The sequence below is a fragment of the Salvelinus fontinalis genome, chromosome 28 (genome assembly GCF_029448725.1).
Source record: "Salvelinus fontinalis isolate EN_2023a chromosome 28, ASM2944872v1, whole genome shotgun sequence".
Classification (NCBI taxonomy): Eukaryota; Metazoa; Chordata; class Actinopteri; order Salmoniformes; family Salmonidae; genus Salvelinus; species Salvelinus fontinalis.
In genome coordinates this window covers 33,224,602-33,284,886 of record NC_074692.1, presented here as the reverse complement: position 1 = coordinate 33,284,886, position 60,285 = coordinate 33,224,602, and the positions used below count along the sequence as shown (strand labels likewise).

Here is a 60,285-nt window from a genome sequence, read left to right as displayed (position 1 = left end):
TCAGAACAAATTCACTTGAAAATCACTTGGTTCTTTCTTTTGAAACCATTCAGCAAAGGAGAGAGACATTTTTCTTATTTCCCAGATAAAGTGTCCTCTCTTTTCGAGAGTCATATTTTAAATATTTACATATTTGAAGCAGTGATCTGATATATGATGTGTCTATTTGAATGAGGGAGAAGGCTACTCTGTATCTCAATACAGCTGGACAGAACTCTAGGAACTGCTCTGGTCACTTTCAATACACAGTATCCTCCTCTCCCCTTCCTTCCCCCCTCTCCCCTCTCCCTGCTCCCTCTCCTTCCCCCCTTTCCTCGCTCCCTCCTCCTCCCCCTCTCCTCCTCCCCCACTCCTCCCTCCTTCCCTCGTGCCCCCAATCCTTTCCTCCCTCCCTACTCTCTCCTCTCCCTCCCTCCTCTTCTCCCCCTCTCCCTCCTCCCTTCCATCTCCCTCCTCCCTCCTCCCTTCCATCTCCCTCTGTCTCTCTCCCTCCTCCCTTCCCTCTGTCTCACTCCCTCCCTTCCATCTCCCTCTGTCTCTCTCCTTCCTCCCTTCCATCTCCGTCCTCCCTTCCCTCCCCCTTTGTCTCACTCTCTCCCTTCCATCTCCCTCTGTCTCTTTCCTTCCTCCCTTCCATCTCCCTCCTCCCTTCCCTCTGTCTCACTCCCTCCCTTCCATCTCCCTCTGTCTCTCTCCTCCCTTCCATCTCCCTCCTCCCTTCCCTCTGTCTCACTCCCTCCCTTCCATCTCCCTCTGTCTCTCTCCTCCCTTCCATCTCCCTCTGTCTTGCTACCTCTTCTCTCCCTACCTCCTGCCTCCCATCCCCCTTCCCAGTCCTTAACGTCAATATTCGCGGACACCGCATTCACAGTAAACGCTGCATATGTAATATCAATCAGAAATTACCTTCAAATGGTGCATAGCTGACAAAGCGTGATCGGATTGAATCCTTGCCTTAAACTCCAGTTCAGATCTCCTCTATAATACATGAGAGTGTGGGACCCTCGGGGAAGTGTTGAGGTGAATTACAGTGTGTTTTAGAGGGACCCTCAGGGCAGTGTGGAGGTGAATTACAGTGTGTTTTAGAGGGACCCTCAGGGCAGTGTGGAGGTGAATTACAGTGTGTTTTAGAGGGACCCTCGGGGAAGTGTTGAGGTGAATTACAGTGTGTTTTAGAGGGACCCTCAGGGCAGTGTGGAGGTGAATTACAGTGTGTTTTAGAGGGACCCTCAGGGCAGTGTGGAGGTGAATTACAGTGTGCTTTAGAGGGACCCTCAGGGCAGTGTTGAGGTGAATTACAGTGTGTTTTAGAGGGACCCTCAGGGCAGTGTGGAGGTGAATTACAGTGTGTTTTAGAGGGACCCTCAGGGCAGTGTTGAGGTGAATTACAGTGTGTTTTAGAGGGACCCTCAGGGCAGTGTGGAGGTGAATTACAGTGTGTTTTAGAGGGACCCTCAGGGCAGTGTTGAGGTGAATTACAGTGTGTTTTAGAGGGACCCTCAGGGCAGTGTTGAGGTGAATTACAGTGTGTTTTAGAGGGACCCTCAGGGCAGTGTTGAGGTGAATTACAGTGTGTTTTAGAGGGACCCTCAGGGCAGTGTGGAGGTGAATTACAGTGTGTTTTAGAGGGACACTCAGGGCAGTGTGGAGGTGAATTACAGTGTGTTTTAGAGGGACCCTCAGGGCAGTGTGGAGGTGAATTACAGTGTGTTTTAGAGGGACCCTCAGGGCAGTGTGGAGGTGAATTACAGTGTGTTTTAGAGGGACCCTCAGGGCAGTGTGGAGGTGAATTACAGTGTGTTTTAGAGGGACCCTCAGGGCAGTGTGGAGGTGAATTACAGTGTGTTTTAGAGGGACCCTCAGGGCAGTGTGGAGGTGAATTACAGTGTGTTTTAGAGGGACCCTCAGGGCAGTGTGGAGGTGAATTACAGTGTGTTTTAGAGGGACCCTCAGGGCAGTGTGGAGGTGAATTACAGTGTGTTTTAGAGGGACCCTCAGGGCAGTGTTGAGGTGAATTACAGTGTGTTTTAGAGGGACCCTCAGGGCAGTGTGGAGGTGAATTACAGTGTGTTTTAGAGGGACCCTCAGGGCAGTTTGAGGTGAATTACAGTGTGTTTTAGAGGGACACTCAGGGCAGTGTGGAGGTGAATTACAGTGTATTTCTTCCCACCACTAGAGGGAAGTATGTGTGACTGGATGGACAGTGGACTGGATACTACAGTATCTGAACCTATGAGTCTCAGATTTCTTTGACAATCCTAAGTTGTGAAACTGTCGTCAGGTGAAAACGTGGTCAAAAAGAGATAAAGGTATTAAGATACAATATCAATACACAACATAACAGCATAAAAAAATCAAGACAGGTTTTACTCGCCAGTCGCTGAGTTTAATTTGAAGTATTTTCCATATTAAATACCCCCACCCTCCCATCCCACCCCTATTTCCTCCCATCACTTCTTCCCTCCCTCACTCCAATGCCATCTCCACAGAGAAAGCCTGTGTCCCAAAAGGCCCCCTATTCCCTATGTAGTGCACTACTTGTGACCAGGACCCATAGGGCTCTATATAGGACCCATAGACCTCTGGTCACAAGTAGTGCACTATATAGGGAATAGGGGACGTTTTGGGATCCAGACAGCCGTCTGGATGAAAACACACTCTCTATTTATGCAGCATATTGCTATTTAAGACATTTGAAAAAACAAATTAAATACTACAGTTTTTTTTCCTGCTCCCATTTCGGACTGTTTTGAACAGAAAATAAACGAAAACACAGTGTCCCTCCGCCAGTCTACATAAAAAGGGGCCCACCTACACCATGGTATGGTCCTCTTACCCTTGCATCCTACCTACACAGTGGTCTGTACCATGATGCTTGAAATGGGGAAGGGCTCACTGGATCATCTGTAGGCTTCAATCAAAAACAGTACAGTTAAGTCCTGAGTGTAGCCAATTGTTTTGGCGTTTTGCAGGATGTGTCAAACATCTGACGTCCAATATTTATTCTTCCATTGATTGAATTCAGTCGTTGTTTCACTAGTGTTCCTCTGTCTCTCATCTCATCTCTTCTCCAGTTTAATGGTTTAATAAAGTTTGTTTTGTCCCCCCCCCATTACTGGGATGTGCTTGTTTAAGGCTCTCCAGTCCTCTTCTTACAAAGTGTGCGTCATTAGCGACTTCCCGGCTTTCTATTGACTGGCTGGTTGCGGTGGCAGAGTTGTCATTGGTCCACCATTGGGGAGGGGGCGGGTGCAGGCAGAGTAAACGACTGTTTGTGTGTGAAACAAACAGCTCTAGAGGAAAACTGGTTTTAGTCACAAGGCATGTTAACACTCAACTCTAGATGAGTTTCACCACCAAGTGTTCATGTGTACTGTGAGTTGTGTATACATGTGAGGCTGCTCTGCCTGTGTGCATGTATTGATCGATGCTTGTCTGTGCATTTTGTGTGGGAAATGTGTGTTTCTGTGTATGTATATACACTGACTGTACAAAACATTAAGTACACCTGCTCTTTCCATGACCAGGTGAATCCAAATGAAAGTTTTGGTCCCAAATTGATGTCACTTGTTACATCCACTTCAAAACAGTGTAGATGAAGGGGAGGAGACAGGTTAAAGAGGGATTTTTAAGCCTTGAGACAATTGAGACATGGATTGTGTATGTGTGCCATTCAGAGGGTGAAGGAGCAAGACAAAATATTTAAGTGCCTTTGAACAGGGTGTGGCAGTAGGTGCCAGGCGCACCGGTTTGTGTTGAGAACTGCAACACTGCTGGGTTTTTCACACTCAACAGTTGTGTATCAAGAATGGTCCACCACCCAGAGGACATCCAACCAACTTGACACAACTGCGAGAAGCATTGGAGTCAACATGATCCAGCATCCCTGTGGAACGTTTTCACCACCTTGTAGAGTCCATGTCCTGATGAATTGAGGCTGTTCTGAGGGCAAAAGGGGGGTGCAACTCAATATTAGGAAGGTGTTCTTAATGTTTTGTATACTCAGTATATATATGTGTGTTTGAATTAATAATCTTTTCAAGTTTTCTTGTCCATGTCTGTCTGTTTATCTCTCTGTGCCCAGTTCCAGGAATGGGCTGCGTTGGTGATGGGGTCAGGGGTCGCGGGTTCATCATAGGCTCACACGCGGGGGGAGTATTTTGGGTTTTTTGGCACCTCTGTGAAAGATTTGAGCTCGTAAGGGATCCCCGTGTCCACCTCGATGGACTTGCGGGAGAATAGCAGCCGGATATCGTTGTGCAAGTAGATCTTCCCAGATTTAGAGCTCTGGAATCTAGGAGATTCAAAACAAAGCAGAACCATCACCGTTAATACATTGTGTGTAAAGCTACTAAGCTAAGCTCCATCAAACGAGGCGTCTCTGGCACAATGACTGATCAGCAAACAACCTGAAAGACAAAGTAAATGCCTTTGATTACATTTCTAAACATTCAGCATGGTTCTGAAATGCTATACAGTTTGTCTTCGTTTTCAACAAAGAAACAAATAAATAAATAAACAGGTGTGTGCATGGATGGATGGATGGATGGATGGAGGGAGGGAAGGAAGGATGGTGGGAGAGAGGGAAGGAAGGATGGAGGGAGAGAGGGAAGGATGGAAGGAGGGAGAGAGGGAAGGAAGGAAGGAGGGAGAGAGGGAAGGAAGGAAGGAGGGAGAGAGGGAAGGAAGGAAGGAAGGAGGAAGGAAGGAAGGAAGGAAGGAGGGAGGAAGGAAGGAAGGGAGGGAGGGAGGGAGGGATGATGGGTGGGTGGGTGGATGGAGGGAAGGATGGAGGGAAGGATGGAGGGAGGGAGGGAGGGAGGGAGGGAGGGAGAAAGGAAGGATGAGTGGATGGATGATGGATGGATGGAGGGAAGGATGGAGGGATGGATGGAGGGATGGAGGGAGGGAGGGAGGGAGGGAGGGAGAAAGGAAGGATGAGTGGATGGATGATGGATGGATGGAGGGAAGGATGGATAGATGGTGGATGGATATACAGACATTCCAAACAATAAGTGCATCCTATCCCAAGCGTACTGTACATGCCATACAAACCATCCAGAAAAATACAATGTCCACACCAAACTCCACTTTAAAATCAACCAACCAATGACCAGACAGACGTACCTGAGGTGTATCAGGTAGCAGAGAATCTTCCTCCTCTCTGTGGGCGTGGCCCTGGGCTCTGGAGGCCCATCCCCCTTCGCCTCTGGCCCCGCCTCCTCAACGGGAACCAGGAAGATGCGGTGACGCAGGAAGGTCATGTGATTGACGGGCATGTCCCCAAAGTTATAGGTCACGAGGAACATCTTCACCACAGTTTTATTGGGGTTGAATAAGGTCTGATGGAGAGAATATGGAGATATTGAATATGATACCTGTTTATAAGACTTGTCCAATTGAGATTGAATAAGATCTGTGGGGAGAACATGGACTCATTCATGAAAAACACTCTAAACAAGGTCAAGCATTTGAATAAGGTCTGAGAAGGGAACATGGAGATGTTAGCCATTGTTGTGCCCATTGTGCTAGATCCATGCAAGCCAGTGCATACTAGGGCCAATTACGTTGGAAAACAAAGAGGCTCAACAAGAGATTACAAAGTATAGAGAAGAGAGAAAAAGGAGAGAAAAGGAGTGAGAGTAACAGAGAGAGAGAGAGAGACAGAGAGGGAGAGAGAGAGAGATGGAGAGAGACAGAGAGGGAGAGAGAGAGAGATGGAGAGAGACAGAGAGAAAGAGAGACAGAGAGAGACAGAGAGGGAGAGACAGAGAGAGTGACAGAGAGAGTGACAGAGACAGACAGACAGAGAGAAATAGAGATGGGGAGAGACAGAGAGGGAGAGAGACTGAGAGAGAAAGAGAGATAGAGAGGGAGAGAGAGAGACAGACAGAGAGAGATGGAGAGAGACAGAGACAGAGACATGGAGAGAGACAGAGAGATGGAGAGAGAAACAGAGAGAGAGAGAGAAACAGAGAGAGAAACAGAGAGTGAGAGAGAGAGAGAAACAGAGTGAGAGAGAGAGAGAGAGATAGAGAGACAGGGAGATAGAGAGAGACAGACAGAGAGAGGTGGAGAGAGAAACATAGAGAGAGAGAGAGAGAGAGAGAGAGAGAGAAACAGAGTGGGAGAGAGAGAGGTACAGAGAGACAGAGAGATGGAGAGAGAGAGACAAAGAGAGATGGCGAGAGACAGAGACATGGAGAGACAGAGAGATGGAGAGAGAGAGAGAGAGAGAGACAGAGAGAGAGAGATAGAGACAGAGACAGAGACAGAGAGGACCATGAGACTCACCACTTGGATGGTCCCTGCTTTGGGTATGCTGTATCCCTTCTTTCCTAAAGGCTCCAAGGAGATCACCCCCTACAACAGAGAGATGAGCCGTCTTCACGTCGAGAAGTGAGAGAGCATTCAACACTGTGCAGGTGTCTATTCTTCTTGCGTGACTTTACTTTTGAAATTATTTCAAGCTAGAATCTGTAATTGAAACAATAACAAAGCGTGACCCCGCCCCTGTTTTCGCTAACAAGCTAAGGGATGGGGCTGGAGAAATGTAATCACTCAAATTAATAGACAGAGCTATGGATGCAAGGACTGACCATACATGATAAACACATGATAGTTTTAACCATGTTTTGAAACGACACACATTTACAGGTACATTGTTTACATTCATTGGAGTTAAACAAGCTTATATGTTGGGTTCTGATGGGGTACGACAATATGCCGGGTTCTGATGGGGTACGACAATATGCCTGGTTCTGATGGGGTACGACAATATGTTGGGTTCTGATGGGGTACGACAATATGCTGGGTTCTGATGGGGTACGACAATATGCTGGGTTCTGATGGGGTACGACAATATGCTGGGTTCTGATGGGGACGACAATATGTTGGGTTCTGATGGGGTACGACAATATGCTGGGTTCTGATGGGGTACGACAATATGCTGGGTTCTGATGGGGTACGACAATATGTTGGGTTCTGATGGGGTATGACGACTGAACTGAAGTCCATGAGGCATTTACAGGTTATAGTCTTCAAGAATCAATGTATATCACTTATTTATATGCCTAAAAATGGATGCAGCAACTAGGGGTTGTAAAAAATTCAAATCATTTCGTTCTAAAAATAACTATTATTTGTTTCTGTTTCATTCCATTTGGCCTTGTTGCTATTAACCCAGACAAATGCATTGAATAAAATATTCACTACATGGAACAGATTGTCCCTCAAAAAATCTAAAGTACGTTTGTTCTGAAGTGTCTGTCCTATATCTGAGAGATATAAGAAAGATATTTTATATGATTTAAATCCCTTATTTTTGGAACTAAACAGTGTGTAAACCAAACTGTGTAAACCAAACTGTTCGGACGCTACAGACAGAAGTTGGCAGATCGACTGTATCTACTTCAGACGAGTCCCAAGACGCTTGTGGGGGTCATAGAGAAAAACGGAGAACCCCATCGTGTTCATGAGAGTCTCGTCTTTCCATGGAGTTTATAGGCCAAACCGTTCAGATGCTACAGACGATTTTGTGAGAAGACTGATTTTCAGGATGTCTTATGGTCTAACAAACACTGCTCTAGCTCTGTCACCTTTCACTGCAGATGAAGATGTGTTACATAGGTGGATGGGGTGGATTGAGACGCATCCAATGCAAAAAAACAGATATCGCTAGAGTTCCACAGTGGCGTGGCCTTCGACATTAGGGGGTTAACATCATTTCTCACACACACACACACACACACACACACACACACACACACACACACACACACACACACACACACACACACACACACACACACACACACACACACACACACACACACACACACACACACACACACACACACACACACACTAACCAGGAAGGGCGAGGGTGCGCTGTGCTCTGAGATGTCGTAGTAAGTGACGTGTACAGGCAGAGTGGCGTGTTGAGGGCAGTAGGATCCACTGGCGCCGATCTCTGCTGTGAAGCCCTCGATACGACCCGACGGAGAGAAACGACCCTTCAGGATCGACTCCTGGAGAAGAAACAACAAGGAAGAGTGAGGAAGACCCACTACAGAGTACAGCTACTTCTATGGCCACGAGGAATACCCACTACAGAGCACAGCTACTTCTATGGCCACGAGGAAGACCCACTAGAGCACAGCTACTTCTATGGCCACGAGGAAGACCCACTAAGGAGCACAGCTACTTCTATGGCCATGAGGAAGACCCACTACAGAGCACAGCTACTTCTATGGCCACGAGGAAGACCCACTACAGAGCACAGCTACTTCTATGGCCATGAGGAAGACCCACTACAGAGCACAGCTACTTCTATGGCCACGAGGAAGACCCACTACACAGCACAGCTACTTCTATGGCCACGAGGAAGACCCACTACAGAGTACAGCTACTTCTATGGCCACGAGGAAGACCCACTACACAGCACAGCTACTTCTATGGCCACGAGGAATACCCACTACACAGCACAGCTACTTCTATGGCCATGAGGAAGACCCACTACAGAGCACAGCTACTTCTATGGCCACGAGGAAGACCCACTACACAGCACAGCTACTTCTATGGCCACGAGGAATACCCACTACAGAGCACAGCTACTTCTATGGCCACGAGGAAGACCCACTACAGAGCACAGCTACTTCTATGGCCACGAGGAAGACCCACTACAGAACACAGCTACTTCTATGACCACGAGGAAGACCCACTACAGAGCACAGCTACTTCTATGGCCACGAGGAAGACCCACTAGAGCACAGCTACTTCTATGGCCACGAGGAAGACCCACTAAGGAGCACAGCTACTTCTATGGCCATGAGGAAGACCCACTACAGAGCACAGCTACTTCTATGGCCACGAGGAAGACCCACTACAGAGCACAGCTACTTCTATGGCCACGAGGAAGACCCACTACACAGCACAGCTACTTCTATGGCCACGAGGAAGACCCACTACACAGCACAGCTACTTCTATGGCCACGAGGAAGACCCACTACACAGCACAGCTACTTCTATGGCCACGAGGAAGACCCACTACAGAACACAGCTACTTCTATGGCCACGAGGAAGACCCACTACAGAACACAGCTACTTCTATGGCCACGAGGAAGACCCACTACAGAGCACAGCTACTTCTATGGCCACGAGGAAGACCCACTACAGAACACAGCTACTTCTATGGCCACGAGGAATACCCACTACAGAGCACAGCTACTTCTATGGCCACGAGGAAGACCCACTACAGAGCACAGCTACTTCTATGGCCACGAGGAAGACCCACTACAGAGCACAGCTACTTCTATGGCCACGAGGAAGACCCACTACAGAACACAGCTACTTCTATGGCCACGAGGAAGACCCACTACAGAGCACAGCTACTTCTATGGCCACGAGGAAGACCCACTACAGAGCACAGCTACTTCTATGGCCACGAGGAAGACCCACTACAGAGCACAGCTACTTCTATGGCCACGAGGAAGACCCACTACACAGCACAGCTACTTCTATGGCCACGAGGAAGACCCACTACAGAACACAGCTACTTCTATGGCCACGAGGAAGACCCACTACAGAACACAGCTACTTCTATGGCCACGAGGAATACCCACTACAGAGCACAGCTACTTCTATGGCCACGAGGAAGACCCACTACAGAGCACAGCTACTTCTATGGCCACGAGGAAGACCCACTACAGAGCACAGCTACTTCTATGGCCACGAGGAAGACCCACTACAGAACACAGCTACTTCTATGGCCACGAGGAAGACCCACTACAGAGCACAGCTACTTCTATGGCCACGAGGAAGACCCACTACAGAGCACAGCTACTTTTATGGCCACGAGGAAGACCCACTACAGAGCACAGCTACTTCTATGGCCACGAGGAAGACCCACTACAGAACACAGCTACTTCTATGGCCACGAGGAAGACCCACTACAGAACACAGCTACTTCTATGGCCACGAGGAAGACCCACTACAGAGCACAGCTACTTCTATAGCCACGAGGAAGACCCACTACAGAGCACAGCTACTTCTATAGCCACGAGGAAGACCCACTACAGAACACAGCTACTTCTATGGCCACGAGGAAGACCCACTACAGAACACAGCTACTTCTATGGCCACGAGGAAGACCCACTACAGAACACAGCTACTTCTATGGCCACGAGGAAGACTCACTACAGAACACAGCTACTTCTATGGCCACGAGGAAGACCCACTACAGAACACAGCTACTTCTATGGCCACGAGGAAGACCCACTACAGAGCACAGCTACTTCTATGGCCACGAAGAAGACCCACTACAGAGCACAGCTACTTCTATGGCCACGAGGAAGACCCACTACAGAGCACAGCTACTTCTATGGCCACGAGGAAGACCCACTACAGAGCACAGCTACTTCTATGGCCACGAGGAAGACCCACTACAGAGCACAGCTACTTCTATGGCCACGAGGAAGACCCACGACAGAGCACAGCTACTTCTATGGCCACGAGGAACGTTGTAAATCTCTCTAGATATTTGGTAGAAACTCAAGTTCTGACAAAATACCATCATAAATTCAGTTACACATGAATGGTACGTCACACTTAATTTTGTATTATTTGGTAAGAATGTACTGTAATATGTTGTGTATGTCTGCTGTGCCAAATATGTAGTTGTGTGTGTGTGTGTCATACCTCAAAGTTACCCAGTAGTGAACGGCTGATGGAAGAAGAAGGCCAGCCTGACCGAGCAGTGCGACCCAAGGTGTCTGTACGCCGCCCACTACATAGCTGTCGACTGCACACACACACATATTTGTATTTTATCTTAAGAACATAAGTTAGCCATGCTAAAGTCACATAATTAAAGATGATGTTCTTGAAATGATGACTACACATTGATCAACTAAAAGGTAGAAAGGGAACATACCTTTTCAGGCGCATCCCACTTTTCAGCCTCCTGCTGGCTCCTCTGCATTCTGATAAACTCTGAAGGAGGACAAGAACAAGAGAGAGAAGAACACGAGACAGAAGGACGGAACAATGAGACAGAAGGACAGAACAATGAGACAGAAGGACAGAACAATGAGACAGAAGGACAGAACATGAGACAGAAGGACAGAACAAGAGACAGAAGGACAGAACATGAGACAGAAGGACAGAACATGAGACAGAAGGACAGAACATGAGACAGAAGGACAGAACAAGAGACAGAAGGACAGAACAAGAGACAGAAGGACAGAACAAGAGACAGAAGGACAGAACATGAGACAGAAGGACAGAACATGAGACAGAAGGACAGAACATGAGACAGAAGGACAGAACATGAGACAGAAGGACAAAACAAGAGACAGAAGGACAGAACAAGAGACAGAAGGACAGAACAAGAGACAGAAGGACATAACAATGAGACAGAAGGACAAAACAATGAGACAGAAGGACATAACATGAGACAGAAGGACAAAACAAGAGACAGAAGGACAGAACATGAGACAGAAGGACAGAACAATGAGACAGAAGGACAGAAAATGAGACAGAAGGACAGAACATGAGACAGAAGGACAGAACATGAGACAGAAGGACAGAACATGAGACAGAAGGACAGAACATGAGACAGAAGGACAAAACAAGAGACAGAAGGACAGAACATGAGACAGAAGGACAGAAAATGAGACAGAAGGACAGAACATGAGACAGAAGGACAGAACATGAGACAGAAGGACAGAACATGAGACAGAAGGACAGAACATGAGACAGAAGGACAGAACATGAGACAGAAGGACAAAACAAGAGACAGAAGGACAGAACATGAGACAGAAGGACAGAACAAGAGACAGAAGGACAAAACAATGAGGCAGAAGGACAGAACATGAGACAGAAGGACACGAGACAGAAGGACACGAGACAGAAGGACAAAACAAGAGACAGATAGACAGAACAAGAGACAGAAGGACAGAACAAGAGACAGAAGGACAAAACATGAGACAGATAGACAGAACAAGAGGCAGGTGGACAGAACAAGAGACAGAAGGACAGAACAATGAGACAGAAGGACAGAACAAGAGACAGAAGGACAGAACAAGAGACAGAAGGACAGAACAAGAGACAGAAGGACATAACATGAGACAGATAGACAGAACATGAGACAGATGGACAGAATGCAAGAAAGAAAGGAAGAGAGAAAAAAATAAAACAGGAAGGAGAATACATGGATTAGCACAAACATTGATATTACTGTCATGCTCAAACTGTCATCATAATCATGATCTATCAAACAGATGTGTACCAAACTCACTAAAAGTGGCAGTAATAAAGCCTCCCTTGAAAAAGCCAAACCTTGACCCGGAAAATGTAAATTCGGCCTATATCGGACCTCCCATTCCCATCAAACATTTTAGAAAAAGCTGTAGCGCAGCAACTCACTGCCTTCCTGAAGACAATGTATATGAAACGCTTCAGTCTGGTTTTAGACCGCATCATAGCACTGAGACTGCACTCGCGAAGGTGGTAAATGACCTTTTAAATGGCGTCAGACCGAGGCTCTGCATCTGTCCTCGAGCTCCTAGACCTTAGTGCTGCTTTTGATACCATCGATCACCACATTCATTTGGAGAGAAACCCTGAAGTATCTCGGCGTTACTCTGGACCCTGATCTCTCTTTTGACGAACATATCAAGAATATTTCAAGGACAGCGTTTTTCCCATCTTCGTAACATTGTAAATCAGTAACTGTTTGTCCAAAAATTATGCAGAAAAGCTATTTCATGCTTTCGTTATTTCTAGATTAGACTACTGCAATGCTCTATTTTCCAGCTACCCGGATAAAGCACTGAATAAACTTCAGTTAGTGCTAAACACCATCTGCTAGAATCCTGACTAGAACCCAAAAATGTGATCGTATTACTCCAGTGCTAGCCTCCCTACACTGGCTTCCTGGTTAAGGGCTGATTTCAAGGTTTTACTGCTAAGCTACAAAGAATTACAGGACTTGCTCCTACCTATCTCTCTGATTTTGTCCTGCCGTACTTACCTACACGTACGCTACGGTCACAAGACGCAGGCCACCTTATTGTCTCTAGAATTTCTAAGCAAACAGCTGGAGGCAGGGCTTTCTCCTATAGAGCTCAATTTTTATTGAATGGTCTGCCTAACCATGTGAGAGACGCAGACTCGGTCTCGACCTTTAAGTCTTTACTGAAGACTCATCTCTTCAGTAGGTCCTGTGATTGAGTGTAGTCTGGCCCAGTGGTGCGAAGGTGAACGGCAAGGCACTGGAGCGACGAACCGCCCTTGCTGTCTCTGCCTGGCTGGCTTCCCTTTCTCTACTGGGCTTCTCTGCATCTGACCCTATTACGGGGCTGAGTCACTGGCTTACTGGTGCTCTTTCATGCCGTCCCTAGGAGGGGTGCGTCACTTGAGTGGGTTGAGTCACTGACATGATATTCCTGTCCGGTTTTGCTCCCCCTCGGGCAAGTGCGGTGGAGGAGATCTTGCTTCTACACCTATGCAGGTGTTTGGGGTTTTAGGCTGGGTCTCTGTACAGCACTTCGAGACATTAGCTGATGTACGAAGGGCTATATAAAATAAACTTGATTGATTGATTGATTGATTGATCTTCGTGGGCTATACTCAGCCTTGTCTCAGGGTAGTAAATTGGTGGTCCGTTGATATCCCTCTAGTGGTGTGCGGGCTGTGCCTTGGCAAAGTGGGTGGGGTTATATCCTGCCTGGTTGGCCCTGTCCGAGGGTATCGTCAGACGCAGCCACAGTGTCCCCTGTCCCACCTCTGTCTCAGTCTCCAGTAGCTATGCTGCAATCGTCTATGTGCCGGGGGGGGCTAGGGTCAGTATGTTATATCTGGTGTAATTCTGCTGTCTTATCTGGTGTCCTGTGTGAATTTATGTATGCTCCCTCTAATTCTCTCTCCCTCCCCTCCCGGAGGACCTGAGCTGCCTGCGGCTAGGGAACCCGGACCTGTTCACCGGACGTGCTACTTTGTCCCAGACCTGCTGTTTTTGACTCTCTCTCTTTCTCTACCGCACCTGCTGTCTCGACCTCTGAATGCTCGGCTATGAAAAGCCAACTGACATTTACTCCTGAGGTACTGACCTGTTGCACCCTCTACAACCACTGATTATTATTTGACACTGCTGGTCATCTATGAACGTTGGAACATCTTGAAGAACAATCTGGCCTTAAATGGCCATGTACTCTTATAACCTCTACCCGGCACAGCCAGAAGAGGAATATATATTTCCATGTCCACACAAATACATACATAGTTCATAGTGCATTACACACGCAATAAACACAATAACGAATGCAGTTGAGTAATGAAGGTACATACCTGCCTGTGTATCAATATGTGTGTACGCTGTGTGTGTGTGAATGTCTGTACGTAGTCACTACTTACCGGGCAGAGAGTCCAGGATGCTGCTTCAGACACAAACACATTCCCCATGTCCAAACTACCGCTCGTACTAAGGGTTACCCAGTCCTGGCTGCCCACATTCTCTGGCGCTAACTCTTCCCAGGCTAACCCCTCTGTAGCTAGCATCTCACTAGCTAACAATTGACTAGCTATCCCCTCTCTAACTAGCTCCTCTCTAGCTAGTTCCGCTCTAGCTATATCCTCTCTAACTAGCTCCTCTCTAGCTAGTTCCTCTCTAGCCAGGTCCTCTCAAGCCAGGTCCTCTCTAGCTAGTTCCGCTCTAGCTATATCCTCTCTAACTAGCTCCTCTCTAGCTAGCTCCTCTCTAGCCAGCTCCTCTCTAGCCAGCTCCTCTCTAGCCAGGTCCTCTCTAGCCAGGTCCTCTCTAGCCAGGTCCTCTCTAGCTAGTTCCGCTCTAGCCAGGTCCTCTCAAGCCAGGTCCTCTCAAGCCAGGTCCTCTCTAGCTAGTTCCGCTCTAGCCAGGTCCTCTCTAGCCAGGTCCTCTCTAACTAGCTCCTCTCTAGCCAGGTCCTCTCTAGCCAGGTCCTCTCTAGCTAGTTCCTCTCTAGCCAGGTCCTCTCTAGCCAGGTCCTCTCTAGCCAGGTCCTCTCTAGCCAGGTCCTCTCTAGCCAGGTCCTCTCAAGCCAGGTCCTCTCTAGCCCGGTCCTCTCTTGCCAGGTCCTCTCTAGCCAGGTCCTCTCTAGCCAGGTCCTCTCTAGCCAGTTCCTTTTCTAGCCAGGTCCTCTCTAGCCAGGTCCTCTCTAGCCAGGTCCTCTCTACTGTAGCTGTCCCCTCCACTGGGGCTATGTCAGCCTGGTCTATCCTCACACTCACTGTGGACATGTTATAGTCACTACCTACATACCTCTCGCTCTCTGTCTATCCTCACACTCACTGTGGACATGTGTCTCTCTCTCTCTCTCTATGTTATACTCCCTACCTACCTCTCTCCTTCACTTTTCACTTCCCCTTTCACCTCCCTGTATCTCTCCCTCTAGTCTCTCCCCCCTTTGTCACTCACCACGGCAACCCCCCCCCCCCCCATCATCTACCTAGCCTGTGTCCCAAATGGCACCCTATTCCCTATGTAGTGCACCAATTTTGATCAGAGCACCACGGTCAAAAGTGCCCTATTCAAAAGTAGTGCACTAAATAGGAAAAGTATTTCTGGAAGCCAGTGGTTCGGTATCTAAACGGGGGAGCCAGAAAGACCTGTGTGGTTTTGTAGGGAGATGGGGGGGGGGGGGGGGGGGGGGGTTGTATTGGGGCGACAGCGACACAGGCAGGCAGATCATGTAGTATAGGGAGAACAATGGAAGCCACCTCAATAGACTTGATTCTGGAGCCACTCGGCTGGTTCCAGCACCATATGTGGTGTGTTCATAATGACCAGCCTGGGAATCCATCGCTCTCTTCCTCTCTCTTCTTCTCTCCCTTTCCTCTTTCTTTTCCTCTTTCACTCTCATCATGTTTCATTCTCTTGGGCCATCTAACTCAGTCTTTCATTCTCACCACCCCCCCTGTCTGTTTTACTGGAACAGCTCTCCCCCTCTTTCCCTCCGCTGTCTGTTCATCCTCTTAATAAATGTCAGACAATGACAAGCCTGAAAGCTGTGTGTACGTGTGTGTGTGCGCGCGCGCGCGCGGGTTGAAAATGTTCCTGGTATTTTACAAATGTTCCATCCCGAGAATAAATCACTTTTCTCCCGGGTAACCCGGTTTTTCCCTCCAAAACCGGAAGTGTCATTCAAAAGCATTATAAAGCATATTAATATGTCTGGATTTGATTAGAGCTTAGATTGGCATGATGAGTCGAGCCCTATGACATTTAATTTTAATTTTATTTCACCTTTATTTAACCAGGTAGCCCAGTTGAGAACAAGTTCTCATTTACAACTGCGACCTGGCCAAGATAAAGCAAAGCAGTGCGACAAAAACAACACAGAGTTACACATAAACAAACGTACAGTCAATAACACAATATAAAAATCTATATACAGTGTGTGCAAATGTAGTAAGATTCGGGAGGTAAGGCAATAAATAGGCCATAGTGGCAAAATAATGACAATTTAGTATTAACACTGGAGTGATAGATGTGCAGATGATGATGTGCAAGTAGAGATACTGGGGTGCAAAAGAGGAAAAATAAATTACAATATGGGGAGGTAGTTGGGTGGGCTATTTAGAGATGGGCTGTGTACAGGTGCAGTGATCAGTAAGCTGCTGACAGTTGATGCTTAAAGTTAGTTTAGGAGATATAAGTCTCCAGCTTCAGTGATTTTTGAAATTTGTTCCAGTCATTGGCAGCAGAGAACTGGATGGAAAGGCGGCCAAAGGAGGAGTTGGCTTTGGGGATGACCAGTGAAATATACCTGCTGGAGCGTGTGCTACGGGTGGGTGTTGCTATAGTGACCAGTGAGCTGAGATAAGGCGGGGCTTAACCTGGCAAAGACTTATAGATGACCTGGAGCCAGCGGGTTTGGCCACGAATCTGTTCCCACCCTGAGCGTTGAGGATTCATCATGCAGAGGCCGTAGAGAAGACAGATTTAGACATCGCATATAATTTAACAGTTCCAATTACACGCCATCTTGTTTATAAATAATGTATTATAATTTACTGGTTTCTCTCAGTTATTTATCCCGGGAAAAGGGAGTGGTTTTGGGCAGTAAATCCCAGTAAATCTCGGTAACCGGGTTCCAACCATTCAACTCTCGTGTGTGTGTCAGAGGAGGCTGGTGGGAGGAGCTATAGGAAAACTGTCTCATTGGCTGGATAGAATAAATGGAACAAAGTCAAGCATGCGGTTTGATGTGATTGATTCCCGTTCTATTTATTCCATAACAGCCAATGAGCCTGTGCCCCTATAGCTCCTCCCACCAGCCTCCTCTGGTGTTTATATGTGCCTGCTTGTGCTAGTCTGTGCTCCTCACCTTGGTGTGGTCCGGGCCCTGTGCGTTGGGCAGCAGATGATTCCAGAAGGGGGCAGCCTTGGCATCGGTGCCCCTGCAGGAGGCCAGCCCTAACCCCGGGGTCAGCAGGGCCAGACGGCTCCTCTTAGAGGTGGAGGGGCCCTCGTCCTCCGAACACGACTCTCCCGTGTCGCTGGATGATAGCAGTTTCTTCTTGGCCGGGCAGGGACCCGAAGAGATCCCACGGAGGCTGCTGGTGCTGGGGGTCTTCTCCACGGAGCTCAGGCCGCTGGTGCTGGGGGTCTTCTCCACGGAGCTCAGGCCGTTGGTGGAGTTGAAGGCGGTGGCACTGGGATGGGGCGGTGAGGACTCCGGCTTGGCCCCCCACTCCCTACCCTCCCCAGGCTCCTGGGGGTCTGTGGTGGGAGGGAAGCGGTGAGAGAGGGAGCCTGGAGGTCCTCCAGGAGGACTAAGGGTGTCGAATGCCCCAAGGGCCCCACGGGGGCCGTCAGTGCAGCAGTTGGGCTGATGCTGTCCCAATGAGGAGCCACTACTGCAGCCCTCCCCAGACCCTCCGGGATTGCCCAAGGAGCAGGCTGGCGCGTCGCCCCCAGGACGAGGCTCTGTGCTGGGTAAGGGGTTGCGGGAGCCAGGGGGGCTGTGGGGCTCGACCATGGGGGATGGTTTGGGCGAAAGCGAGGCCCATAGGTCCGGGACGGGCCTGTCGTGATTGTGCTGGGCAGGGCGTCTGGCGGGGGTGTGGCCCGGAGAGAGGGGGGCAGGTGGGGGGGATCTAGGCGACAGGCCCTCATCTGAGTCTCTGTGATCCACCATGATGCAGGAGGATACAGGCCCCTGCCCTACCCCTAACCCCATCCCTAACCCCATTCCAACCCCCATTCCGATATCCACCCCTACCCCAGGTCCTGACCCTGACAGCACCCCTCCATCCCTTTCCCTGTCTACGTCCCCAGCCAGGTGGGGCCATTTGTGGGTTAGATGGGACTCCTCTTGACCCCCACCCTGTCCCCTCTTGACCCCCACCCTGTCAGTCCGCTGGACCTGACCCGGCTGGAACTGCCCCGGCTGGGCCTCACTGGTTCTGGGGAGCTCGGAGGCTGAGAACCCCCCCAGCTGGGAGAAGATGGAGAGCTGGTAGACCTTCTGGAGACGCAGCTGCTCCTGACCAAAGGGCTTGGGAACCACCACCCCTGGTCGCATCACCTCAAGGTCGGGGACCTGTGAGGGGGCCGCGGGAAGAGGCACGTCCCCATCCTGGGATGGAAGCTCCACAGGAGCCAGCTCCTCCTTGCTGCCGTGTGTCAGTTCTACGTGAATGTGCCTCATGGCTGCTTGGGTTCTGAGGTTAGAGGACAGAGCCTTAAAGTGTCTGAGAGACTTTGTGCAACAGGAAGTCAAGTAGCAGCAACAGGAAGTTCTAGAAAGTGCAAGGAGGCGGAGATTGACGTTCTACAGTAAGATAGGTCCTATACTTCCTGTTGTGATGTCATCAGTGTAAACTAGGAAGCAGAGTTGCACAGCACCTGAGGAGAAGCAAAGGTGTAATAATAAACATATTAGACACACTTATTGACTAGCAAACAATGACAATAACAAACAGACGTAGAAACTCAACACAACTGTTTGCCCCAGAATGAAAAAGCTAATTACTCAACTTTTCTCTAAAATCTCTCAATAGATATCAATTCATGATTAACATGATGACAATGCTAGTTTCACTCATGCGACTAGTTGGGGTTTGCCCCACAGTACATAGTAACGCCTCACCTCACACGTCCGTTCGATGGTGCCCTCCTGTCCCGTCAGCACCTGGCACAACATCAGGAAGCTGTGCCCACAGACTCCTCCTACCACGGTTACCTGACTATCACCATAGTTACGAACAGTGCCAGCTAGCACCACATCCTCACACAGCCAGACAGTAAGGGGTGGGGCTTCAGGAGGAAGAGGAAGTGATGGAAGAGATGGATACAGGAACTACCTACCACCTGGAGAGAGAGAGAGAGAGAGAGAAAGAAAATATGTATTGGTGAGGTGGTGAGGCTATGGATAGAAAATGACCATCAACACATAGGCATACTGATGTTATAACAGACTTACTATCGGTTATTATGAGCTATGAGGACAGGAGTGAGTAAGAATGTATTAGGATTGTGTTAGAATCTTGACAAAGAAGTGCTGGCTGAGAGTAGCCTACTTTGATTGATTGATTGATTGATTGAGTGGCCTACTTACCGAGGGGGCAGGACGTCAGTGAGGCGGGAGGGTTCTGATAGGAAGTACTGATGAACATAAACAGGAACTGACTCTCCTAAAGCACCTGCTGTGATTGGCTGACGACTCGACACGCCCTCCCTGGTCACCTGGACGCAGGGTGAGACTCAGCGACGGCATCATGACACGGGCATTCCACAGAGAAACCCTGGAGAGACAGAGAGACAAAGAAAGATATTCATTCATCAATTTACCTCAACTTAATAATTCAATGACAACAGACACAAGTTTACTTATATTACCACTTTTGCTCATATTTGACCCAATACGGAACAATAAGGCACAGCTGACTGGACCTTGACCCATCTAGACTTTGTGGGGGGACCAGATCTTGGGACAGGGTACGTGGGGGTGAGAGAGAAAGAAAGAGAGAGAGAGAAAGACAGAGAGAGAGAGAGAGAGAGAGAGAGAGAGAAAGAGAGATAGAGAGAGAGAAAGAGAGAGAGAAAGAGAAAGAGAAAGAGAAAGAGAGAGAGAAAGAGAAAGAGAGAAAGAGAGAGAGAAAGAGAGAGAAAGAGAGAGAAAGAGAAGAGAGAGAAAGAGTGAGAAAGAGAGAGAGAAAGAGAGAGAGAGAGAGAAAGAGAGACAGAGAGAGAAAGAGAGACAGAGAGAGAGAGAGAAAGAGAGACAGACAGAGAGAGAGGACACATGGCTCTCAACCTTCTTCTTTCCCGAGACTGTAACAACTAATTGGGGAGAAAAAGGGGTAAAAAGTCACAAAAATTAAATAATCCCCATCTAAAGTTTGCAATCTTTTGCAAATGTATAAAAAAACAACAGAAATACCTTATTTCCATAAGTATTCAGACCCTTTGCTAAGAGCCTCGAAATTGAGCTCCTTGATTGGAGTCCACCTGTGGTAAATTAAATTGATTGGACATTATTCGGAAAGACAGTGCATGTCAGAGCAAAAACCAAGGCCTGATGTCAATGGAATTGGCTGTAGCGCTACGAGACCAGACTGTGTTAAGGCACAGATCTAGGGAAGGTTACCAACACATGAAGGTCACCAAGAACACGGTGGCCTCCATCATTCTTAAAGGGAAGAAGACTGGAACCACCAAGACTCTTCCTAGAGCTGGCTGCCCGGGCCACACTGAGCAATTGGGGGAGAAGGGCCTTGGTCAGGGAGGTGACCAAGAACCTGATGGTCACTCTGACAGAGCTCTAGAGTCCCTCTGTGGAGATTGGAGAACCTTCCAGAAGGACAACCATTTCTGCAGCACTCCACCAATCAGGCCTTTATGGTAGAGTGGCCAGACGGAAGCCACTCCTCAGTAAAAGGCACATGACAGCTAGCTTGGAGTTTGCCAAAAGGCGCCCAAAGACTCTCAGACCATGAGAAATAAGATTCTCTGGTCTGATGAAACCAAGATTGAACTCTTTGTCCTGAATGCCAAGCGTCACGTCTGGAGGAAACCTGGCACCATCCCTACGGTGAAGCATGGTGGTGGCAGCATCATGCTGTGGGGATGTTTTTCAGGAACTGGGAGACTAGTCGAGATCGAGGGAAAGATGAATGGAGAAAAGTACAGAAAGATCCTTGATGAAAACCTGTTCCAGAGAGCTCAGGGCCAAAGGAAGCAATCACACAATTTTTCATCCCCCAAAAATTACCCTTTCTAGTTTCTATCATAGTAATTCACACCCCTCATCTCCCAAAATCCCACTGCCTCCAGTTTAACAGTGATGAAATGACCAACAGATCAGCTTCAACTCCAGTAACGTTGCCATGAGCAACCGATGACCCCCCCCCCCCAGTAATAAATGGAATAATGGAACACAAACAAGGCATCATGATCCATGATAGTCAGTTTTACGAGGGTATGTTTGTCAGCATGAGTGAAGGATGCTTTGTTGCGAAATAGGAAGCCAATTCTAGATTTAACTTCGGATTGGAGATGTTTGATGTGAGTCTGGAAGGAGAGTTTACAGTCTAACCAGACACTTAGGCATTTGTAGTTGTCCACATATTCTAAGTCAGAGCCGTCCAGAGTAGTGATGCTGGACGGGCAGGCAGGTGCAGGCAGCGATCGGTTGAAGAGCATACATTTAGTTTTACTTGTATTTAAGAGCAGTTGGAGGCCACGGAAGGAGAGTTGTATGGCATTGAAGCTCGTCTGGAGGGTTGTTAACACAGTGTCCAAAGAAGGGCTAGAAGTATACAGAATGGTGTCATCTGCGTAGAGGTGGATCAGAGACTCACCAGCAGCAAGAGCGACATCATTGATGTATACAGAGAAGAGAGTCGGCCCAAGAATTGAACCCTGTGGCACCCCATAGAGACTGCCAGAGGTCACGACAACAGGCCCTCCGATGTGACACACTGAACTCTATCAGAGAAATAGTTGGTGAACCAGGCGAGGCAGTCATTTGAGAAACCAAGGCTATTGAGTCTGCCGATGAGGACGTGGTGATTGACAGAGTCGAAAGCCTTGGCCAGGTCAATGAATACAGCTGCACAGTATTGTTTCTTATCGATGGCGGTTAAGATATCGTTTAGGACCTTGAGCGTGGTTGAGGTGCACCCATGACCAGCTCTGAAACCAGATTACATAGTGGAGAAGGTGCGGTGCGATTCGACTTGGCATGAACCGCAAAACTGCTTGGTTTTTCACGCTTAACAGTTTCCCATGTTTATCAAGAATAGTCCACCACCCAAAGGACATCCAGCCAACTTGACACAACTGCGGGAAGCATTGGAGTCAACATGGTCCAGCATCCCTGTGGAACGCTTTCGATACCTTGCAGAGTCCAAGCCTCGACGAATTGTGGCTATTCTGAGGGAAAGGGGGTTTGCAACTCAATATTAGGAACATGAACACTAACACGCACGCACGCACACACGCACACCTCCTGAGGCAGAGACAGCCAAGGCAGAGAGAACCAATCCTCCGTAATGACTCTCTAGTGACATATGTTCTCCCAGAAGTCACACACCATTACCCCCGAGAGCCCTCTGAAGGTAGGACCTACAGTTATAAACAACCAACTGTACTGTTTTTTTCTGTCACTCGTTTACATGCGAGTCCTGTGAAATCTGTCCTGGACTCGGTTTCCATTTCTGCACCTTACCCCATTGAATCGAAGTCTCTCCTCTACTCACATGTGATTGCGGCTTGTATTTAAAAACACTAAATACCCACTAAATATAAGCTACAACCATAGAAAATAGGGAACCACTTGGGACGTAACCCTATGTCTGTTCCCCTCCCAGGTTTGGAGGTTAGAAAGGACCTGCTGTCACGCCCTGGCCTTATTATTCTTTGTTTTCTTTATTATTTTAGTTAGGTCAGGGTGTGACATGGGTAATGTTTATGTTTTGTTGGTTTTGGGTGTTTATTTGGTAAAGGGGTTATGGGGTGTAGTAGATGGTTTTGTGTTGAGTGTATATGTCTAGTGTTGTCTATGTTGGTTAGTTATCTAGGAGAGTCTATGGTTACCTGAATGAGTTCCCAATTAGAGACAGCTGATTTCGGTTGTCTCTGATTGGGAGCCTTATTTAGGGTAGCCATAGGCTCTCATTGGTTGTGGGTAATTGTCTATGTAAGAACGTTAGTAGCCTGTATGTTTGTGCACAACGTTTGTAGCTTCACGGTCGTTTTGTTGTTTTGTTGTTTTGTTAAAGTGTTTTTGTGTCGTGTTCATCTTCGTGTTATAATAAAAGAAGATGGCTTATTTTCCAAAAGCTGCATTTTGGTCCGTTAATCCGCCACACGATCGTGACAGAATTACCCACCATAGGACCAAGCGGCATGGAAGGCGGCAACAGGACCTTCCTACACAGGATCTCTGGACTTGGGAGGACGATACTGATGGTAAGAGATGGACCTTGGGATCAACCTGGAGAATATCGCCTCCCTCGTGAAGAGCTGGAGGCAGCGAAAGCCGAGAGGAGGCGATATGAGGAGGCAGCACGGAGACAAGGCTGGAGACCCGTGAGTACAACCCAAAAATTTCTTGGGGGGGGCCTTAAAGGGAGTGTGGCGAAGTCAGGTAGGAAACCTGCGCCTACTCCCTGTACTTACCGTGGAGAGCGGGAGTACGGGCAGACACCGTGTTACGCAGTAGAGCGCACGGTGTCTCCTGTACGCGTGCATAGCCCGGTGCGGTACATTTCGGCTCCACGTATCGGCCGGGCTAGACTGAGCGTTGAGCCATATGTCATGAAGCCGGCCCAACGCATCTGGTCACCAGTGCGTCTCCTCGGGCCGGCGTACATGGCACCAGCCTTACGCATGGTGTCCCCGGTTCGCCTACATAGGCCGGTGCGGGTTATTCCACCTCCCCGCACTGGTCAGGCGACGGGGAGCATAGAACCAGGTAAGGTTGGGCAGGCTCGGCGTTCAAGGGAGCCAGTACGCCTGCACGGTCCGGTATTTCCGGCGCCACCTCCCCGCCCCAATCCAGTACCACCAGTGCCTCCTCCACGCACTAGCTATATGGTGCGTGTCTCCAGCCCTTTACCACCAGTGTCTAAACCACGCACCAAGCCTCCTGTGTGTCCCCAGAGTCCTGTGCGTCCTGTTGCTGCTCCCCGCACTAGCCCTGAGATGCGTGTCCCCAGCCCGGTGCCACCAGTCCCGGCACCACGCACCAGGCCTACAGTGCGCCTCAGCCGGCAGGAGTCTGCCGTCTGCACAGCGTTGACTGAACTGCTCGTCTCCCCAGCGCCATCTGAGCCATCCGTCTCCCCAGCGCCATCTGAGCCATCCGTCTCCCCAGCGCCATCTGAGCCATCCGTCTGCAATGAGCCTGCAAAGCCGCCCGTCTGCCATGAGCCTGCAAAGCCGCCCGTCTGCCATGAGCCCACTGAGCCGTCCGCCAGACAGGAGCCGCTAGAGCCGCCAGCCAGACAGGAGCCGCTAGAGCCGTCCGTCAGACAGGATCTGCCAGAGCCGCCAACCAGACAGGATCTGCCAGAGCCGCCAACCAGACAGGATCTGCCAGAGCCGCCAATCAGACAGGAGCAGCCAGATCAGTCAGCCAGCCATGAGCAGCCAGATCCGTCAGCTAGCCATGAGCAGCCAGATCCGTCAGCCAGCCATGAGCAGCCAGATCCGTCAGCCAGCCATGAGCAGCCAGATCCGTCAGCCAGCCATGAGCAGCCAGATCCGTCAGCCAGTCATGAGCAGCCAGATCAGTCAGCCAGCCATGAGCAGCCAGATCCGTTAGCCAGCCATGAGCAGCCAGATCTGTCAGCCAGCCATGGGCCGTCCCTCAGTCCGGAGCTGCAGTCCCTCAGTCCGGAGCTGCAGTCCCTCAGTCCGGAGCTGCCATTCCTCAGTCCGGAGCTGCCCCTTACCCTGGAGCTGCCCCTTACCCTGGTGCTGCCCCTTACCCTGGTGCTGCCCCTTACCCTGGTGCTGCCCCTTACCCTGGTACTGCCCCTTATCCTGGTACTGCCCCTGACCCTGGTACTGCCCCTTACCCTGGTACTGGTCCTTAGTCCGGAGCTGTCCCTTAGTCCGGAACTCCCCCTTAATGCAATGGGGTTAATGTGGAGGGGGGTCGCTTGGAGGAAGCCTAGGAGGTGGTTAGGTACTGTGGTGACGTGGGGACTACGACCAGAGCCGGAGCCGCCACCGTGGAGGGGAGCCCACCCAGACCCTCCCCTAGACTGTGTATGGTGCGCCCGGAGTTCGCGCCTCAAGGGGGGGGTTATGTCACGCCCTGGCCTTATTATTCTTTGTTTTCTTTATTATTTTAGTTAGGTCAGGGTGTGACATGGGGAATGTTTATGTTTTGTTGGTTTTGGGTGTTTATTTGGTAAAGGGGTTATGGGGTGTAGTAGATGGTTTTGTGTTGAGTGTATATGTCTAGCGTTGTCTATGTAAGAACGTTAGTAGCCTGTATGTTTGTGCACAACGTTTGTAGCTTCACGGTCGTTTTGTTGTTTTGTTGTTTTGTTAAAGTGTTTTTGTGTCGTGTTCATCTTCGTGTTATAATAAAAGAAGATGGCTTATTTTCCAAAAGCTGCATTTTGGTCCGTTAATCCGCCACACGATCGTGACAGAATTACCCACCATAGGACCAAGCGGCATGGAAGGCGGCAACAGGACCTACCCACAAAGGATTTCTGGACATGGGAGGACGATACTGGATGGTAAGGGGCCTTGGGATCAACCTGGAGAATATCGCCTCTCTCGTGAAGAGCTGGAGGCAGCGAAAGCCGAGAGGAGGCGATATGAGGAGGCAGCACGGAGACAAGGCTGGAGACCCGTGAGTACACCCCAAAAATTTCTTGGGGGGGGCCTTAAAGGGAGTGTGGCGAAGTCAGGTAGGAAACCTGCGCCTACTCCCTGTACTTACCGTGGAGAGCGAGAGTACGGGCAGACACCGTGTTACGCAGTAGAGCGCACGGTGTCTCCTGTACGCGTGCATAGCCCGGTGCGGTACATTTCAGCTCCACGTATCGGCCGGGCTAGACTGAGCGTTGAGCCATATGTCATGAAGCCGGCCCAACGCATCTGGTCACCAGTGCGTCTTCTCGGGCCGGCGTACATGGCACCAGCCTTACGCATGGTGTCCCCGGTTCGCCTACATAGGCCGGTGCGGGTTATTCCACCTCCCCGCACTGGTCAGGCGACGGGGAGCATAGAACCAGGTAAGGTTGGGCAGGCTCGGCGTTCAAGGGAGCCAGTACGCCTGCACGGTCCGGTATTTCCGGCGCCACCTCCCCGCCCCAATCCAGTACCACCAGTGCCTCCTCCACGCACTAGCTATATGGTGCGTGTCTCCAGCCCTTTACCACCAGTGTCTAAACCACGCACCAAGCCTCCTGTGTGTCCCCAGAGTCCTGTGCGTCCTGTTGCTGCTCCCCGCACTAGCCCTGAGATGCGTGTCCCCAGCCCGGTGCCACCAGTCCCGGCACCACGCACCAGGCCTACAGTGCGCCTCAGCCGGCAGGAGTCTGCCGTCTGCACAGCGTTGACTGAACTGCTCGTCTCCCCAGCGCCATCTGAGCCATCCGTCTCCCCAGCGCCATCTGAGCCATCCGTCTCCCCAGCGCCATCTGAGCCATCCGTCTGCAATGAGCCTGCAAAGCCGCCCGTCTGCCATGAGCCTGCAAAGCCGCCCGTCTGCCATGAGCCCACTGAGCCGTCCGCCAGACAGGAGCCGCTAGAGCCGCCAGCCAGACAGGAGCCGCTAGAGCCGTCCGTCAGACAGGATCTGCCAGAGCCGCCAACCAGACAGGATCTGCCAGAGCCGCCAACCAGACAGGATCTGCCAGAGCCGCCAATCAGACAGGAGCAGCCAGATCAGTCAGCCAGCCATGAGCAGCCAGATCCGTCAGCTAGCCATGAGCAGCCAGATCCGTCAGCCAGCCATGAGCAGCCAGATCCGTCAGCCAGCCATGAGCAGCCAGATCCGTCAGCCAGCCATGAGCAGCCAGATCCGTCAGCCAGTCATGAGCAGCCAGATCAGTCAGCCAGCCATGAGCAGCCAGATCCGTTAGCCAGCCATGAGCAGCCAGATCTGTCAGCCAGCCATGGGCCGTCCCTCAGTCCGGAGCTGCAGTCCCTCAGTCCGGAGCTGCAGTCCCTCAGTCCGGAGCTGCCATTCCTCAGTCCGGAGCTGCCCCTTACCCTGGAGCTGCCCCTTACCCTGGTGCTGCCCCTTACCCTGGTGCTGCCCCTTACCCTGGTGCTGCCCCTTACCCTGGTACTGCCCCTTATCCTGGTACTGCCCCTGACCCTGGTACTGCCCCTTACCCTGGTACTGGTCCTTAGTCCGGAGCTGTCCCTTAGTCCGGAACTCCCCCTTAATGCAATGGGGTTAATGTGGAGGGGGGTCGCTTGGAGGAAGCCTAGGAGGTGGTTAGGTACTGTGGTGACGTGGGGACTACGACCAGAGCCGGAGCCGCCACCGTGGAGGGGAGCCCACCCAGACCCTCCCCTAGACTGTGTATGGTGCGCCCGGAGTTCGCGCCTCAAGGGGGGGGTTATGTCACGCCCTGGCCTTATTATTCTTTGTTTTCTTTATTATTTTAGTTAGGTCAGGGTGTGACATGGGGAATGTTTATGTTTTGTTGGTTTTGGGTGTTTATTTGGTAAAGGGGTTATGGGGTGTAGTAGATGGTTTTGTGTTGAGTGTATATGTCTAGCGTTGTCTATGTAAGAACGTTAGTAGCCTGTATGTTTGTGCACAACGTTTGTAGCTTCACGGTCGTTTTGTTGTTTTGTTGTTTTGTTAAAGTGTTTTTGTGTCGTGTTCATCTTCGTGTTATAATAAAAGAAGATGGCTTATTTTCCAAAAGCTGCATTTTGGTCCGTTAATCCGCCACACGATCGTGACACCTGCTATGTTAGCAAGGACCTGTTTCTAATTACGTTCCAGGGCCCCCGACCACCCCCTCAAGAAAATAAAATAAATCGTCCCCCGACTGGGGACCCCTGCAGTACAGCATCACTTATGCTTATTTTCAACCCTCTTATTTTTTCTGAGTGTCAAGTAACCTTCACTCTACAGAACAGGCCTTGAATAGAGACCCAGACTGGGTGTCTTCAGAACCCTATTTTGGGACGCAGCCCAGGAGAAAATAAATAGAACGGATAATACTGTAGTAGCTTAACAAACACAGTGGAGACGGAAAGGACTACGAGAGAAAGACAAAGACAGAGAGAGAGACAGAGAGAGAGAGACAGAGAGAGAGAGAGACAGAGAGAGAGAGACAGAGAGAGAGAGAGACAGAGAGAGAGAGAGACAGAGAGAGAGAGAGAGAGAGAGAGACAGAGAGAGAGAGACAGAGAGAGAGAGAGACAGAGAGAGAGAGAGACAGAGAGAGAGAGAGACAGAGAGAGAGAGAGACAGAGAGACAGAAAGACAGAGAGAGAGAGAGAGAGAAAGCGAGAGAGAGAGAGAGAGAGAGACAGAGAGAGAGAGACAGAGAGAGAGAGAGAGAGAGAGAGAGAGAGAGAGACAGAGAAAGACAGAGAGAGAGAGAGAGACAGAGAAAGACAGAGAGAGAGAGAGAGAGAGAGACAGAGAGACAGAGAGAGAGACAGAGAAAGACAGAGAGAGAGAGAGAGAGAGAGACAGAGAGACAGAGAGAGAGACAGAGAGACTGTCCATTTTTAAAGTCTATAGATTTGGTCTGTATTTGATGAGCCGTCACAAACCAAATTCTCGTCGTAATGGCTGGCTATCACAAGTAGTCATGAACACATTGCTTTAAACACAAACACCACAATGTGGACATTCACACTAACAACCTCTTACACAGTCCCAGACAGTAAGTTGTCGGGCATCCTGACAACCCTGACCCACACCCACAACACAGGAAGCTGCTGAGGGCTTATAATAATGGCTGGACGGAACGAATGGAAACCTTGGGTTTGATGTATTTGATACCATTCCAAATATTCCGCTCCAGTCATTACCACCAGACCGTCCTCCCCAATTAAGGTGCCACCAAACTTGTGTTACCCACACCCACCCACTCCCACACTTCTGACCAAGAAGCAACCTGCCATTTACCTGTTGGGTGGTTAGGGGTCAAGAGGTCAAAGGTGAGGGCCGATATACTTGAGCGTTTGGCCCTCGTTCATACAGATGTAGGATCTTAATTTGAGCCAGTTTGCTACAGCAGGAAAATCATCCTGCAGCAACAGGAAATGTGAATTATTATGTGGAATATAATTAATGGGCATATTTATAGGGGTTGATACATGTTTCGTATGGGAAAATCAAGCCTGAAATTTTAAAGTGGAAATTACAAACGTCAGAATCCTTTTTCTGCAACAGGGTGATCAAATGAAGATACTGCCTCTGTAAATAATCTTTCTAGGCTAACTAATGGCTATGGGTCCTGGTCAAAAGTAGGGCACTATATAGGGAATAGGGCTCTGGTCTATAGTAGTGCACTATATAGGGAATAGGGCACTGGTCAATAGTAGTGCACTATATAGGGAATAGGGCACTGGTCAATAGTAGTGCACTATATAGGAAATGGGGCTCTGGTCTATAGTAGTGCACCATATAGGAAATATGGCTCTGGTCTATAGTAGTGCACTATATAGGGAATAGGGTGCCATCTGGGAAGCAACAAACGTCACACTCTCAGGTTGCGTAACCATGGTGATGTTCACGGAATGTTCTTGATGCAATCTCTTGTTACAGAATCTCTCGTGACAGACCTAAACATTAAAGGCTTAATCCAGTGCACAGATTCTCATTGGCACAACTACAGGTGAATGTGTATTGTCTCTATAGGTCCATAATCTATAGGTCCATAATCTATAGGTCCAGAATATATAGGTCTATAATTTATAGGTCCAGAATCTGACCAAAACATCAGCCAGGAAGCATAGGAACTGAGAAGTGGTCTGTGGTCACCACCTGCAGAATCACTCCTTTTTTGGGGGTGTCTTGCTAATTGCCTATAATTTCCACCTTTTGTCTATTCCATTTGCACAACAGCATGTGAAATTTATTGTCAATCAGTGTTGCTTCCTAAGTGGACAGTTTGATTTCACAGAAGTGTGATTGACTTGGAGTTACATTGTGTTGTTTAAGTGTTCCCTTTATTTTTTTGAGCAGTGTATATAGGTCCATAATCTATAGGTCCAGAATATATAGGTCTATAATTTATAGGTCCAGAATCTATTTGTCTAGAATCTATAGGTCCAGAATATATAGGTCTATCATCTATAGGTCCAGAATATATAGGTCTATCATCTATAGGTCCAGAATTTATAGGTCCATAATCTATAGGTCCAGAATCTATAGGTCCAGAATATATAGGTCTATTATCTATAGGTCCAGAATATATAGGTATATAATCTATAGGTCTATTATCTATAGGTCTATAATATATAGGTCCATAATCTATAGGTCCATAATCTATAGGTCCATAATCTATAGGTCCAGAATCTATAGGTCTATTATCTATAGGTCTATTATCTATAGGTCTATAATCTATATGTCTATTATCTATAGGTCTATAATCTATAGGTCCAGAATATATAGGTCTATTATCTATAGGTATATAATATATAGGTCCAGAATATATAGGTCTATAATATATAGGTCTATTATCTATAGGTCCAGAATATATAGGTCTATTATCTATAGGTCTATAATATATAGGTCCAGAATCTATAGATCTATTATCTATAGGTCTATAATCTATAGGTCTATAATCTATAGGTCCAGAATATATAGGTCTATAATCTATAGGTCTATAATCTATAGGTCTATAATCTATAGGTCCAGAATATATAGGTCCAGAATATATAGGTTTATAATCTAAAGGTCCATAATCTTGCATTAGTTGATCAGGTGTGATCACAAGCACACCCCATGAGGTTTATAATTCACTGGCCTGAATCCACCCTTTTCTCACTCTGGAGTGGCAATAGTATTGTAATTATTCTAGTGTATCAAGAGTCACACTTAAAGATATAGCCTAGTCACTCCTACAAAGAACACACCATTCACAAAGTTCTTTACAAGGGTGGATCTATCACAGCTAAAAAAACACAACCACACCCAACCTACTCACTGCATAGAGACAGCAGACACACACACACACACACACACACACACACACACACACACACACACACACACACACACACACACACACACACACACACACACACAATCAACTGTAGATGGGATTAGGTTAGTGTGATCCACAGAGTTAGAATGTGACGTCATCGTGTACAGAGGAAGGTCATGTAATGACCGACTATGAACAGAGGGAGTGAGAGAAAACTGGAAGAGATAGATAGAGAGAAAAAGAGAGAGAGAGAGACACACACACACAGAGACACACTGCCCACAAAATGAGGTGGAAAGTGAGCTGCACTTCCTAACCTCCTGCCAAATGTATGACCATAGAGAGACATATTTCCCTCAGATTACACAGATCCACAAAGAATTTGAAAACAAATCCAATTTTGATAAACTCCCATATCTACTGGGTGAAATACCAGTGTGCCATCACAGCAGCAATATTTTTGACCTGTTGCCACAAGAAAAGGGCAACCAGTGAAGAACAACCACCATTGTAAATACAACCCATATTCGTGTTTATTTATTTTCCCTTTTGTACTTTAACCTTTTGTACATCGTTACAACACTGTATATATATATACATGATATGATATTTGTAATGTCTTTATTATTTTGGAACTTCTGTGAGTGTAATGTTTACTGTTCATTTTTATTGTTTATTTCACTTTTGTTTATTATCTTCTTCACTTGCTTTGGCAATGTTATCATATGCCAGCAGCATCCCAATGCCAGCAGCATACTACCCTGCATCCCACTGCTAGCTTACTTCTGAAGCTAAGCAGAGTTGGTCCTGGTCAGTCCCTGGATGGGAGACCAGGTGCTGCTGGAAGTGGTGTTGGAGGGCCAGTAGGAGGCACTCTTTCCTCTGGTCTAAAAATATATTACAGGGCAGTGGGGTATTTTATATTGGGATTTTTCAAAGTAGCCACCCTTTGCCTTGATGACAGCTTTGCACACTCTTGGCATTCTCTCAGCCAGCTTCACCTGGAATGTTTTTCCAACAGTCTTGAAGGAATTCCCACATATGCTGAGCACTTGTTGGCTGATTTTCCTTTTCCTTCACTCTGCGGTCCAACTCATCCCAAACCATCTCAATTATGTTGAGGTCGGGTGATTGTGGAGGCCAGGTCATCTGATACAGCACTCAATCACTCTCCTTCTTGGTCAAATAGCCCTTACACAGCCTGGAGGTGTGTTTTGGGTCATTGTACTGTTGAAAAACAAATGATAGTCCCACTAAGCGCAAACCAGATAGGATGGCATATCGCTGCAGAATGCTGTGGTAGCCATGCTATTTAAGTGTGCCTTGAATTCTGAATAAATCACAGACAATGTCACCAGCTAAGCACCATCACACCTCCTCCTCCATGCTTCACAGTTGGAACCACACACGCAGAGATCATCCGTTCACCTACTCTGCGTCTCACAAAGACACGGGCGTTGGAACCAAAAATCTCAAATTTGGACTCATCAGAACAAAGGACAGATCTCCACCGGTCTAATGTCCCTCGCTCATGTTCCTTGGCCCAAGCAAGTCTCTTCTTCTTATTGGTGTCCTTTAGTAGTGGTTTCTTTACAGCAATTCGACCATGAAGGCCTGATTCACACAGTCTCCTCTGAACAGTTGATGTTGAGATGTGTCTGTTACTTGAACTCTGTGAAGCATTTATTTTGCTGCAATTTCTGAGACTGTTAACTCTAATGCACTTATCCTCTACAGCAGAGATCACTTTGGGTCTTCCTTTCCTGTGGCGGTCCTCATGAGAGCCAGTTTCATCATAGCTCTTGATGGTTTTTGCGACTGCACTTGAAGAAACTTTCAAAGTTCTTGAAATTTTCCTTCATGACCTTCATGTCTTACAGTAATGATGGACTGTCGTTTCTCTTTGCTTATGTGAGCTGTTCTTGCAATAATATGGTAACTTACCAAATAGGGCTATCTTCTGTATACCACCCCTACCTTGTCACAACACAACTGATTGGCTCAAATGCATTAAGAAGTTAAGAAATTCCACATATTAACTTTTAACAAGGGCACACCTGTTAAAGGAAATGCATTCCAGGTGACTACCTCATGAAGCTGGTTGAGAGAATGCCAAGAGTGTGCAAAGCTGTTATCAAGGCAGAGGGTGGCTACTTTGCTTAGAATCTCAAATATAAAATATATTTAGATTTGTTTAACACTTCTTTGGCTATAACATGATTCCATATGTGTTATTTCACTGTTTTGAAGTCTTATTCTACAATGCAGAAAATAGTAAAAATAAAGAAAACCTGAGTAGGTGTGTCCAAACGCTTGACTGGTACTGTATTATAGGAGGTAGCGGTCCTGCTGCTGGGTTGTTGCCCTCCTACGGCCTCCTCCACGTCTCCTGATGTACTGGCCTGTCTCCTGGTAGCGCCTCCATGCTCTGGACACTACGCTGACAGACACAGCAAACCTTTTTGCCACAGCTCGCATTGATGTGCCATCCTGGATGAACTGCACTACCTGAGCCACTTGTGTGGGTTGTAGACTCCGTCTCATGCTACCACTAGAGTGAGAGCACCGCCAGCATTCAAAAGTGACCAAAACATCAGCCAGTAAGCATAGGAACTGAGAAGTGGTCTATGGTCACCACCTGCAGAATCACTCCTTTATTGGGGGTGTCTTGTTAATTGCCTATAATTTCCACCTTTTGTCTATTCCATTTGCACAACAGCATGTGAAATTTATTGTCAATCAGTGTTGCTTCCTAAGTGGACAGTTTGATTTCACAGAAGTGTGATTGACTTGGAGTTACATGGTGTTGTTTAAGTGTTCCCTTTATTTTTTTGAGCAGTGTGTATATATATATATATATATATATATATATATATATATATATATAGCTGATGACTTATATATATATATAGGGGATCTTAGCTAAGTCATCAGCTCAGATGGATAGTTGTGAGAATGTTGTTTGATAGGGGTCTCTTCCCATCTCAAACTCCCTCTCTCTCTTCTCTTCCTCCCTCTCTCTCTTCTCTTCCTCCCCCTCCCTCTCTCCCCTGTCTCTCTCCCTCTGTTCGAGGCCATTTTTGGAGCTGCTGAGTGCCAGGCTTCCTGACAACAACACAGACAGACAACATAAATGGGGATATCAGCTTGTGACACTCACCCTCACAGAGACACAGCCAAGGCACTCACCCTCACAGAGACACAGCCAAGGCACTCACCCTCACAGAGACACAGCCAATACACTCACCCTCACAGACACACAGCCAAGGCGCTCACCCTCACAGAGACACAGCCAAGACGCTCACCCTCACAGAGACACAGCCAAGGCGCTCACCCTCACAGAGACACAGCCAAGGCGCTCACCCTCACAGAGACACAGCCAAGGCACTCACCCTCACAGAGACACAGCCAAGGCACTCACCCTCACAGAGACACAGCCAAGGCACTCACCCTCACAGAGACACAGCCAAGGCACTCACCCTCACAGAGACACAGCCAAGGCGCTCACCCTCACAGAGACACAGCCAAGGCGCTCACCCTCACAGAGACACAGCCAAGGCGCTCACCCTCACAGAGACACAGCCAAGGCGCTCACCCTCACAGAGACACAGCCAAGGCGCTCACCCTCACAGAGACACAGCCAAGGCGCTCACCCTCACAGAGACACAGCCAAGGCACTCACCCTCACAGAGACACAGCCAAGGCGCTCACCCTCACAGAGACACAGCCAAGGCGCTCACCCTCACAGAGACACAGCCAAGGCGCTCACCCTCACAGAGACACAGCCAAGGCGCTCACCCTCACAGAGACACAGCCAAGACGCTCACCCTCACAAAGACACAGCCAAGGCACTCACCCTCACAGAGACACAGCCAAGACGCTCACCCTCACAGAGACACAGCCAAGACGCTCACCCTCACAGAGACACAGCCAAGGCACTCACCCTCACAGAGACACAGCCAAGGCACTCACCCTCACAGAGACACAGCCAAGGCACTCACCCTCACAGAGACACAGCCAAGGCACTCACCCTCACAGAGACACAGCCAAGACGCTCACCCTCACAGAGACACAGCCAAGACGCTCACCCTCACAGAGACACAGCCAAGACACCCACCCTCACAGAGACACAGCCAAGACGCTCACCCTCACAGAGACACAGCCAAGGCACTCACCCTCACAGAGACACAGCCAAGGCACTCACCCTCACAGAGACACAGCCAAGGCACTCACCCTCACAGAGACACAGCCAAGGCACTCACCCTCACAGAGACACAGCCAAGGCACCCACCCTCACAGAGACACAGCCAAGACGCTCACCCTCACAGAGACACAGCCAAGGCTTCTCTTTCTTTTCCTCTGCCTTTGTTTTTCCACTTTTCCTTTTTGTTTTTGGGGCGAGCACCTCTGGTGACTGGTGTCTCTCTGCCTTTCAGAGAGTCTAGCCGGTCAGCTTGCCTTCGTTATATCTCTCCCTCTTTCTCTTCGCTTTCTTCTGCTCTTTTTTCCTCTCTTGGCCTCCTCAACCTGAATAGGGTTTTAAGAGAGAAACGTTGTTCCCAAGTCCAGTGCTCATCAGGTTGTTCTAGTGCTGTGGTTAAGTGGCTCTTTCTACTCCCCTCCCGTTCTGGTATGCCCAACAACTCCAACCCTAACCCTCCCTTTCCCTCAGTAACTCTTTAACAGACACATAAACCCTCCCATCCCCACCTCTCTTGCTTGCAAACACTCTCACTCTGCTTCCCCCTCTCCTCCCCTCTCTCTCTGCTTCCCACTCTCCTCCACTCTCTCTCTCTCGCTGCTTCCCCCTCTCCTCCCCTCTCTCTCTGCTTCCCACTCTCCTCCACTCTCTCTGCTTCCCCCTCTCCTCAACTCTCTCCGACGCTCTGCTTCCCACTCTCCTCCACTCTCTCTCTGCCTTTCCTCAGGCCTCCTCACTCCCTCTCTTTCAACCACTCTCCCTTTAGCTCTCAGCCCCCCTCTCTTTCTGTCTTTCTTTCTTTCTCTCCTTCTCTCTCTCTCTCTCCTCTCTCTGCTTTTCGTCTCTGTTCCTCCCAGCTGGTAGTTTCAGGCGTGTTCTCTGCTCAGTCAGCACTGAACACATATAGAGAAGAGGGGGGGGGGGGGCTTCTGATTGGCTAGGGGAGGGGGGCTCAGCTGGAGTAGTCGAGAAACTGATTGGCTAGGTGGAGAGCAGGGGAAGCCAAAGCTCCGCCCACCTGCTCAGTCTGTTTTCAGAAGCAGAGAGAGCAGAGACCGCTCTGAAAACAGCCTTTCTCTGTGTGTGTGTGTGTGTGTGTGTGTGTGTGTGTGTGTGTGTGTGTGTGTGTGTGTGTGTGTGTAACAAGTGTTTCTATGTATATGGTTGTAATGTGTGTATACGTAAATGGGAGTGAGTAGTGGTATGTAGCTTACGTGTGTGAGTGTGTTTGAGTGCACGTGTGTGAGTGTGTTTGAGTGCACGTGTGTGAGTGCACGTGTGTGTGAGTGTGTTTGAGTGCACGTGTGTGAGTGTGTTTGAGTGCACGTGTGTGAGTGTGTTTGAGTGTACGTGTGTGAGTGTGTGTGTATGAGTGTGTTTGAGTGCACGTGTGTGAGTGTGTTTGAGTGCACGTGTGTGAGTGGGTTTGAGTGTACGTGTGTGAGTGGGTTTGAGTGTACGTGTGTGAGTGGGTTTGAGTGTACGTGTGTGAGTGTGTTTGAGTGCACGTGTGTGAGTGGGTTTGAGTGTACGTGTGTGAGTGGGTTTGAGTGTACGTGTGTGAGTGTGTTCAATCGTCACGTTGTTTCTTCCACTATGTGTTGTCACTAAATAGCTTTCACACAGTTAACATGCTGTTCACTATTACCACACACACACACACCACACACAGGAAGTGGAGCTCCTGTAGTTTAGCTGATAAAGTGTGTTCTCTGTGCCCAAAGATAAGCCCTCTGCTCTGCTGCATGAGAAAACCCCCAGTGTGTGAGAGGATGGGGGATGGGGGTTGCAACACTGGGGTGTATATTTACATTTTCATTCTCTTAGGCACCAGACAGCGTTTATTTACAAATGGTTAGTTTTAACACACACACACAGTTAGCTTTCCCACAACGGTGTCAATCATCAGTTACTCTAAACCAGAAGCTGTAAACTGCCTGCTAGTTCATGTTTAGGAAGGTTTAAAGAAGGCATGTGTGTGTGTGTGTGTGTGTGTGTGTGTGTGTGTGTGTGTGTGTGTGTGTGTGTGTGTGTGTGTGTGTGTGTGTGTGTGTGTATATATCAAATCTTATTTGTCACATGCGCCGAATACAACCGGTGTAGACCTTACAGTGAAATGCTTACTTACAAACCCTTAACCAACAACGCAGTTTAAAAATATACAACAATAAAAAGTAAGAGATAAGAATAACAAATAATTAAAGAGCAGCAGTAAATAACAATAGCGGAGCCATATACAGGGGGTAGCGGTACAGAGTCAATGTGGAGGCTATATACAGGGGGTAGCGGTACAGAGTCAATGTGGAGGCTATATACAGGCGGTACCGGTACAGAGTCAATGTGGAGGCTATATACAGGGGGTAGCGGTACAGAGTCAATGTGGAGGCTATATACAGGGGGTAGCGGTACAGAGTCAATGTGGAGGCTATATACAGGCGGTACCGGTATAGAGTCAATGTGGAGGCTATATACAGGGGGTACCGGTATAGAGTCAATGTGGAGGCTATATACAGGAGGTACCGGTATAGAGTCCATGTGCGGGGGCACCGGTTAGTTGAGGTAATATGTACATGTAGGTAGAGTTAAAAAAAGTGACTATGCAAAGATAATAACAGAGAGTAGCAGCAGCGTAAAAGAGGGGGGGGGGGGGGCAATGCAAATAGTCTGGGTAGCCATTTGATTAGATGTTCAGCAGTCTTATGGCTTGGGGGTAGAAGCTGTTTAGAAGCCTCTTGGACCTAGAGTTGGCGCTCCGGTATCGCTTGCCGTGCAGTAGCAGAGAGAACAGTCTATGACTTGGGTGGCTGGAGTCTTTGACAATTTTTAGGGCCTTCCTCTTACACCGCCTGGTACAGAGGTCCTGGATGGCAGGAAGCTTGGTCCCGGTGATGTACTGGGCCGTACGCACTGCCCTCGGTAGCGCCTTGCGGTCGGAGGCTGAGCAGTTGCCATACCAGACGGTGATGCAACCGGTCAGGATGATCTCGATGGCGCAGCTGTAGAACCTTTTGAGGATCTGAGGACCCATGCCAAATCTTTTCAGTCTCCCGAGGGGGAATAGGTTTTGTCGTGCCCTCCTCACGACAGTCTTGGTGTGCTTGGACCATGTTAGTTTGTTGGTGATGTGTACGCCAAGGAACTTGAGGCTCTCAACCTGCTCCACTACAGCCCCGTTAATGAGAATGGGGTGTGCTCGGTCCTCCTTTTCCTGTAGGCCACAATCATCTCCTTTGACTTGATCACGTTGAGGGAGAGGTTGTTGTCCTTGCACCACACGGTCAGCTCTCTGACCTCCTATAGGCGGTCTCAGCGTTGTCGGTGATCAGGCCTACCACTGTGTCATCAGCAAACTTAATGATGGTGTTGGAGTCGTGACTGGCCGTGCAGTCATGAGTGAACAGGGAGTACAGGATGTGGCTGAGCATGCACCCCTGAGGGGCCCCTGTGTTGAGGATCAGAGTGGCGGAGTGTTGTTACCTACTCTTACCACCTGGGGGCGGCCCATCACGAAGTCCAGGATCCAGTTACAGAGGGAGGTGTTTGGTCCCAGGATCCTTAACTTAGTGATGAGCTTTGAGGTCACTATGGTGTTGAACGTTGAGCTGTAGTCAATGAATAGCATTCTCACATAGGTGTTCCTTTTCTCCAGGTGGGAAAGGGCAGTGTGGAGTGAGATTGAGTCATCTGTGGATCTGTTGGGGCGGTATGCAAATTGGAGTGGGTCTAGGGTTCCTGGGATAATGGTGTTGATGTGAACCATTTCCAGCCTTTCAAAGCATTTCATGGCTACAGACGTGAGAGCTACAGGTCGGTAGTCATTTAGGCAGGTTATCTTAGTGTTCTTGGGCACAGGGACTATGGTGGTCTGCTTGAAACATGTTAGTATTACATACTCAGACCGGGAGAGGTTGAAAATGTCAGTGAAGACACTTGCCAGTTGGTCAGCGCATGCTCAGAGTACACGTCCTGGTAATCCGTCTGGCCCTGCGGCCTTGTGAATGTTGACCTGTTTGAAGGTCTTACTCACGTCGGCTGCGGAAAGCGTGAAAGAATCCTGGCACATATTCCAGTCTGTGCTAGCAAAACAATCCTGTAGTTTAGCATCTGCTTCATCTGACCACTTTTTTATAAACCGAGTCACTGGTGCTTCCTCCTGCTTTAATTTTTGCTTGTAATTAGGAATCAGGAGGATAGAATTATGGTCAGATTTGCCAAATGGAGGGCGAGGGAGAGCTTTGTACGCATCTCTGTGTGTGGACAAAATTTTTTTCCCTCTGGTTGCACATTTAACATGCTGAAATGAGGTAAAATGGATTTAAGTTTCCCTGCATTAAAGTCCCCGGCCACTAGGAGCGCCGACTCCAGATGAGCGTTTTTCTGTTTGCTTTTTGCAGTATACAGCTCATTGAGCACGGTTTTAGTGCCAGCATCGGTCTGTGGTGGTATGTAGACAGCTACAAAAAAATACAGATGAAAACTCTCTAGGAGGATAGTGTGGTCTACAGCTTATCATGAGATACTCTACCTCAGGCGAGCAAAAGCTTGAGACTTCCTTAGATATCGTGCACCAGCTGTTGCTCACATATATGCATGTATAGGCCCCTGCCCCGTGTCTTACCAGAGGCTGCTGTTCTGTGCTGCCAATGGAGTGTACAACCCGCCAGCTGTATGTTCTTAATGTTGTCGTTCAGCCACGACTCGGTGAAACATAAGATATTACTGTGTTTAATGTCCCGTTAGTAGGCTATACGTGCTTTCAGTTCGTCCCATTTATTTTCCTGCGATTGAATATTAGCTAGCAGGATGAAAGGCAAAGGGCAGATTAGCTACTCGTCGCCTGATCCTCACAAGGCACCCGGATCTTTTCCCACTAAATCTCAGTTTCCTTCTACAGCGAATCACGGGGATCTGGGCCTGGTCGGGTGTCTGTAGTAGTAAATCCCTCCCGTCCGACTCATTGAAGAAGAACTCTTCGTCCAGTTTGAGGTGACCATCGCAGTTCTGATGTCCAGAAGCTCTTTTCGGTCATAAGAGACGGTAGCAGCAACACTATGTACAAAACAAGTTATGAACAACGTGAAAAAACGAACAAAAAAGCATGGTTGGATAAGAGGCGATAAGACGGCAGCCTTCCCCTCCGGAGCCATCATGTGTGTGCATGTATGTTTATATGTGTGTGTGTGTACACTACCGTTCAAACCGGGTCATTTTTTGTCCATTAAAATAACATCAAATTGATCAGAAATACATTGTAGACATTGTTAATGTTGTAAATGACTATTGTAGCTGGAAAAGGCAGATTTTTTTATGGAATATCTACATAGGCGTACAGAGGCCCATTATCAGCAACCATCACTACCGTGTTCCAATGGCACGATGTGCTAGCTAATCCAGGTTTATCATTATAAAAGGTTAATTGATCATTAGAAAATCATTTTGCAATTATGTTAGCACAGCTGAAAACTGTTGCTCTGATTAAAAAAGCAACACAATTGGCCTTCTTTAGACTAGTTGAGTATCAAATCAAATGTATTTATATAGCCCTTCTTACATCAGCTGATATCTCAAAGTGCTGTACAGAAACCCAGCCTAAAACCCCAAACAGCAAGCAATGCAGGTGTAGAAGCACGGAGCATCTGGAGCATCAGCATTTGTGGGTTCGATTACAGGCTCAAAATGGCTAGAAACAAAGAACTTTGTTCCGAAACTCGTCAGTCTATTCTTGTTCTGAGAAATGAAGGCTATTCAATGCGAGAAATTGCCAAGACCCTGAAGATCTCGTAAAATGCTGTATACTACTCCCTTCACAGGACAGCGCAAACTGGCTCTAACCAGAATAGAAAGAGGAGTGGGAGGCCCCAGTGCACAACTGAGCAAGAGAACAAGTACATTAGAGTGTCTAGTTTGAGAAACAGACGCCTCACAAGTCCTCAACTGGCAGCTTCGTTAAACAGTATCTGCAAAACACCAGTTTCAATGTCAACAGTGAAGAGACAACTCCGGGATGCTGGCCTTCTAGTCCGTACTGTGAGACGCCTAAGACAGCGCTACAGGGAGACAGGATGGACAGCTGATCATCCTCGCAGTGACAGACCACGTGTAACAACAGCTGCACAGGATCGGTACATCCGAACATCACACCTGCGGGACAGGTACAAGATGGCAACAACAACTGCCCGAGTTACAACAGGAACGCACAATCCCTCCATCAGTGCTCAGACTGTCCGCAATAAGCTGAGAGAGGCTGGACTGAGGGCTTGTAGGCCTGTTGTAAGGCAGGTCCTCACCAGACATTACAGGCAACAACGTCGCATATGGGCACAAACCCACCATCGCTGGACCAGACAGGACTGGCAAAAAGTGCTCTTCACTGACGAGTTGCAGTTTTGTCTCACCAGGGGTGCTGGTCGGATTCGTGTTTATCGTCGAAGGAATGAGCGTTACACCGAGGCCTGTACTCAGGAGCGGGATCGATTTGGAGGTGGAGCGTCCGTCATGGTCTGGGGCGGTGTGTCACAGCATCATCGGACTGAGCTTGTTGTCATTGCAGGCAATCTCAATGCTGTGCCTTACAGGGAAGACATCCTCCTCCCTCATGTGGTACCCTTCCTGCAGGCTCATCTTGACATGACCCTCCAGCATGACAATGCCACCAGCCATACTGCTCGTTCTGTGCGTGGTTTCCTGCAAGACAGGAATGTCAGTGTTCTGCAATGGCCAGCAAAGAGCCCAGATCTCAATCTCATTGAGCACGTATGGGATCTGTTGGATCGGAGGGTGAGGGCTAGGGCCATTCCCCCCAGAAATGTCTGGGAACTTGCAGGTGCCTTGGTGGAAGAGTGGGGTAACATCTCACAGCAAGAACTGGCAAATCTGGTGCAGTCCATGAGGAGGAGATGCACTGCAGTAATTAATGCAGCTGGTGGCAACCAGATACTGACTGTTATTTTAGATTTTTACCCCCCCTTTTGTTCAGGGACACATTATTCCATTTCTGTTAGTCACATGTCTGTGTGTTCATACAAATATTTACACATTTTAAGTTTGCTGAAAATAAACACAGTTCACAGTGAGAGGATGTTTCTTTTTTTGCTGAGTTTATGTATGTATGTATGTATGTATGTATGTATGTATGTATGTATGTATGTATGTATGTATGTATGTATGTATGTATGTATGTATGTACAGTTGAAGTCAGAAGTTTACATACACTTGTTGGAGTCATTTAAAACTCGTTTTTCAACCACTCCACAAATGTCTTGTTAAGAAACTATAGTTTTGGCAAGTCGGTTAGGACATCTACTTTGTGCATGACACAAGTAATTTTTTAACAATTGTTTACAGACAGATAATTTCACTGTATCACAATTCCAGTGGGTCAGAAATTTAAATACACTAAGTTGACTGTGCCTTTAAACAGCTTGGAAAATTCCAGAAAATGATGTCATGGCTTTAGAAGATTCTGATAGGTTAATTTGAGTCAAATGGAGGTGTACCTGTGGATGCATTTCAAGCCTGCCTTCAAACTCAGTGCCTCTTTGCTTGACATCATGGGAAAATCAAAAGAAATCAGCCAAGACTGGAGGTCAAATGGAGGTCTTTTTTTGAGACCTCCACAAGTCTGGTTCATCCTTGGGAGTAATTTCCAAATGCTTGAAGGTGCCACGTTCATCTGTCCAAACAATAGTACGCAAGTATAAACACCACGGGACCACACAGCCGTCCTACCGCTCAGGAAGGAGACGTGTTCTGTCTCCTAGAGATGAACGTACTTTGCTGCGAAAAGTGCAAATCAATCCCAGAACAACAGCAAAGGACCTTGTGAAGATGCTGGAAGAAACAGGTACAAAAGTATCTATATCCACAGTAAAACGAGTCCTATATCGACATAACCTGAAAGGCCACTCAGCAAGGAAGAATCCACTGCTCCAAAACCGCCATAAAAAAAGCCAGATTACGGTTTGCAACTGCACATGGGGACAAAGATCGTACTTTCTGGAGAAATGTCCTCTGGTCTGATGAAACTAAAATAAAACTGTTTGGCCATAATGACCATCGTTATGTTTGGAGGAAAAAGGGGGAGGCTTGCAAGACGAACACCATCCCAACCGTGAAGCACGGGGGTTGCAGCATCATGTTGTGGGGGTGCTTTGATGCAGGAGGGACTGGTGCACTTCACAAAATAGATGGCATCATGAGGACAGAAAATTTGGTGGATATATTGAAGCAACATCTCAAGACATCAGTCAAGAAGTTAAAACTTGGTCGCAAATGGGTCTTCCAAATGGACAATGACCCCAAGCATACTTCCAAAGTTGTGGCAAATGGCTTAAGGACAACAAAGTCAAGCTATTGGAGTGGCCATCACAAAGCCATGATCTCAATCCTATAGAACATTTGTGGGCAGAATTGAAAAAGTGTGTGCGAGCAAGGAGGCCTGCAAACCTGACTCAGTTACACCTGCTTTGTCAGGAGGAATCGGCCAAAATTCACCCAACTTATGGTGGGAAGCTTGTGGAAGGCTACCTGAAATGTTTGACCCAAGTTAAACAATTGAAAGGCAATGCTACCAAATACTAATTGTGTGTATGTAAACTTCTGACCCACTGGGAATGTGATGAAAGAAATAAAAGCTGAAATAAATTATTCTCTCTACTATTATTCTGACATTTCTTGAAATAAAGTGGTGATCCTAACTGACCTAAGAAAGGGAATTTTTACTAGGATGAAATGTCAGCAATTGTGAAAAACTGAGTTTAAATGCATTTGGCTATGGTGTATGTAAACTTCCGACTTCAACTGTGTGTTGAGGAAGGAACGTGCTGAATTAATAGTAGCTTGCAAAACAAAGGCTGTAAGTTCTTGAAACTGCACGATAGGCTGTTTTGTGTACATAGAAAGGAACTGATGGTGTGTGTGTCTTACAAAACAAAAGAAGCTTCTTCTAAATATAGTAGAGTAGGAAGGGGGAAAGAAAAAGGAGTGCGAGAGAGAGAGAAAGTGTGTGAAAGAGAGAAAGTGAAAGAGAGAAAGAGAGAGAAAGAAAGAGAGAGGGAGAGAAAGAAAGAGAAAGAGAGAGAAAGAAAGAGAGAGGAAGAGAGAAAGAAAGAGAGGAAGAGAGAAAGAAAGAGAGAGAAAGAGAGAAAGAAAGAGAGAGGAAGAGAGAAAGAAAGAGAGAGAAAGAGAGCACAACAGATAGCAAACAGCGAGGAGAGAGAACAACAAGGGCTTCTGTTTCCAGTAGAGGTTCAAGTGGGTCATCTTGTCTGCTCCTGCCTTTTGGGTCGTTCCACCTCAAAAAAACACCAGAAAGAGGACTTCAACACCCACCGTCTCAGATTGTTCTGAAACGGTTTCTATCGTTAGAAACAGAAGATTAGCATTTATGAAACATTATTTTGTTGAAATATAATTTGTTCTCTGAGAAATTAAGTGAATTGATTGCACCCACATTGGCCATTTTAATTTAAGGGATTCATATAATCTTCAACCTCCGATTTGGACCATAATTCTTCCTAACAATGAGTAAGACATGAGGTATCCAATAAAATGATCAATAGCCACCCACGGACCCCCCACAAGCCACACCAATAACCAGTATACGTTATCAGTTCTCCGACAAATAGTATGGAGTATTTCTTCTTCATACTCTGTCATGTATTCCCTATGAATCTGGCGATGGTTTTTGGCCCCCTTGTTCAGAGAAATGTCCCATTGAAGTCAAATGCATTATTTACCATAAAGAAGTGTGAAAGTACAAGGTTTTGCCCACTAGATGCCACTGTTCCAACTACTGCCACACCCTTTAATCCACTTTGCTGGTCTCTTGTGTTTATTAAATGGATCACATTTTTTTTTTGCAACACTGGGTAGAAAAACAATAGCTTTTGCCCATGACAAAATACATTTTGTGGTCATCCTCACAATTCAAGCCAGTCCATGAAAGCACTTCAGTTTGTCCAGGAAACGGCCCCTGTGTTTGGGATTTATTCCCTTCGAAAAAGGTCTGGATTAGACTATTCCTGGTGAACAAGCAAACTATTAGCCTACAGCAGTTATAATGGTTTCAAGGTTATGATCTCCAATGGAGCCTTCAGAATGTAATCACACCCTTTAACTTTTTTTCACATTTTGTTGTGTTACAAAGTGTGATTAAAATTGATTTAATTGTCTTGTTTTTCAAATATCTACACAATATACTCTAATGTCAAAGTGGAAGAAAAATGCAAAAATGTTTTTTTATTATTATTAATAGAAAATAAAAAACATTTTGATGAGATAAGTATTCAACCCCCTGAGTCAATACATGTTAGAATCACCGTTGGCAGTGAATACTTCTGTGAGTCTTTCTGGGTAAGTCTCTAAGAGCTTTGCAAACCTGGATTGTACAGTACAATATTTGCCCACTATTCACTAATTTTAAAATTCTCCAAGCTCTGTCAAATTGATCGTTGATCATTGCTAGACAGCCATTAATAACTTCACCATGTTAAAAGGGATTTTCAAATGTCTATACTAATAGGTGCCCTTCATTGCGAGGCATTGGAAAAACTCCCCTGGTTTTTGTGTATGAATCTGTGCTTGAAATTCACTGCTCAATTGAGGGGCCTTACAGATACTTGTATGTGTGGGGTAGAGAGATGAGGCTGTCATTGTTAAAAATCCTGTTAAACACTATTATTGCACACAGAGTGAGTCCATGAAACCTATGTGATTTGTTAAGCACATTTTTACTCCTGAACTTATTTAGGCCATAACAAAGGGGTTGAATACTTATTGACTCAATACAATTTCCGCTTTTAATTTTTTATTAATTTGTTATTTATTTTGTACATAATTCCACTTTGACATTATGGGGTATTGTGTGTAGATCAGTGAAACAAAAAATCTAAATGTAACCCATTTTAAACTCAGGCTGTAACACAAAATGTGGACACAAAATGTGGACAAATTCAAGGGGTGTGAATACTTTCTGAAGGCACTGTAGTGTTTTATAATGGTAATGGGTTGGGTTTAATAGTACATTTCACTAAATCTAGATATGTTTTCTAATCATTTTATGACTGCCATGCAATGGTTTATCATTGTATGATTTTATTAGAGTTATCATAACCTTTTAAAAAGTTTTGGGATTGTAGGAAAAGTCTTCATATGAGAATTGTACCAAATTAAATCCAATTTTATTTGTCACATACACATGGTTAGCAGATGTTAATGCGAGTGTAGCGAAATGCTTGTAGGGATAGCCCTCTCAGAGAGCTGCCATTTGTTGGACTATTCCAGGAGAGTTGGGTTAAAGCATTGGGTTGGGATTGGTGTGGGTTGTGGGTTGTGGATTGGTGTGGGTTGTGGGGGGTCTTTGGGTGGCTTATTACCATTTAATTGGATTCCTCATGTCTTACTCAACTGTAGGAAGAATTTTGGTCCAAATCGGATGTCGGGTACTATATTTACTGAATATTAAGGGAATCTTAAAAATGAAAAGGACCTATTTGGGTGCCAATCAAACTAGCTTAATTTCTTAGAGATCAAATGACATTTTAACTAAATAATGTTGCAGTAATGCTAATCTTATCCGTTTCTAATGATGGTGGGTTTTATGGCTGAAATAACATGGAACTCGTTTGGTTTTATTTGTGGACTCAAATCAAATGTTATTGGTCACATACACATGGTTAGCAGATGTTAATGTGAGTGTAGCGAAATGCTTGTGCTTCTAGTTCCGACAGTATAGCAATATCTGACATGTAATCTAACAATTCCACAACAACTACCTAATACACACAGATCTAAGGGATGGAATAAGAATATGTACATATAAATATATGGATGTGCAATGACCGAGCAGCATAGGCAAGATGAACTAGATGGTATGGAATACCGTATATACATATTAGATGAGTAATGTAAGATATGTAAACATTATTAAAGTGGCATTATTAAAGTGACTAGTGATCCATTTATTAAAGTGGCCAATGATTTCGAGTCTGTATGTAGGCGGCAGCTTCTCTGTGTCAGTGATGGCTGTTTGACAGTCTGATGGTCTTGAGATGGAAGATGTTTTTCAGTTTCTCGGTCCCAGCTTGATACACCTGTACTGACCTCTCCTTCTGGATGATAGCGGGGTGAACGGGCAGTGGCTCGGGTGGTTGTTGTCCTTGATTATCTTTTTGGCCTTCCTGTGACATCGGGTGCTGTAGGTATCCTGGAGGGCAGGTAGTTTGCCCCCGGTGATGTGTTGTGCAGACCGCACCACCCTCTGGAGAGTCTTGCGGTTGTGGGCGGTGCATTTGCCGTACCAGGCGGTGATACAGCCCGACAGGATTCTCTAAATTGTGCATCTGTAAAATTATGTGAGGTTTTTAGGTGACAGGACAAGTTTCTTCCGCCTCCAGAGGTTTAAGAGGCACACTGCCTGTGTGGGTAGACCATTTCAGTTTGTCCGTGATGTGTACGCCGAGGAACTTATAACTTTCCACCTTCTCCACTACTGTTCCGTCGATGTGGATAGGGGGGTGCTCCCTCTGCTGTTTCCTGAAGTCCACGATCATCTCCTTTGTTTTACTGACGTTGCGTGATAGGTTGTTTTCCTGACACCACACTGCGAGGGCTCTCACCTCCTCCCTGTAGGCTGTCTCGTTGTTGTTGGTAATCAAGCCCACTACTGTTGTGTCATCTACAAACTTGATGATTGAGTTGGAGGCGTGCATGGCCACGCAGTCGTTGGTGAACAGGGAGTACAGGGGGGACTGAGCACGCACCCTTGTAGGGCCCCAGTGTTGAGAATCAGCAAAGTGGAGATGTTTTTTCCTACCTTCACCACCTGGGGGCGGCCCGTCAGAAAGTCCAGGACCCAATTGCACAGGGGCGGGGTTGAGACCCAGGGCCTCAAGCTTAATGATGAGCTTGGAGGGTACTATGGTGTTGAATGCTGAGCTGTAGTCAATGAACAGCATTCTTACATAGGTATTCCTCTTGTCCAGATGGGAGAGGGTAGTATCCAGTGTAATGGCGATCGCATCGTCTGTGGACCTATTGGGGCGGTAAGCAAATTGCAGTGGGTCTAGGGTGTCAGGTAGGGTGGAGGTGATATGGTCCTTGACTAGTCTCTCAAAGCACTTCATGATGACAGAAGTGAGCGTTATGGGACGATAGTAATTTAGTTCAGTTATCTTTGCCTTCTTGGGTACAGGAACAAAGGTGGCCATTGATTCAGGCCTCACTTGCAAAAGAGATCTTATATTAACAAAAAATTATTAAAAAGTAAATATTTCACCTCAGTTGAGCAATGATGCAAACTTTAGAAGAGGAGCTTTTGTCTCTCAGTTGAGAAGGCAGGAGGCCACCCCCTGTTTACCACACACACACACACACACACACACACACACACACACACACACACACACACACACACACACACACACACACACACACACACAGCACTGCCCCTTTAAGAGCCCTTGTTCACATCAATATAGGAAAACAGGAGGTGGCCTCCTCCCTCAAGTCCCTCCCTTGTTCAAGGGTGTCTGAGTACAGCTGAACAGAACGAAGCATAGCACATCCTGTTCACACACAAAACACACTGGCACCTCCACATTACACAAAACATACACTTATCTATACAGACACATACACTCCCAAAACAGCCTTTAACTGTGTGTGAATGTATGTGTGTGAATGTATGTGTGTGAATGTATCTGTGTGTGAATGTGTGTGTGTGTGTGTGAATGTGTGTGTCACTGCCGTCTTAAGCAATGGAGTCTTGGTGACAGGCTCCTGCAGCTCACAGGATGGAATGTCCTGGAAAAATATGTGGCCTATTCATGGAGCGACGCAAATAAGCTCCCCCCCCTCCACCCTCTCTCTCTCGCAAAAATGGACAAGCCCCCAGGATGAGTGTGTGTGGTTACATCTTTATGTTCACCTTAGTTATTCTTTTATCTGTTGGTGGGTGGTGTGTGTGTTCATGTGTGTGTTTGTGCATGCATGCTGTTATTATGTATGGTGTGTGTGTGTGTGTGTGTGTGTGTGTGTGTGTGTGTGTGTGTGTGTGTGTGTGTGTGTGTGTGTGTGTGTGTGTGTGTGTGTGTGTGTGCCATGGTCCAAGCCTGAGGGATGTAGAGAGAGAGAGTGCTTTGCTAACGATTGGCTTATAAACTAAGCCTAGCGCTGTGGGATAAGTACACACAGAGTAAAAACATACTATACAGGCTCTATCCGGTCTCTATACGGGCTCTATTCATACACGGGCTCCATATGGGCTCTATTCGGGCTCTACTCTGGCTCTATTCGTACATGGGCTCTATTTGTACACGGGTTCTACACAGGCTCTATTCGGGCTCTACACGGGCTCTATTTGTACGTAGGCTCTATACTGGCTCTACTTGTACACGGGCTCCACACGGGCTCTATTTGTACACAGGCTCTACACGGGTTCCATTCATACACAGGCTCTATTCGTACACAGGCTCTATTTCTACACGGGCTCTACACAGGCTCTATTCATACATGGGCTCTATAGGTGCTCTATTCGTACACAGGCTCTATACGGTCTCTATTTGTACACAGGCTCTATTTGTACACGGGCTCTATACAGGCTCTATTCATACACGGTTTCTACACGGGCTCTATACGGGCTCCACACAGGCTATACACCGGCTTTATTCGCACACAGGATCTAACGGGCTCCACACGGGCTACATTCATACACAGGCTCTATACGGGCTCTATTTGTACACGGGCTCTTTACTTGCTCTACACGGGCTCTATACAGGCTCTATTCGTACACAGGCTCTATTTCTACACGGGCTCTACACAGGCTCTATTCATACATGGGCTCTACAGGTGCTCTATTCGTACACAGGCTCTATACGGGCTATATTCGTATATGGGCTTCAAACGGGCTCCATTCATACACAGGCTCTATGCGGGCTCCATTCGTACACAGGCTCTATGCGGGCTTTATTTGTACACAGGCTCTATACGGGCTCTACGCGGGCTGTATGCGGCCCCACACAGGCTCTATTTTTAAAACGGGTTCTACACGGGCACTATACGGACACTACATGGGCTATGTTCGTACACATGCTCTATACGTGCTTCACATGAGCTCTATACGGGCTCTACACGTACACAGGCTCCACACGGGCTCCACACGGGCTCCATTCGTATATGGGCTCCACATGGGCTCCACACGGGCTCTATTCGTACACTGGCTCTATTCATACAAAGGCAAAAAAAAGGCTCTATACGGGCTCTACTTGAACACGGGCGCTATTCGTACACAGGCTCTGTATGGGCTCTAGTCATACAAAGGCTCCACATGGGCTCTATACAGGCTCTATTCGTACACGGGCTCTACACAGGCTCTATACGGCCTCAATTCGTGCACAGGCTCTATACGGGCTCTATTCGTACACAGGCTCTATACGGGCTCTACAAGGGCTCTATTCGTACACGGGCTCTATATGAGCTCTACTCGTACACAGGCTCTATACGGGCTCTACATGGGTGCCACAATGGCTCTATTTGTAAACGGGCTCTACATGGGCTCTATTCATACACAGGCTCTATATGGGCTATACACGGGCTCTATTCGTACACAGGCTCTATACGGGCTCTATTTGTACACGGGCTCTATACAAGCTCTACACAGGCTCTATTCATTCATGGGCTCTACACGAGCTCCATACGGGCTCTACACGGGCTCTACACAGTCTTTATATGGGCCCTACACAGGCTATATTTGTACAGAGGCTCTATATGGGCTCTAGACGGGCTCTATATGGGCTCTATTCGTACACAGGCCCTATACGGGCTCTACATGGGCGCCACAAGGGCTCTATTTGTAAATGGGCTCTACATGGGCTCTATTAGTACACGGGCTCTATAAGGGCTCTATACGGGCTTTACATGGGCTCTATTCATACACAGGTTCTATACAAGCTCCACACGAGGTCTATTCGTACACAGGCTCTATACCGGCTCTATTCGTACATGGGCTCTATACGGGCTCCATTTGTACACAGGCTCTATACGGGCTCTATTCGTACACAGGCTCTACACAAGCTCCACATGGGCTCCACATGGGCTCTACACAGGCTTTATTCATACACAGGCTTTATACGTGCCCTACACGGGCTCTACAGTGATAGGCTTGATTACCAACAACGACGAGACGGCCTACAGGGAGGAGGTGACGGCCCTCGGAGTGTGGTGTCAAGAAAATAACCTCACACTCAACATCAACAAAACAAAGGAGATGATTGTGGACTTCAGGAAACAGCAGAGGGAGCACCCCCCTATCCACATCGACGGGACACTAGTGGAGAAGGTGGAAAGTTTTAAGTTTCTCGGTGTACACATCACGGACAAACTGAATTGGTCCACCCACACAGACAGCGTTGTGAAGAAGGCGCAGCAGCGCCTCTTGTATTTAGTGGCCGCTGCCAACATACTGACTCAACTCCAGCCACTTTAATAATGGGAATTGATGGAAATTATGTAAAAATGTACCACTAGCCACTTTAAACAATGCCACTTAATATAATGTTTACATACCCTACATTACTCATCTCATATGTATATGTATATACTGTACTCTATATCATCTACTGCATCTTGCCATCTTTATGTAATACATGTATCACTAGCCACTTTAAACTATGCCACTTTATGTTTACATACCCAACATTACTCATCTCATATGTATATACTGTACTCTATACCATCTACTGCATCTTGCCTATGCCGTTCTGTACCATCACTCATTCATATATCTTTATGTACATATTCTTTATCCTTTTACACTTGTGTGTATAAGGTAGTAGTTGTGGAATTGTTAAGTTAGATTACTTGTTGGTTATTACTGCATTGTCGGAACTAGAAGCACAAGCATTTCGCTACACTCGCATTAACATCTGCTAACCATGTGTATGTGACCAATAAAATTTGATTTGATTTGATTTATACGGGCTCTATTCGTACACAGGCTCTATTTATTCATGGGCTCTACACAGGCTCCATACGGGCTCTACACAGGCTTTATTCATACATAGGCTCTATATGGGCTATATTCATACACAGGCTCTATATGGCCTCCACACGGGCTCCATTCGTACACGGGCTCTATACAGGCTCTATTTGTACATGGGCTCTACACGGGCTCCACACAGGCTCCACACAGGCTCTATTCGTACACGGACTCTATACGGGCTCTACACAGGCTCTATATGGGCTCCACACGGGCTCTACTCGTACACAGGCTCTAATCGTACACAGGCTCTACACAGGTATTTTGTTAGGATCTGAGTCTGTCTGACAGTTGAAAGGTTTAGTTTGGCAGAGGCCTTGGTATGTTAACGAACACAGAACACAGAGAGAGAGGACTGAGGAGTGTTTGTGTGTGTTTGTTTACAGTGTGTCCTCTCAGCTGATGTGTTGTTGAGTCAAAGCAAACAGCGTGTCTGAACCAGCCTGTGGAGAGTTTAACTTTGTTTGTGGCTGATTGAAACACACACACACACACACACACACACACACACACACACACACACACACACACACACACAAGGTTAGAGAGAACATCACGTTTGTTGTTTGTTGATGATTAGATTTGGATGTTTGCAAACTCCATCACTATGATAATGTGGCCGGTGACAATTTGCTTCTTGAAAGTCCCCTATCTTTAAAACTTGACTGCTGATCACTGCTCATAGTAGTTTGACCTAGATCGTTTGTGTGTATGCCTTGATATGTAGGCTACGTGTGCCTTTAAAAAGAGCTGTTCTTAGGCACAACGCAATTGAGGTTTATGTAGTCTGTGCGCGAAGAGATTGCAAATGTGGTTTAATTCTCTCAACGATCCCGATCCAGGCTACACGTGTTGTAGAGCAGCAAAGTGCTTTATTCACACACACACACACACACACACACACACACACACACACACACACACACACACACACACACACACACACACACACACACACACACACACACACACACACACACACACACACACACACACACACACACACACACACACACACAGGCAGAGGATTGACTGTATGTGAAACATTGATTTCACTCTGTCACACATGAATCAATGCATTGAACAGTGCAGTCACTTCTGCTACATACACCCTTAAATAATCATAATTTATCCTCTGTCAGGTCCCACCAGGTCACTAGTAGAGAAGACTACGTCCTAATTATCATTTGTAATATCCTCTGTCAGGTCCCAGTAGGTCACTAGTAAAGAAGAGTACATCTTATAAGCCTTCACACTGAGGATGTCCAGAGCAGAGCTGGGCTCAGGGCAGACTGTGGACAAGCATGTTTAGAAAGGCCTGTAGGTCTGTCTGTAGGGGGTTTGTATGTATGTATGTATGTATGTATGTATGTATGTATGTATGTATGTATGTATGTATGTATGTGTGTATGTATGTGTGTATGTATGTGTGTATGTATGTATGTGTGCACATGTAGTATGTTTGCACATGTAGTATGTTTGCAAATGCAATGTTATCTTGCCCTGCTTGTGAAGACAAAGGGAATATCCCTGCAGCACTGCACAATCAAACCAGACATTACCTATCAATGCATGAGCTGATCCACACACACACACACACACACACACACACACACACACACACACACACACACACACACACACACACACACACACACACCTACCTACATCACTGCACTTCTTATCACAGTAACAAAGGTTACTCAATTGCTGCATGAATGTGTGCAACATAGCAGCAGCAATAACCGCAACATTGCCGGTTTAAGGTCAGTATTGGTCCACAGCTGCTGTCTATCTCCCATTGCAGATGGTAGCCTCTCTCCAATGCAATCCCATCTATCTAGCAGCAGCAGCTCCCCTTACATTTACATTTACATTTTAGTCATTTAGCAGACGCTCTTATCCAGAGCGACTTACAGTAGAGTGCATACATTTTATTACATTTTACATACTGAGACAAGGATATCCCTACCGGCCAAACCCTCCCTAACCCGGACGACGCTATGCCAATTGTACGTCGCCCCCCTTACAGAACAATGGAACCTGGCTAGTGCTTTGGATGGCGGGGTTCCCTTACCTCTCTTAAACGATTAGTTACAGCGATATTATTCACGGTTATTCGACCGCCATGATATCGTCATCAACTCAGATTTATAGCATGTGTGTGGTGGTGGGGTGATCCCTCGCTCATATAGGGTTAGGCTACGACCTACAGACAGCACAGTACAGTACAGTACCAAGCGTAATGCATTGCATCTGTATGTAGTTAAGGGAAGGCACGCATGCATTGCAGACTGTGTGTATTAAACACACACGGCCGTTTATAATGGCAAGACTTCATCTCCTTGTCCTTATTCTGCACACGCACGCACCCCCGGCGCGCACATACATTTTTCTTGTGAAGAATGAGGATGGCAAACAAAGCGGAGGAACGCCCCCTACGAAGACACACAGTAGTTTACTTATGTGTGTGTGTGTCATGACAATGTCATCTGGGCTAGGCTAAATTTCAAATGCCGAAGAAAATTATTCAATACGACAATACTCTAAACTACCATGTAGCCAGCTGCCTATATAAGATTGAGGTCTTGCATCATTTGTATGTTTTTCACAAAGACCACTGTCCACATTTATAACCCTGAAATACACATTTAGTTGTTATAACGTCATTACAATAGTACAATAGTATTGACACCCTGTTTTTACAAAATGTAAGCAGTAAATCAGCCGTTAGCTAGCTTACAGAACAGAATTCAGTAACCATGAAAAAGCTTTGTTACTCACCAGAGCTGTAACTATCAGCTACACGAAGGGGAAGACAGGCTTGACACATAAAGTGTTAACTAGACATTTCCTTCATCTCAGAAGCGGAGTTTAACTTTTTGCCTTTTATCTTTGCTTCAGGACAGCCCTGTCCGATTTCACATCAAGTGTCTCTTTTCACATTCAAAGATCAATCGGATTGCTATCAACACCAACGTTAGCTATCTTCGAAGAGAAGTTGATTGCATCGTTGATCATCGAAATTTTCCGTCTCGTCTTGTCGTCTCTCCTCTCCTCTCTGACCACATAGCTAGCTAGCTCCTTTGCTTGCTGACTATTTTGCATGTATCTGCTTTTCTGCGCTTCAGCTGTTTTCGCCCTCGCCCATGAAATGGCTCAGTGTCCCTTTAAACAGGTCGTCACTAGCTACCACAGTCACAAAGTCATAAACCCCGCCTATTTATACAATTTATCTTCTTAAAATCTGATTTTAAACCCTAACCTCAACTCTAACCTTAACCGCACTAGTGACATTATGCCTAACCATAACCTTAAATTAATACCAAAACTCAAATAGTTTTTTTTTCATGAATTTTCACAATATTGCCCATTTTGACTTTGTGGCTGTGGTAACTATTGAAAACACTTTAAACAACGATGTTTCCGGGGTTTGCTGAAAAATAAATTGGGGTGGAGTTTACGGCCAGCTGGGCACCTGTCATTTAAGCGATTGGGCAGTTGGATTTCCACGAACCAATCAGAGTTCGCTCGTTTTTGATTTAACAAATATATTCAAATATCTCGGACGATCATTAGTTTAGGCGTTTGTGACGTTTAGCTAACACACGCCCAGTACACGTGTTATTTGTCCCCGCTTCTCCTCCAGAGGTGCATTCAGTTCGCTTGAACGTTTACTATGTTGCGGAACGGTTTGTATTGAACGACACGTTTCCCAAAAACTTTCTTCTGTGTTCTTGAACAGATCAGTATAGACTTTGAGGTACGTTTGCTCCCGTTTGGTGGGTGTGGCGAGGTGTGGCTTGAAGGAATGCGTGACGCGTTTAAAGGGCAGTGGGTTAGCCAACCCACAAACCAAACCTTCCCCCGTTTGTCAACTGCTCGTTCAATACAGTACCGTTTCCGTTCAACTGATTGTTTCAGAACATAAAAACTTCCTGAACACAGCCCAGGTTGCAGAACGCAAACAAGAGACGAATGGAGCTGAAGTCTCTACAATTAGAGGCCCACATCAATCCAAACCCTTCACAAAAACAACTTTAAATCTCACAAATCCTTGAACATAATGCTCATGAAACAACTGACCATTCTATAATTGACATTTATGATAGCCTTCTAATGGTTACTGAAGCTGTCAATGACGAGACAGACAGCTGATGATGACATAGTTCTACTGCGACTGCACTATAAGCTTTAATCCTGTCTGTTTTCAACAGCGATTTCCACATAGCCATGTTCTCATTCTGCTAGAATACAGGAGCTAGGAGGGTTCGTGAACCATAAAAATACAGAAGCTAGGAGGGTTCAAGAAGGTCGTCATTAGTTACCACTGCCACAAAGTCATAATCCCCGCCACCCATTTCTTCAATTTATCTTCCTCGGAAGGATCGGACTCTTTTTTTTCCTCCATTTTAAAATGACATACCCAAATCTACCTGCCTGTAGCTCAGGGCCTGAAGAAAGGATATGCATATTCTTGATACCATTTGAAAGGAAACACTTTGAAGTTTGAGTAAATGTAAAATTAATGAAGAAGAATATAACACATTAGATCTGGTAAAAGATAATACAAAGAAAAAAACATGCTTTTTTAATCATCTTTGAATCGCAAGGCCACAATGTATTATTCCAGTTTAGGCGCAATATAGATCTTGACCACTAGATGGCAGCAGTGTATGCACAACATTTTAGACTGATCCAATGAACCATTGTATGTCTGTTAAAAATGTTGTATCAAGTCTGCCTAAATGTGCATAATTGGTTAATAGATACATTTTCAAGTTCAGAACTGTGCACTCTCCTGAAACAATAGCATTATATTAGTTTGCGGTAATAGCTATTGTAAATTGGACAGTGCAGTTAGATTAACAACAATTTAAGCTATGTAACAGAAGTTAATCGTACTATCCTTGTGTTGTGTTTTGTTCAAAGAAATCCCCCCAGCCAGCGGTCCCAGTTGAGCATTATGTATTATCTGTAGTTAAATAGGAAACAGCACGTTAGTTGTGCAGAGTTTAGTGGTGTTGATGGCTGTCGATAGTCAAATCTGTAGCATGAAAACAACTCTGTTAACAGTGAGTTTATCTGACCATTACATCGGTGAATGCTAGCTAACACACTTATGTGCTGTACAGCAATCATATACTAAAGCACATCCTAGAAAGCCCCTCAATCCCTAACAGGTACCTTATTCCCACACATGTATGAATCAGGTATGTACAGAAAACTTGAACACATTGTAAAATATAAAAATAGAATACAGTATTCAGAACGTGACCTACCCCTTGCATCACATTTCCATACTGGGGAGACCTGACGTTCGCCATCTCCCCCTATCTGCAAGCGGGGCCAATAACAACACATCTTATTGTCATTGGAATTGAACCAACCAATAAGAATGATTGAACATTAAATACATATTTCTTTAGAGGCAAGTGGAAACATAACCAACCCTGTTACATTCTCCCCTGTTGATTTACACCTATATACTAAAAAGAAATAATCGAAATAAAAACAAAATGAGGCATGCAATACATATGTCACCAAAGACTATTCTCTGAATGTAATGGTCGTCGTCGTTTGATGAGGAAGAATCGGACCAAAGCGCAGCGCGGTAAGTGTTCGTGATTTTATTAAACTGAACACTAGAACAAAATAACAAAGGTCAGGGCGTGACACTGAAGAGAATTAGGGGAATTTAAATACCCCGTAGGAAAACATGCCTGTTACATGTTCAGTACTCTCGGTGACAATAAGAACCTCAGGCAGAAAAACCTTGGCCTACTTGACCTTTGACCCATTACCTCCATGGGGCTTCTTGAAAGTAAAACCCCCCCAAAATGGGCTAAAGACCTGGAAATCTACAGACCAAATTGGATTCTAATCCTACACCCACACAGGTATTCTAACGAACGCCGTATGAAAAACCCTCTGTGTTTGCATAGTCTCTATGAGTCTCACTGGGCGTTTCCTAACCCGACCAGCCCCTGACCTGACAGGCCTAGCAGAGTTATCATTACGGCTAACCTGTTTAACTACAACCACCATTGATGGGTCACTGTCCACAGTCGGTGGATAGTCAAGGTCAAAGGTTCTGTGACTGTTGCTGGAGCTTGTGCTACCAGCGGCATCTTCAGAATGCCTTTCTTCTTCAGAGGGTTCGGACATTTCCTCTCCAAAGGTTACCTCTGACATGCTTGTGCCACCAGTGGCACCCTCAGAATGTGGTGAGTTCTGAGGGTCCCTCGCCAGTGGCCCATCTTCCAGCACATCTGGGGTCTCTTCTTCAGAGGGCTCCGACTGTGTTTCCTCCGGAGGTCTGCTCTGATACCCACACACTAGTCCTCTCACCGATGTCCATTTCTGGTATATCATTCATGGATGAGGCCTCCACCTCCTCACTCTGATCCTCACTGTCTCCCTTATTAGGTGTCTTCCAAGGTAGTATCAGGGAGAAGCAAGACGTTTACAATCATTATCAGATTATGGTGGACTGTTTTCTCCTGGCTAGTTAACATATTCTGTATCTTGAAGATGTGGATGTCACTATTCTTCTCAGTAACAATATAGAGGTTGTTCTCCCAACAATCAGCCAGCTTCCTCTTTCCACATTCACCCTTATTCGCCAGCAGCACCTACACCACTATCTGATTGGGGCACCACAGTCTACACCACTATCTGATTGGGGAACCACAGTCTACACCACTATCTGATTGGGGCACCACAGTCTACACCACTATCTGATTGGGGCACCACAGTCTACACTACTATCTGATTGGGGAACCACAGTCTACAACACTATCTGATTGTGGCACCACAGTCTACACCACTATCTGATTGGGGAACCACAGTCTACACCACTATCTGATTGGGGAACCACAGTCTACACCACTATCTGATTGGGCCACCACAGTCTACACCACTATCTGATTGGGGCACCACAGTCTACACCACTATCTGATTGGGGCACCACAGTCTACACCACTATCTGATTGGGGCAGCACAGTCTACACCACTATCTGATTGGGGCACCACAGTCTACACCACTATCTGATTGGGGCAGCACAGTCTACAACACTATCTGATTGGGGCACCACAGTCTACACCACTATCTGATTGGGGCACCTCACAAGGTCCAGCACTGCCCCCCCCACCCCGTGCGGGACCGCAAGTTTTCCTGCCGCTGAGCCGTGTTGCTGTTTGACGGAGCGACGGCAGTTACCAATGAAGTGGCTGGACATCCTTGACGTGTGTGGGCACAGCTGCATAAAAGAGGAAGCAGAGGTGGTGTGAATAACAATGATCTATGATGCTGTGCTTTGCATCTCCACACACTTTGCATTGCAAAGATGGGTTCTCCCTTCTCCTGGGCCTCCTCTGGAAACGGTTATCATAGCTGCCTACAGGTTGCTGAGGCCTCTGCTCCAAGACCCGTTCAAGCATGCCAATCACACGATCCAATGCCTCGGATGAGCCATTTGTGGGCTGCTGCAAGGGGTCCGGGCAGTTTGCAACAGGCGACACTGGCCTACTTACTTCCTGCGTCAGTGTGGTGACCAGTGGTGGCAGCCGCAAGGGACGTGGAGCCTTGCACTTCCTCTGGTACTCCTCCAGCCTGCCATGGACCTCCGCAGCCGTCCACTCGTGCAATGGTTTGCACATGAATATCAATGACAGCTCTGGGTTTGGACAGTGCTTGATGAACATGACAGTCAGAACACGTGATGGATTGTCTAGCTCATTATTCTGCCTCTTCAAACAGTCCTCTGCCACCTCTATGGCCCTGTCCAGTCTGATCCAGTAGTCAGATAGAGTCTCCCCTTCCATTGGCAACGTAGAATAAACATCAGCTAGGGGCATGTCAGAGTTGCTTGTGTCGCTAAAGTGATGCTTCAGAATGTCA

At 47.0% G+C, this 60,285-nt stretch overlaps 1 protein-coding gene across 3 annotated transcripts; it reads right to left on the bottom strand.

Annotated features, from left to right (window-relative positions):
- Window positions 1-2,450: 2,450 nt before the first annotated feature.
- LOC129826606 (atos homolog protein B-like) lies at window positions 2,451-55,555 on the bottom strand. 3 transcript variants are annotated; one of them, XM_055887514.1, is made up of 11 exons: window positions 55,167-55,555; window positions 35,467-35,673; window positions 19,602-19,788; window positions 19,134-19,354; window positions 17,367-18,889; window positions 10,934-10,992; window positions 10,699-10,801; window positions 7,872-8,030; window positions 6,295-6,363; window positions 5,128-5,342; window positions 2,451-4,294 (listed from the first exon to the last, which is right to left on the bottom strand). In XM_055887514.1, exons 5-11 carry the CDS (start codon window positions 18,690-18,692, stop codon window positions 4,141-4,143), a joined length of 2,085 nt encoding a protein of 694 aa, XP_055743489.1. In that variant the 5' UTR covers window positions 18,693-18,889; window positions 19,134-19,354; window positions 19,602-19,788; window positions 35,467-35,673; window positions 55,167-55,555; the 3' UTR covers window positions 2,451-4,140. The 3 variants fall into 3 exon arrangements, with proteins under 3 accessions (XP_055743489.1, XP_055743488.1, XP_055743490.1); XM_055887513.1 differs by lacking the exon at window positions 35,467-35,673; XM_055887515.1 differs by lacking the exons at window positions 35,467-35,673; window positions 55,167-55,555 and adding an exon at window positions 34,307-34,384.
- Between the last annotated feature and the right edge of the window lie 4,730 nt (window positions 55,556-60,285).

Excerpts from the sequence above, each read along its gene's own strand:
- LOC129826606 (XM_055887514.1), bottom strand. The coding sequence starts at position 18,692 with ATGAGGCACATTCACGTAGAACTGACACACGGCAGCAAGGAGGAGCTG. Across the intron at positions 8,031-10,698 it reads CACTACTGGGTAACTTTGAG|GAGTCGATCCTGAAGGGTCG; the intron begins GTATGACACACA and ends TTTCTTCTCCAG. Across the intron at positions 5,343-6,294 it reads AAGCAGGGACCATCCAAGTG|ACCTTATTCAACCCCAATAA; the intron begins GTGAGTCTCATG and ends TCTCTCCATCAG.